General features: G+C 39.3%; 2 protein-coding genes and 1 long non-coding RNA gene across 4 annotated transcripts; 2 read left to right on the top strand and 1 right to left on the bottom strand.

Annotated features, from left to right (window-relative positions):
- The first annotated feature begins 14,554 nt into the window (after positions 1-14,554).
- Positions 14,555-26,269, top strand: prpf6 (pre-mRNA processing factor 6). Its single transcript, XM_005801663.3, has 21 exons — positions 14,555-14,789; positions 15,815-15,977; positions 16,109-16,227; positions 16,318-16,396; positions 17,130-17,306; positions 17,710-17,838; positions 17,940-18,034; positions 18,128-18,284; positions 18,518-18,680; positions 19,853-19,971; positions 20,251-20,469; positions 21,458-21,580; positions 22,581-22,702; positions 22,820-22,958; positions 23,059-23,178; positions 23,828-24,004; positions 24,106-24,239; positions 24,477-24,568; positions 25,037-25,151; positions 25,300-25,426; positions 25,599-26,269. The coding sequence occupies exons 1-21, from the start codon at positions 14,602-14,604 to the stop codon at positions 25,749-25,751; spliced, it is 2,910 nt and encodes a 969-aa protein (XP_005801720.3). The 5' UTR covers positions 14,555-14,601; the 3' UTR covers positions 25,752-26,269.
- Positions 15,894-21,451, bottom strand: LOC111609407. 2 transcript variants are annotated; one of them, XR_002753112.1, is made up of 5 exons: positions 21,152-21,451; positions 18,603-18,702; positions 18,109-18,251; positions 17,933-18,016; positions 15,894-15,981 (listed from the first exon to the last, which is right to left on the bottom strand). It is a non-coding gene; the product is annotated as an uncharacterized LOC111609407 (long non-coding RNA). The 2 variants fall into 2 exon arrangements; XR_002753114.1 differs by lacking the exon at positions 15,894-15,981 and adding an exon at positions 17,769-17,855.
- A 5,552-nt stretch (positions 26,270-31,821) lies between the features above and the next one.
- On the top strand, positions 31,822-34,975 carry aar2 (AAR2 splicing factor homolog). Its single transcript, XM_005801662.2, has 3 exons — positions 31,822-32,858; positions 32,946-33,175; positions 33,783-34,975. The coding sequence occupies exons 1-3, from the start codon at positions 32,093-32,095 to the stop codon at positions 33,948-33,950; spliced, it is 1,164 nt and encodes a 387-aa protein (XP_005801719.1). The 5' UTR covers positions 31,822-32,092; the 3' UTR covers positions 33,951-34,975.
- The last annotated feature ends 34,351 nt before the right edge of the window (positions 34,976-69,326 follow it).

The following is a 69,326-nucleotide window of genomic DNA, read 5'->3' as shown; positions in this document are numbered from 1 at the left end:
TTTCGGTGAGAACTGTTATTTTTTATACAGATCGACAATCTCACCCAACTACAACATCGGTGCATCTAAAATGGATCTGATTGAGCTGCAAACCACAGTGATGCATGACCTTGTTTTGTTATTGCATTTTTGCTTGTGTGCAGAAAATGAAGGCATCCACTACTATATCTAAATTTCTGAAAATCTCAAACTGAAATTTTATTTTAACTCCTTTAACATCCAAAACACCTGTGGTTCTTTGAAATACATTTTTAAGAAATTGTTGTGGACATGTCTGGCTTACATATATTCAACATGCATATCTACCTCCATACTCTTTCCATTATTGGATGATGGTATTAACAGAGCTCTGTGAGATGTTCATGTTCTTTATAACCAAACAATGTGTTAAATATTTAGGAGTTTAGTGTGTTAGTTTAGTGAGTTTCGTCAGGTCTTCAGGTTTCTGTTTGTTAAATAATGTACAAGTCTTTGAGGCTTTTACAGTACAGTTGTATATATACTGGGACTAACTGTGAACTCCATTTACTATTTGGGTGATTTCTGCAAACACTTGGTTCCACTGTGGTCTCTCACATAAAATCCAAACGAAAAAGATTGTTTGTGGTTTTAATAAAAAAAACAAAAAACTTTTTTTTTTTTACAAGAATTTGCAACATAGACACCCATGTAAGAATGATAACAATAACAGCAATAATAAAAAACCCGAGATTACTTTTGAAACATCATGTAGACTTTGTATTTCCACCTTTGGGACTAAAGTTAAGGCAGGTGCTTTAAGCAACCAAAATTTACTTTCTGTGAAAGATTGAGGGATTTGTTTGAGTGACTATGGACAACAATGAGCGCCACCTAATGGATCAATGTGACTCTAAACCAATGTGATTTAGTGATTTTTTTTTTTTTAAGTGAAGAAAAATACTCTTAGAGGAAATCCACGAGCAGATAAACCTAAAAATGTACTGTAGCTGTGTCTGAATGGAAACTCAAGACAGTTGCTATTTGCTCATCAAAAGGCCGGGGTTCACATCAAAGAAAAGACTGCCATCGAGCTGCGAATGTGGCTTTGTCAGAATTATCTCAAATCATCGCAGCTAATTCAGTATGTATTTGCACGGGTGGATGCATACTCCTCTGCACCAATGGTTTCCTTCTTCTTTTTTTTTTTTTGCACAACACTGAAGCGAGTGAAGGACTACGTAAAAAGATGCGCACCCTCCCCAAAGCCCTGGAACTCGATCATCAAAGGGGAACAAAGCACCGGCTGGTCTATCAGGGCTTCACTAGAGAGCCTGCTGATTGGGAGGAAAGAGGACTGCATGCTCACAAGTGCACACTCATACACATTTATACATGACTTTAAAAATGCACGTTAAGACCGACACACATTTGCATGCCCTCCCTTGTCGTCACAGACAAAGCTTAATTTAGAAGTCTGATTCTGGGTGCCTGTAAAGACATTTTGTCGTGTAAAAAATTGAGGAGCAAAAGCCTGAATCTTTAATTTGAATGGTGGTCAGTGTGGTGAATAATGAATGGAATGGGACCTGTAGAGATAAAGGGACTTGCCAAGCTCTGGCTTATAGTTTCAAGTTACACAGAAGCAGCGGTTTTAATACAAGCAAGTCCTGTGAAAAGAAATGTACAATGATGTAGTATTTTGCTAAAGATAAAAAATAAATGGATAGTGGAGAACAGGGTATGTAAAATTTCATTCATTCTTTGCTAGTGAAATATTTATTATTTCTTCTGTAAGTTTTCATTGGATGATGAGCATAATGTATGAATAGTATAACACAGTGTTGATCTCTAGGCACAACATTACATTTTTATAAAGTTTTCAGTTAAAAACATTGTTAGAATTAATAAACAAACTTGGTATGTTGCCATAGGGTTATTTAAATAGGCCTAAAAAGGTGCAAAACAATTAAGATAATGATGAATGGGAAATTTAGTTCACAATAACGCCCTGCAACCCACACAGAATCTGATTTAAGATATGAAATGCTGAGCCAGAGAAGGTCCTATGGGCTCGCCCCATCCTCCTCATCTCTCTGAGTCTGTGGATCGTAGATTTGTAAGACTCAGATTCCACCATGGCGTCTGTCCATTCCTTCATGTTCGGGGGACAGAGCTGATATCTACTGTTTTAAATCAGTATTGGAAACTGGAACAAGACTGACCATAAGAAGAAGTGTTCTTTTGTATTCATCATTTGGGATTTGTGAAACATGTGCCCAATGAGCAACTCAAGAAATTTACATTTTGTCTTTAATAGGAATATGAAAATATCTGAGCATGATGCTGTGTAAACCTCCCTCTTGCATTTCTAATATGTTTTTCACTGTGCCAAGATCCCCAGCCCCTTTTCTTGTCTTACATTGTCTTTTCTCCATAACATAACATTTTTTAAGTATCTTCATTTGAACTGGTTTACATAAATTCAATATACATTTTGCCCTCAGAGGAGTTTGAATAAGTTCCCTTTTTTCCCTCCAGTGATATCTCTGACCAGTCATTACATGGACAAAAAACATTTGTAGTCCCCTTTAGGTGTCAAATAATTGGATTTTTGCAGTAAAACTATTTAACTTGACAGTACTCTTCTCCTGAAAACTTGATGAGATGAATTTTGTCATCTGTACTTGCATCCTAAGCTCTAAAACCTCCACATTGGCTGTGTGCATCTGCAGTGACGGTGGTACTTCCAGTCAGTGGGTGGGCAGCACCAAATTCTGCCAGAGCAGAAGAAAAAAGGGAAACTCCAAATTGTTTTTTTGTTTGTTTATATAAAATACAGTTAGCAGAGATCTGCTTTCATCTCAGTGACAATAATATATCTCTCAGGCGTAACATATGTACAAAAACTGCATTGGATTCCTTATTGTTCCCATGTTTCTTTTTGGTTCCTTTCTTCTGAGAAGACACCTCAGAAATCTGAGCAGCATCACCGGCCAACAGACTTTAGTAGAAATGTATATCTCTGATGAATGGAGTCACAGGCTCGTCCCTGAAGTCCAACCATTTTCGAAACGTCACACATACACAGACGCTGCTCTTTGATGTTGTACTCCTGTTGCTTTGTTTTTATGCATTTTCTTGTTAGAATTTTTGCCATTAACTCTGCATTTCTCTCTGTTTTTTCAAAATAGACACGCCTGAGTCAGTCGGTCTGTGTTTATCTGTGTCTCTCTTGTTTAGAGAGAGTCAATGACGGAACTAATGCTGCTGTTAACTTTTTGTACACTCTGTATTTTTCTTTCCCAGAAAAAGTATCCCTGGCTCAGTGATTCTGTGTTTAGTCATTTCCTCAATGAAGCTAGAGATGAAGCTTTCACTGTCATTAACTGTGTTCTGTGTTCATTGCTCTTTCTCACAGTATGTACTGCTGACTCATTACATCATCGCAGAACTCCTAAATCACAAGTGTCAAACTCCAGTCCTCAAGGGCCGGTGTCCTGCAGTTTTTAGATGTGCCACATGTATGAAACACTGGGATGAAATGGCTTAATTACCTCCTCCTTGTGTAGATCAGTTCTCCAGAGCCTTGCTAATGACCTAATTATTCTATTCAGGTGTGGTGCAGCAGAAACACATCTAAAAGTTGCAGGGGAGTGGCCCTCCAGGCCTGGAGTTTGACACCTGTGTCCTAAATGGAAAAAAAAATTGAAAGAGCTGTTGCTGCTCTCAATATTTTTTTCTCAAAATGTTTTTCTTTAGAATAGAAAGTACTCGGCTATGCTTCTGTGTTTATTTAGTTGGACAAAGCTGTTATTTAAGCTATTTAGTCAAGGGTGGTACTATTTTTAAGGCACAGAGTGCAATTTTACAGTAAAGTCAATGTAACTATGTTACCTTCAGTTGTTATAAGAGTGCTGTCTGCATCATTAAAAGAAATTTATCTCTGTAATTTGATGCCTTGAAACTAGGCTTCTTTCTCTTTTAGAAGCTCCTGCTCTTTCTGTCACTTTGTCTTCAGCAAGTCCTCACAACAATGCTTCTCATTCAAACATGCATGAAAGAATCAAAGAAACTCTCCAGGTATCTTGTTTACCTTTGTCTCTTTGATCAAGAAATGTATTAATCTACAAACCTAGGTCCTTTCTTTATCCTTGAGATAGTAAGTAGAAGTATAAAACTGGCAGATCCATCATTACCTCATATTATGGTGGATCCATGTATGGAGCCACTCACTCTCATTTACTTAAGTGTTTTTTTTTGTGGGAAAAATACAGACCAATGAAAAGGTATATTTGTGGTGTTCAACAGGCTGGAAGAGGCTGCGAACATGGTGAAAAAAAACTTGGGCTCCTGTCAAAGCTCTCTTCAAAGGGAAAGGAGGAAAAAGACCTCTTCCTTGAGATAAACAGAGAATGTATTGATTCTTAAGTGGAAAGTACCATCAGCTGTGCCAGAGCTGGCTTCTTTTGGTGAATGGCTCTCCTTGAATTGACACTGAGAAAGTACGCTTGCAAACAGAATGGAAAATAGCAAAACACAGAAATGGTTGAGGAAGGACCGAATAAAGCTTTGGAGCATCAAAATGTTCAGCTAAGGTTCATTGAGGCTGGATTTCAATAAAACATAAGAGTAGCCCTCTGCCTGTCCTAATCTGATCTGAAAGGGAATGCTCCTTCGGGTGGAAGTGAAAGCAATCTAATGAATTCCCAGAGGAAGCCTTTTACTCCAAAGAGATGAGTGCAAATGATAGAGAGGAACCCATTTCATAGTGATAAGTTGTCTCCCTTTTTTCTAATAAGAGACCCCAAGGAGTTTTTTGGTAATTCTGTGAGCATATTGTTAAATCGAAGCTCCTATTGGAAAACCTGGATTTAGATTCAGAGCATGTTTGAGAGATATTTTCCTTTTACTACTTCCCGATTGTCTCCTCTTGTCTTCGGCTGTGCAGTGTGCGCGTGTGCATGGGTGTGTGCGAATGTGTGTGCACAGAGGAAGAGACAAGACAAAAACATAATTGTCATTCCACTCAGTCTATGATGGTGACCTCACTCTTATGCAAATGAGCAGAGTGCAAACTGAGCAGCTGAGCAGCAGAAACACACACAGCTCCATCCATCCATCCATACATACATACATACCTACATAAAATAAATAACCAAAAATGTCTTAAAAGGACAAAGTAGTTTTGTCAGCCTCTTAAAGAAATATAAGTACAAGGAACCAAAATTACTAAAAAGGAACAATATTAAAGCTTTTAAATGATTTATGATCCAAAGTCTCCACTAATACTCTTAAAATTCATGGAGGATTTTCACACAGGATTCATTTTGCTTAAGGATGAACTTTTTCCAACTGTTTCACTTATGAAGTAGAAATATGTATATTTTTAACTGAGGATTATGGATTCCTAATCAATGCTAACTGCTAACATAATCAATTTTTGTGCATAGACAAATATAAACATCTAAAAAAGCAACAGAGAATAGCAAAGATGCTGCAAAAATGCTATCCTCATGTGAAATGCTAAATATTTGGGTATTTTATATATTAAACTTTTGGGATTTGTTCAGAATGTTACAAAAGCTTGACTTTAATCTGACTCTAAAAAATAATAAATTAAACTTTAGTGCTTATATGTTGAGTATAAACTGTGTCTTTAAGGTTTTCAGTTTTACTGTTTCTTTTATTTGATTTTTCTTAGAAAATTCAGTGTTGGTTAATTTATGTCCAGTTAATTTAGTGGCTAACACTGTAGGAAATAATATTTAGTAATAGAATCCAAATGACTGAGTCAAATTTTCTGTTGTTAAATGAATATACTTGTGTTGTTTATGCTAAGGCATTTTCTGATAGTAGAATCTCAGATTATTCAAACTTCATACTTCTGAGAAATGGGTTGGTGCGTTTTTATTTTCTGCTTATCTCACCCTGTCTCTTTGAGTTTTTGTAACCGCGTTTTTGGGTTCATACCTGTCAAAACCCAGGAAGCATCAGAGTCTGCTCTCATCTCATCTCGGCTGTGGAAAGACGGGGTCATGGAAAACAGAAAGCAGCATAATTTGATTTACTCTGCGCAAATAACACACAGCTGTCTTAGTCTCAATACAGGTCAGGAAAACAGCTTCACTCAATAATCTCATTTATCTAGTCTCCCACCAGAGGAATAAATCAGCTCTGCTTTGGATTACACTAGGCAACATGCTTTTCATAAGGACAAATAGAAAAACAAAATCATGCATAAAACCAAGATTAATGAAAACCTCAAGCTTTTTTATTCTCTTAAAATGAGCAAACTATAAAAACATCTTTAACACAGTAAGAGAGGGGTGCTATGAACACAGGTGGAAACACTGCAGCAGAAGAAAGAGCTTTATTATGGCTGTTTTGAGGTATATTTTGAAAGACACTATTGCTTTCTGAGAGACAAAATATATTTCTTGAAGCAGCTTCAACAGAAATCTAACAAACACTTAATACACATCCGCAGACTCTTTTACCTCACAATGAAAATTTTATATAATTAAACTTAATAGGCATCTAAATTACCTTAAAAAAATGTCTATTTAGAAAGAAGATTTGGACAACTAAAAGACAATAAAAATATGGACGAGGAAGGATTATTTTCGATGATTTGTTTAAAGAGACCAGTCATTCTTCAAAACATACTAGAAACAAACTTAAAATGTCATAACTCTGCATTTTGCTCTAGTTTGCCTTTTCTGCCTTGTTCTTCATGTTTACTCTTCTTCTGTTGACAGAAAATCTAGCACAGTGTGCCACTTTAAGTTTTATGTGCTGCACTTCTAAGCCATCTCCTCACAGGCTCCATCTTAGTACAAGCAACATTCACCTGGGAGGATTGCATTTACTCAGTACTTCTAACAGAGTTTGAAAAAAAATACAACTGGCAGATAATGACAACTGCTTCAACCATTTTGCATGTTATAACTTCGGGGCGAGAGGAGGTTTGGGGGGAGTACAGGAAAACTGCTCAGCTGAAGATCAGTGTAATGCTGTTTGATCAAACATGACAGAAAATCTTAATAATGTATGAAGCAGCAGACTATTTCTCATCATAGGATAAAAACATTCTGTGGAGCATTAGTAAGTCATCCCCATACAGTTGTTTTTAAAAGTCATTTCGAGAAGAAGAAATATTTTTTTCACTCAGGTGTTAACCTCGTGCAGAAAGTTATCAAAAAATTGAAGATGGAAACCACTGACACATTTTCAGTATTGATTTAATGCAAGCCAGCCCAAGGCAAAGAAAACTAAGAAGTTGCCCGTAGGCCAGTGTTTCTCAGTCCTGGTCCTTGGGGACTACTGTCCTGCATTTTTTTAGTGTTCCCCTTCTGACACACACCTGACCTAAATAAATAGGTAATTAACAAGCTTCTCCAGCACTTGGTGACATACAGAAGCTAATGCCATGATTTGAATCAGGTGTGCTGGAGCAGAGAAGCATCTCAAATATGCAGGGCAGTGGATCCTGAGGAGCAAGATTGAGAAACACTGTTGTAGACCCAAGAACAGCAGGAAACCCACACATGCTTTAGATTTCAAAACTACAGATTTACATTTATTAGAAATGAGCATATATTTACTTTTACTCTAAATACTTCTGAATATCACATTTAGTTTTATTTACTTAAAAAAATACATTTATTTAGGAAAAACATGACAGTTTTATGACCCACCTGTGTCTGTGTTTTCTTTTGTATTTGCTTTGTTTTTTTCTGGGTTGTTATTGCTTGTATAATCTTTCCATATTAGTTCATTCCATAGCACTGAGTTTCTTTGTTAATTCTTGGGTTCTGCTTTCTTTGCATCTTGATTTATTCTCTTAGATCAGTCGTATATCCTTTTGTGTACATCTGATTTACATTTGTGTCCATTACCACCCCATTAAACTGAACTTGTCGATTCTTTTAATAATGGGTAGTAATCACTGTGAGGCGTTGTTGTCTCCCCCAGCTTTCTGAGTGGCTTTCTAGTCCCCTTGAATATCTACAACTCAAAATAAATCTGGATGGGCACTCTTAATGGACGGTCCGAATGGCAATTAACTGTTATCTCTGCACAAGGACACCTTTCTTTCAATAAGAACATAACAGCCTGTAATCAGCACAAAGTTAATCATTAATTCTCCCAGGACTGTGGTGTGTGTATAAAGTCAGGCATTCAGCAAGAAGACCGCTTTCATCCAAGGGCTATAATTGAGTTTAACATGGGTGTGTAATTTAAAGAAAAAACAACAACAAAAAAACTATGTCCCTGTCCTATTTTTTGCCCTTATACACACACTTCATTGCTCAATGTAATTACCTCCCATTGCAGCCTGAACTACATGCAAGTCTGCATTTCTTTGTGCTTGTAGGTGAATATTTGTGTGCAGCTATCTCTCAGAAAGCTGACAGAGAAGAGGACACAATGCTTTTTACTGGCATGTAGAATAAATGGAATATGTGTCTCTTTCCAATTGACATCTGCAGTGATACAAAGACGGCTCATCCACTGGTGCTCCCCTCTGACCACTGTCACACCCCCTATGCAGTCATGCAAAGCTCCTGAATGGACCTGAATGGACATGCAGTATTGTCTTACATTCAATCAGATATATCATTAGATGTGAAGTTACTACTGTATTATTTTTTTAACCATTTACACAGCTTCCAATTCATCAACACATGATTCTAGCACAAATTAAAGGAGTTTTTCCACTAATTAAGAGGTATTATTTTGTAAGTCTTGATCATCTGAAATGCTTTTCTGCGCAATTTAAGGGATTGGCTTTGTTAAAAAACAATGTCTTACTGACTTGGGCAATCAGCTTTAAAATGACCAGTTTGGCCACAAGAATGACAAACCAATGGATCTCCCCGTTTAAATTCCCTAACATGGTTATTGCTACTGATTGTGGAATTTTCTTTGGGATATTTAGATCTGTGTCCATTCGCCTCTCCTGACTTACCCACCATAAAAGGGGCTGAACTGGGTTTCAAAGTCATTTACCCCTTCTGTGGGCGACAGGCTGCAAGGAATGCCTCTGCCATCTCTGCAGCTTCCTTTGAAGTGGTGGGGTTGCGCTCTATCACTCAGGTTCAAAGATCCAGGCTGAGAACTCTCAAACTGCTCCAGCACCATGACATGTCCTATTTATTCTCTTGTCTTTTTCTTTGGCATCATCCACTTTTCATACAGGTTATTAAGGCGTGTCCGCAGCTCTTTGAGTGTCTCGTTGTCCTTTACCGCCGTGGCCCGGAATCTTGATCTGTAAGTCTCAGTACTTATTTCAAACTTTTCCAACACAGCAGTTTTTACCTTGTCATAGTCCAGTGTGTCATCAGTGGCCATAGCTACATAAGCAGCTCTTGCTCTACCGCTGAGAAGTGGTGCCATATGCAGGGCCCATTCTGTCCTTGGCCACTGACATCTGGTTGCAATTCTTTCAAACGTTGTTAAATAATGTTCAATATCTTCATCCTCACCATAGGGCTGCATCTTTGGACCTTTCCAACTGGTTGGTCTCAGACTGGATGCTTGTGGTTCCTCAGAAGTGCTGGGAAGGTTTCCTCTCTGTTGCACTAATTGTGGCACCTTTGGTCTTACTGCAGGACCGGGAAGTGTTCCGGGATCAGCTACTGCACCCTCCAGCTGCATCTGATGCTCTCGGCATTCCATTTGGACCTCCTGCTGAAGTTGACTGAACTGGTGTTGCATTTTCCTCCACCATTCATCCTGGCGTTGTCTGTCCTGCTCTCATTTTGCTTCCTGGTCAGCATGCTGCTGCATCAGACCTTTCAATAAAGATGAGAATTCAGAAAAACTTTGTGCCTCAGGGCGCTGCTCACCGGAAACCTCTGGCTGGTTTTCCTCATCAAGGGCCTTGTCTGTGGAACAATCCACTGGCCCCAGATGCCTCCTTGTCTTGGCTGATTTCTGCATATCCGTCACCTATCGGCCTGGAACCACCGCTGCCACCATTTGTAAAATAGTGTGGTCAAGGAGCCACAAGGTGAACAAAAATGAACAGCACCAGCCACCAGTTTCCAGAGTCTTTTGATTAATTTTTATTTGCATCTTCACACTCTGACAACCACCTTTCCTTTTTTTTCTTTTCTTGAGCTTCCCAAAAACACTCTTTTTATAGCCAATTGGCAACACACCTGCACATGAGTGGACCAAGCCACAATTAAACAGGTAAAAAAAAAAAAGTCTAAACAGAAACAAAAATATAATTATTAATCTAATTTACAAACTCATCTACATAATGAAATAGTCTGCAAAATAAACCCTGTAAGATAACTCAAAAAGTTACTTTAAAGAAAAACAAACAGCTCAATATTCAAAGAAAACCCTCTAATTGGTAGAACCCAGCAAGGCAATCAGTGACATCATCTAGCCATTTTAGCAGGAAATACCCTCCCATACTCCTGCCCTGCTGCAGATCTACAAGGGACAAACAATGGTAAGTTAAAACACAAATACCATGAGTATATTCTGAAACAAAATAAACAAGTTCAACCAATAGTAAATGTATCAGAAATAAGAATAAGGGACAAGTGGTGAACACAAACTGAACCACTTTGTCAGGCCAGTCATCTGCTTTTTTGCATGGATAAATCACACTATTCGCTTACTCTGATGGTGAGTTTACTCTCTTGCATGTGCCAAGAACCAGACCAGGTGCAAATTAAACAACTTTCCTTCATATGTTATTTAATCTTATAATAATCCAGCTGTTCTGTGAAGGCCTCAGATGGTTGTTAGAGAACAGTATTAAAAAGAATATTATCTTAAAGACACAGGAACACAGAGTCATGTTGTGCCTTAAGATAAGGAGGAAAGTACAGCAGTGTTGGGCTGTAAAGAAAATATCCTAAGCTTTGAAGGTATTTAAGAACCCTGTTTGGTTTAGTCTATTATCTGAGAATAAAAAGAGTATGGCACAACTGCAAAGCCACCAATACACTATAACCTAAACTAACAAGACAGAAATGGAGAGCATTAATTACAGAAGCAGCAATTAGATCCTTGGTAACTCTTGAGAAGCTACAGAGATCCTCACCTGAAGTGGGAAATTTCACAGTAGCTATTTATTGTGCAGTTTACATATCTAGTCTTAATGGAAAACTGGCACCAAGACAGCCCTTGTTGAAAGAAATCCATCAAAATCATATTTAAGGTTTGAGTCATGCAGGGGATACAGTAAATACATGGATGAACTTTTCTGGTCAGATGCAAGTACTGATAAGTCAGAATTGAAGCTTGTGGCCTACATGCAAACTGCAAAGTGTGGAGCGAAAACTCACCCTCTGAACAAACCAAAACAAATTACTGGAAGCATCCTGCTTTGGGGATGCTTTTCTTTAGTATGAACAGGAAAGCTGGTCTGCATTAGTGATGAAGTTGATCAAGTCATCCTGGAATAAAACCTGCAAGATTCTGCCAAACAATTGAGATTGTTGCCTAAAGCTACAGAAAAACAATGGAGCAGTGAGGCCCGTTGGTCAGATTAAAAAAAACCTTTTACAAACAACAACCTTTAAACAGCTATGAAACATGTTTTTCATTAGTTATACATTTCTCTTAAAAATAGTTTTCGTTTTTCCCTCTTCTTCGTTATTATATACTACTTTGTGTTGGTCTATGTACATAAAATCCAATAGGAAAATACATTGAGATTTGTGGCTGTAATGGAGAAAAGTGTGTGAATTTTGTGTGTGTTTTGGTCAAGAACATTGTAAACCAAATATCCATGCAAACTAGATTCAGAGGACACATTAGTATATTGTATTCATCTTTTTGAATTATGGCAAACAGTGAGCCAGAAAAAAAAGTTATTTCTTTATAAGGTTTATTAACTCCAGACAGTTTCCAGCTCACCGCTACATTTTCCAGAAGCACTGCCAAATGTTTTATGGTAGCGCGTTGGTGGAAACGATGATAGTATGATATCTGGAAAGACTACCATAATTCAGAAAGACTTCACATCCATAGCTGATATGTGCTTTCTTCTGCTTCCATAGAAATTCAATCTGCCAAAAAAGCAGATGAATGTGTATGAAAGAGAGACTGTGTGTGCTGGAGGCTGTTGGGCTCCTGCTGCCCGTGGAAACACATTTGTTACCAAAACACTGCTCCACTTGCGCAAAACACCAATTAGGAACCACCTGACTGTTTTATAGCAAAGTAGACATGAGAATGATTGTTATTGAGCAAATTAATTATTATATGTGCTTGAAAACCTGTGCTTGAAAAACCATTATTTTTATTTACAATCCATTCATTTAACCCCAGGGAAATATATATAACTACAGTATGGTGAAAGCCCAACTTGGGTTAACCTTCATGTTTAAATCAATCCTTGGCTGTGTGAACTATATATCATCTGATCCACGTTACAATTTTCTGAAATCATAACTTCTCCTCCCTCTGGTAAAATATAGTTGGCTCTTCAGCTCATGCAAATTAAGAAAAATGTGGAGGCCAGAGACCAGGTTAGGACTGTGGGTGGGTGAAGGTAACGTGACAAAAACTAATTGATGTATGGTTACACTTCATCTCATGGGATAGGAGCCAGAAATGTCATGTTAAATTGTAATTACTTTGTGCAATCTCATGTCTCATGTACAAATCTACAGCACAAATCATTTGACTATGCTTACTTCAAAACGGTAATTCAGTTGCTGATGTAATGCACTGATGTATATCTTATAGGAATGTAAGACTATCCTTGGTCTGAGGTCAGCTTACGATAACAAGTAAATGCTTACCATAGGAGAGGGCTTTTGATATATATGGCAACTTTTGAAAAATTCCAGCAAAGTGGGCGGAGCGAAGAGACATGCCAAATGAGGGTGTTAGAGATTTTGATGTAAAAGCTGCTGTGATGAAGTTGTGCCAAGCTGTACTGCTGCAACAAATAGAAAAATTCAACTATTTAAGAACTGCTTGATCGAAGAGGCTAGTATTGTGATGGAATTTTAGGCAAAATAATGCAGAACTAAAAATAAATTGCACAAAAATGTCAACATTTCCACCATAAATATAGAACCTCAAATAACCCACTTAGATAGTTTATCAGCAAAAAGAAAAATGTTGATTTGGGGGTGAGTTTCACTTAAGCCAAAGATGAGGAAGCAGAAATTAGCATGGTACTAGCGCATTTAACAAAGGAGCATGATTCCGAAAGCCAATACAACTTCTGTTTATTGATAAGCTGTCCATTAAATTCTGTCTATGTTATCTACAAGTCAATCCTCTTGTTTAAACAACAATCATTTTCGTGTGAAAACAGTTAGCTGTGATTTGAAAAGCCATTTGTTTAACATAACAGCTTATTGTTTGTGCTCACTTTGGACGTCATTCAAGCAATATATAAAAGCTGTGACAGGGTTTTCTTATCCATTTGTATTCCGCTTATTTTGTCAATTTATTCAAAGAAATACATTTATTCTTTGAGAAAAGAGTGCGATCTGTAATTTCATAGTCACATAAATTCAAACTAGGCTTTCTTTTTCTAGGAAAAAAATAAAAGTTGGGTTGTGCATATGTCCAAAGGACTCTATGTGACATGTCACTTCCAATAATAGTTACCCATTTGATGTGCTCTAATGCATCCATATAGCACTGTAGGTACCCGCTCTTGGTCTTTGTACTCTTGAAAGACAGGATGAATGGACCAGATCTTACTCAGACAAAGTGGGAAGTGTGAGTGGATTCCAGACTCACTATAATTTATTTTATTCATCTGGATACAGTAATGTCTTTAATTTTCTCTCAGTACATCTTGAATGAGCAGAGGCCCAGAAGATAGCATTTTAAGATTACTCTGTAAAAAAAAAAAAATTATTCTTAAAGTTACATTTTGAGCAATAGTGATCAACTTCTTTAGCTGAGAACTGGGTTTTTTGCCTTTCAAAGCAGAAATTTCTCAAAAAAAAATTATGACTGATACTAATACATTATAGCGCTCACTGAAGAATCCATTTCAATTCCCAATCATTTTCTTGTGCCAACCGGTTTACATACAATTTCCTGATACCATGTATGATAAAAAAAATTAATAATAATTTATTTATAATTCTCATTATATTCAACTTTTGCCAATGTTCTCTTTAAAAAACGTAGTGGCCTCTTCCTAAGAAAACTCTCTATAGTATAAGTGAATAATGGAACATGCATATTTAAAAATGTTTGTTTTCTTTCACACTTTTTTCTTTATTTTCTCTTTCTTCCTTTTTTGTGACAAACATATTTAGTAAAGTAAAGTAAAGTACATTATTTTGGCCATCTTGCTTTATGGATGTGGCGCCCTTTTGTGGCCACTTTAAAACACGGTTGACATACATGTGTGAATAAATTTTTTACAATCTAAAATCAGTCATTCGCCGAACCACAGAACCATGTTTGTAAAAAAAAAAAAGCAAAAAAATAACACGCATTTTTCACCCTAATAATTTTACGGACGAGATAACGTAGGTTGAATTAAAATGAGATACAATCAGTTCGACCTGTTGGGGGCGCTGTTTTTAACCTAGACAGAGTCTTCTAGAAGGGCAGACTCGTTGCCGTTTCTTTGGAGCGGAAGTTAAGCTGTTGTTCATCCGCCAGTGGAGGTTCGTCGTTAGAGGAACGATGGCTAGCAATGCTGCAAAGCAAGCCACTAAAATTGTCCCCAAAACAGCAGCGGCGGGCACTGCCGCTGCGGGGGCCGGCGGAGGACCCCCTGTAATGCCCCTTGCCTCTCCGCTCATGGGGAAAAAGAAGAAGCCATTTTTGGGGATGCCTGCTCCGCTGGGCTACGTTCCCGGTCTAGGCAGAGGGTAAGCTAAATTAATGCTAAGGAGCTAGCCTAGCTACAGGACCAATGTTGTTATTCTATGAAATGAAACGTTAAGATTATGTGTGTCGTGTAATTATACTTGCAATTTAAAATATAGTTGCTTGCTCATCATAACGAAAACGAACTTGGTTTAATTTAATAAAATGTAATAAAATTGTCAACCGTTATTTTGACTTTCCAATTTCTCCTTAATGAGGTTAAAAGTTTATTTCGAACTTAAAGTCAAAAGCTTTTGAGTTCATCGTGCTGACCTATTTTATTTTATTTAAAACTCGCCAATTTACGACGAAAGTCTTCTCAATGCACTTTACAAGACAAACAGGCCTCGTTTATATTCAGCTTTATATAAGATCCAGTTTTGTCTAAATTCTAATTGCTTACAGTCCAACTCAACAAAAATGATAATCCAAAACAAATTCATCATTCACAACCATTTGGGGAAAAGTCATTACAAGTTACATGGTTATAAGTTGTAATTTGGCAAACAATTTAAGAACAGTAGATTTCTAATGGCAGATACTTAATGTGAAGGACCGAAAACTACTGTTCCAATCCCCTTAGGTTTCAAATATGTTTTACCTTCAGTGCAGTTTGAGCCTCTTAATAGGCTTTAATGAAGGGTTAAGTCACCAAAAAATAATAATAAAAAAACACGATACCCCTTTTATTCAGGGAAAGATCATGTTATTTTTTTTATTTTTTTGTGCAATAAAAAACTTTCTGCTTACATAGTCTTTAAAGTAACCATTTTGTTACTTAAGTGAAAATTATGTATTTTAGGGATACGCCACAACACATGTAAAACACTACTGAAAAACGAGGCAGGGGTAAAACAGGCAGCTAGGATCTTAATACTTCCATGTACTAAATATATGGCTCCAAACAGAACTGCCAACTTGTTAAACACAAAATGTTCTCAGCAATCATCTCATTTTATTCTTGATGCTCAAGCCACCATAGTTTCTGTGATCTGAAGGGAGGTTTTAATCAATATTTGTGTCATAGCGCTACTGGTTTCACCACACGGTCGGATATCGGTCCTGCTCGTGATGCCAATGATCCTGTTGATGACCGTCACGCGCCTCCGGGGAAAAGGACGGTTGGGGACCAGATGAAAAAGAATCAGGATGATGATGATGAAGACCTGAACGACACCAACTATGATGAGGTTTCTGCAAATAAATTATTTCACATTTAGACTTCATGATGCAGTTCAATTTTTTACATTGTTCACTCAAAAATGTAAGATGACAAAACTGTGGCAAACCTAACTGTTTTTTGTCTCATTTATCCCTAAAGTTTAATGGTTATGCAGGGAGCTTGTTCTCCAGTGGGCCTTATGAGAAAGATGACGAAGAAGCAGACGCTATATATGCAGCTCTGGACAAGAGGATGGATGAAAGACGCAAAGAAAGAAGGTCACTAGAGGAACTTGGAAATAAAATACTTGCCTTTAGGTAAGGTGCTGCATGTGTCTCTAACTTTGACTGTTTTACATGCTTTTATAGGGAACTGAGAGAAAAGGAAGAAATTGAAAAATATCGTATGGAGCGACCAAAAATTCAGCAGCAGTTCTCAGATCTGAAGGTAGGACAATTTCTTATGTTTTTTTATGTCTCTAAACTTTTGACATACTGTACTTCTGTTGTATTTTACATAAAAATATCCACCACCTTGTAGTTTGTATTAATTCAACTGTTTCAATGTGCAGAATGGCAGATAACATGGTAGAATGAAGCATTTATTTTGCTGTATTTGTCTAACTGCTTTGTAAAATTGTAAAATACACAAGCTAGCAAAACCTTTTTTAAGAAAGTTACACCGATTCTTGTCAAAAATAAATCTACTGAAACTTATAATTGGTTCTTATGGCACACATTTACTCTAAACTTGACAGACTTTGCTTTATTGTTTAGAATGTCATAATAAACTTGAGGTGTTTGGCTACAAGTTTGTATGAAGAAAAAAAGGACTCAACCAATGCAGAGGTTTATCCTTCAAACCTGAATTTTTCACAAGTTAGATTTATAAATCCAAATTTAGTTTGCCTCCTATGTTACTTTTTGATTGTTTCTATTCCTTTGTGACAACATGGCTCTGGATATTTGCTATGTCTTGGGTCACAGAAAAAGTAAGGTTTTCTCAGCTTTGATGTTTTTCCTGTCGTTATTTTCTTTATTCTTGCAGCAAGAAAGTTGTTTTGTTTTTTTTTACTTCATTGGTTACATTTCAGTGTTAGTTTGAATAAAAATAACAGCTGCTCTACTGTCATAGTTGTTTCCAGGAAGAACCTTTATTAATTTTTTCTAATCGTTTATAGAGGAAGCTGGCAGAGGTGTCAGAGGAGGAATGGCTGAGCATCCCTGAAGTCGGAGATGCACGGAACAAGCGTCAGAGGAATCCCCGCCATGAGAAGCTGACCCCCGTCCCTGACAGCTTCTTCTCTAAACACCTACAGAGCGGAGAGAATCACACCTCTGTTGATCCGTTGCAGGGGGTCAGTATTTATGCAAATACAAATAAGTTGTAATAAAAGCCTGCCACTGAACATTATATGTTGTAGTTACAATCAGCTCCAGCAGGAGTCAGGATGTCTCAGTGAGGACTGCACTCAGTGTTGTCTGCCTTATGTTATCTTGATGAGAGATAACTGCAGAAGGTATCGACAATCATATAAGCCGTAGTAGAAATTTTTAATGAAGCACAAAAAAGTCAATTTGCTTATACACCATGGATGTGCATGTTGCAGGATAGTCTACTGTAAAGAACTGCAAACATAGTTTATTCAGTAAAAAGGTTCTGCAATGCATTATTTTAACATTGAAATCTTTGTTTCATAGGTGATGTTGGTATGCTAAAATGCAGCATTTTATTCTATTATTGCTTCCTGTCTTTGCTAGTTGGGAGGACTGAACACACCGTATCCAGGAAACATGACCCCTGGTCTGATGACTCCTGGGACAGGAGAGCTGGATATGAGGAAGATTGGCCAGGCCAGGAACACGCTTATGGATATGAGGCTCAGTCAGGTGACCTTTAATACATTCTGAAATACGGAACTTTTGTTCATGCCATGTTGGTTTTAGATCTAAAGTGTCATTTTTATTTTCTCTCCTTGTTTACCTTCCAGGTTTCTGATTCAGTCAGTGGACAGACTGTTGTTGATCCCAAGGGTTACCTTACAGATCTCAACTCCATGATTCCCACCTACGGAGGAGACATCAGGTAAGAACAAGCTGCTCTTAAAGATAATCAAGAAGATGCAACCCTTTGTTTTCATCTTCTTGTTTGATGATTACTTTTTGGCTGTGTGTCCAGTGACATTAAAAAGGCTCGGCTGCTGCTGAAGTCAGTGAGAGAGACCAACCCCCACCATCCACCTGCGTGGATTGCTTCTGCCAGGCTGGAGGAGGTGACAGGCAAGCTGCAGGTGGCTAGAAACCTGATCATGAAGGGCACAGAGATGTGTCCAAAGGTAAAGATAATAGATAGATTGAAAACAAACTCAGTTCAGACTTTAAAAGTCTCACATACGTATATGGTATAGTATAATCAAAATAAATTATATTTCACTGGTTGCATCATTTTAGTTCAGTGACTAATCGCGACAAGTTAAAACTTGATATTCTTGCTGGAGAAAAATACATTTGGTGAAAGAGTCTCTACATTTCTGCTGAGAAGAACATTTCTGATCTGATTTTCATCCAGAGTGAAGATGTGTGGCTGGAGGCTGCAAGGCTCCAACCTGGTGACACAGCTAAAGCCGTGGTTGCTCAGGCTGTCCGCCACCTACCGCAGTCTGTCCGCATCTACATTAGAGCAGCTGAGCTCGAGACAGACATCAGAGCCAAGAAGCGAGTCCTCAGGAAGGGTATGGTCATGGTTTCTTAGTTCTGAAGAAAAAAAAAAACATCAATAAACTCATTATGCTTATTGTGTTTTTCCTCTTTTTGCACTCGTCGTCTAATGAAGTAGTTGTTTTGGAAATAAACGTTGCTATGAGCTTCGTGTGCCTTGAGTTTGGCTCTGCTGCCAAAACGAAGACGCTAATTTCTGTCAGGCTAGAATTCAAGGCCAGTCCCAATCTGTTGATTGTCTCATAAAAGAGCCCACACAATGCTATCAGAGTAACATTTGGCAGCTGTGTTACTGGCTTGTCTTCAAGGCCGGGCCCTGCATTTAACCATGGTGTCAATGCCCCAACACACATGCACGCACAGGCACACATGCACCAGTGTTTCCCAGCAGCATACTCCACTGACAGAGATGGATGGAAGCAGTCTCTAAGGAGGAACTTTCTCCGCCTCTACATGTTTGAACGTCTCTGCTTTGCCTTCCCCGACTACGTACATAATACTTCTTTTTCTGCTTCCCACCCAAATCGACTACGAATGTGCTACTTGAACTGCTTTCACACAAGAAGTGTTTTCCATGGTAATTTGACAGTTAATCAGTGTGTCCGTTTCATGTCTGATGTCTTCATGAAAAAAAAAAGTGTTGAATATAATTTTAGGTACACATTAGTACAACTTTAAGTCTCACTTGGATCTAGGCACAATTCTACATCTAAAACAAGACTTGATTTATAGGTTCTCACATCAGACTTATTCCTGTTGTTCCACTTTTGGGACAAGTTGCATTCACTTAATAAGCCGTGTGTCTAACAGTGGATGGTAGACACTCAGCACATAAAAACATATGTAGTAAAACTGTTAAAGGAAATAAGAAACACATACTGTTTTGATTGCATTTGGTGAATGACCACAAGTACTTTGTTTAGATTTAGCTGTTGCTGTGCTAAATTGGCAGACCCATTGCTCTGATTCACTCTCCTCATTTTCAGCTTCCAGGTCTGCATTCCAACCCAGCTTAGTGTTTGGTCCAGGTTGAGAGCTTTGTAGTGGCTTTTCTCCAAAAATGGTTCTTATCTGACTGGCTGAATGTTTGTGTCTTTAACAGAGTGATTAACCTATTACATTTGTGTATCATGTGTCAGAATGTTTTATATGGTGTCATCACATAGTGTGTGTTTGTCTCCTTCAGCTTTGGAGAACGTGTCAAAGTCAGTTCGACTATGGAAGGCAGCTGTTGAGCTTGAGGAGCCAGAAGATGCCAGGATCATGCTCAGCAGAGCTGTTGAGTGTTGCCCTACAAGCGTAGAGGTAAGCTTCAAACCGCCTCTCCTTCACCTGATGCTTGGTTTCCAGTAATCAGAGAATATATATGGTGAAGGTCCACTATATTTATTGAAGTTCTTATTTCTTCTTATGTTACAAACAAATCATTGTCAACAGGCCAAAGCTCTACCAAAACTGGAAATTGTTTGCAGAATTCTGATCACTGCACTCCTAATATTAACATTTCATTTTGAACTAGATTTTGTGCAGCAGTTAGCCACACAGGAAAGTTTTTACAAACTTTAACATTTTGGTTTTCATCAGCTGTGGCTGGCTCTGGCCCGTCTAGAAACCTATGAGAACGCCCGCCGTGTCTTGAATAAAGCCAGAGAGAATATCCCCACCGATCGCCACATCTGGATCACTGCTGCCAAGCTGGAAGAGGCCAATGGCAACACTCAGATGGTGGAAAAGATCATTGACAGAGCCATTACTTCTCTGCGGGCCAACGGTGTGGAAATCAACAGAGAGCAGTGGATACAGGTCTGTCAGTCATTATAGAGCAGATGAAAATCAAATTTCAAATGACTTGGTAGACTCAAAATGCTTGAGTCTTTGCAGATTTTTTTTTATTGTTCACATGTTTTTATATTCCCAACTTTTACAAACTTGATCTTGTTTAGGATGTTTTCAATTATTTGATCCATACCAAAATAATTAGTGTGTACCAAACAAACAGACCAAAGGACATTCCTGGTGTGACTACACTCTCAGACAGAACACACATTAGCTTTAAATGACCTCAATACACTTTTGTTCTGTTCTAATGCATTAACTTAACATCACATCTACAAAAAACATCCTTGTTGATCATTTCCATTTTTATTTTCCTTCTGAACCTCAGACTACCATATCAAAATAAGGTGGAAAATATCATGACTGCACCTTTAAACTGTGGCATGCTTGGATTCATTCTGATTTGACAGAATGCCAGGATATTGGCTAAGTGCTCCAGTGTTACTTCAACTGAATGCCAGCACACTGAGTGACATTTACGTCTAGTGTTCAGTTATTTTGCAATAACCGACTGTCAAATAGTTTTTCTTTTCCTAAAGTAACTGGCTTTTTTTCTGTCTACCTACACTTTGTGTTAAGTGTAAATGGTGGAAAAACACCCGTTATAGCTTGCAAAAAGTTTAAGGTTTTAGGTTAATCAGTACCTTACCTCATGTTATCCTCAGGTAGTTGGCTTTCCTTACAGCAGAATGCTCTCTGTAAAAGACAGTTTATGTATATATAAAACCGTAAGTCATCTACATGGATGTTAATCAGTAACCAGGGTTCATCCAAGGATCTCCGGTATCTGTCATGAAACACTGTTTCCTCTAACACCAGGTGTCTACATTTCCTCATAATTCCAGTCTGATTACTAGACTAAAATGGGTGCCAACAGTTCATGCCTTCAGTGCTTTTTCATTCTTCCTCTTCACCCAGAGACGTTTCTGTCTAAATGTTTCTGCTTGTCACGCAGGATGCAGAGGAGTGTGACAAAGCAGGCAGTGTGGCCACCTGCCAAGCGGTTATCAGGGCTGTCATAGGGATTGGCATCGAGGAAGAGGACCGCAAGCATACGTGGATGGAGGATGCAGACAGTGTGGGTTTCAGAAAAAAATATGTTTTAACATTTTCTTTACACCGGTCGTCTCTTAGAACGATGACACAACACAAACTCATCATCAGTATAAAGCATGAGCTTTTAATAACGTGTTGGGTGGGATTATTCAACAAATAGCTTGGATATATTGTTGGTTTTCTTTGATTCTCACAGGCTCAAAATTATTCATTCAAGCATCTGGACCCCACAATGAACAAGTTAAATATTCTCTAGTGAGTTATAGGGAAATCGCATGCTTTTTGTAGCCATCATTAATCTTGGGTTTACGTTTGACCACTCAGCTTTTCGGACTTGGCACAGCTCCTTTAAATCATAGACTTTCAATCATACACCGTGCACTTCAGCAGGGTTGAGGTCATTGCCAGTCCATAAACTTGATTTATTTCTGTATCTAAAAAACTGTTTCAGTATGTGGTTGGGATCATTAACCTCCCCCCTGTGTCCCAATTTTCAAACATCTTGTTTGAAGATTGGTAAAGTTAAAGAACTTGCTATCACCACCATTCTTGACATGTAGGGTTAAGTTTGAAAGCCTCACTATGACTCCTCCAGACATAGAAACACACATCAAAACTATGATTAAACTAAAAAGCCACCAGTTTTACTGTGCTTTTCCATTCCTGATAAAAGCAATGGTCAAATATCCTGGCAGAATAATGCTAGAACCTTATTGATGTTTACAAAATGTGTGCTGTTTGTCTGTACCTGGCTGAGGGACTGAATGTTATTTCTGGGATTATATATCTGAATCTATGTATAATTTTGAATGTGAATGCTGCGTTAAATTCAAGCTTGTGCATTAACACATTTAAGTTTTTTGTATCATCAGTCCACTTTGGAAAAATTATTCAAATCATCATTAAAACTGCAAATAATTATTCCATTATGAGTGTTCGTAAACTCCTCACTTGTGCAGCAGATGTTTTTTTTATACACGAGTTTCCTGTTGGAAGTGTAACAGCTGCTCTTTGTGTTTCAGTGTGTGGCCCATGGAGCATTAGAGTGTGCCAGGGCCATTTATGCCCACGCCCTGCAGGTGTTTCCCAGCAAGAAAAGCGTTTGGCTACGAGCCGCCTACTTTGAGAAGAACCACGGCACCAGGTGAGCAGTTTTATCTACTACTCTTCTTTTCTTCTTTTGATTGATTGTCAGTATCGTAAGTTTTCTATTCTCATGGATCACATCAACTGCATCTGTTCCTCCCTCCATTCATCTCAGGGAGTCTTTGGAAGCCCTTCTGCAGAGAGCAGTAGCTCACTGTCCCAAAGCGGAGGTGCTGTGGCTTATGGGCGCCAAGTCCAAGTGGCTGGCCAATGATGTTCCAGCTGCAAGAAGTATCCTTGCTCTTGCTTTTCAGGTGAAAACAAAAATCATGCAGAAATTGACTCATCACACTTTGTTGCTTGTCCTGTGCTACACTCAGTCCCTCTCTGTCTTGCTCCTTATGTCTATTTCAGGCAAATCCCAACAGTGAAGAGATCTGGCTGGCTGCCGTCAAACTGGAGTCTGAAAATAACGAATACGAAAGAGCCCGTCGACTGCTGGCCAAGGCTCGCAGCAGCGCACCAACAGCCCGGGTGGGTGAAAAGGGGGTGGTGAAATTACTAAACGATGTTAGGAGGATTATTTTTTTTAAACAAGCCTTATGATTTGGTTTTTGATCTGAAAGATAAAAGCTTCTTTAAGAGGATTCCCCTATTCACCATAACCGCTCCTGGTTATGGAGCGGTTATAACCAGGACCCCTGTGTTGCTATCAGTAGAGCTTTTCAGTGACCTGTGATTCACAATTGACTCAGTGATAACTTTTTAATCTCTGTCGTAGAAAGCCATGTTTAAAAGCAAGCTATTAGTGATTCATCTTTCATGTGGCCTCTTCAAGCATTCTGGTCTCTTCAAGTCCAGGCTTGCAGTTCGTCTTCACTACAAACAGGAACACTCAGTTTGACAGATGCTGTTAGTTGAGCTCATTAACGATCATATCTGTCCTGGCTACATTCCCTTTTCATCCCTGCATTATAGGCTCACAGAGCCTTACTTTTAATATCGGATGCGACACATTTATGGGGTAATGACACAGTTAAGTTCCTAGCAAGGATGCCATATTATTTTACAATGTGTGTGTTGTTGTTTTTTTTATGTCTTTGTTGATGGGAGGGCAGTCCATTGGAATGCATTCATCCTTGTTTTCTGGCCGAGGCAAATCTTTTCTCTGTCATGTTCACAGGTATTCATGAAATCAGTGAAACTGGAATGGGTGTTGGGAAACATAGAAGCTGCTCAGGAGTTGTGCACTGAAGCTTTGAAACATTATGAGGATTTCCCCAAGCTGTGGATGATGCGAGGCCAGATAGAGGAGCAGTGTGAAAACATGGACAAGGCCAGAGAGGCTTATAACCAAGGGGTAAGACAGAGTAAAAGCTGTGCTTACGATTGGTACTTTTCACAGTGTGTGTCTGTATAAGTGGAATGAGTTGTTCATTTATGTTTATTTTGCTGCTGCAGTTGAAAAAATGCCCCCACTCGGTTCCTCTGTGGCTGCTGCTGTCTCATCTCGAGGAAAGAGTCGGCCAGCTGACCAGAGCCAGAGCGATCCTGGAGAAAGCACGACTGAAGAACCCTCAGTCCCCTGACCTGTGGTGAGAAAACACAAGTGAATGTGTTTTATCTGAGGTCAAGGTTTAAAGGATCTCCTTTGACAACTTTCTACATTTTGTTTTATAATTTTTGGACCAAGTATTGAATTATATCAGCTATTGGATTTTCTCCATAATGCACAATATTTTCACTGTAACACTGAAAGCCAAATTTAGCCACATACAAAAACACATTCACCCAGGAATTTCTTGAAATAATTTTAAGTGTTTATTTACCAGGCTTGAGTCTGTCAGGTTGGAGTACAGGGCTGGATTGAAAAACATAGCCAACACATTAATGGCCAAAGCTCTGCAGGAGTGCCCAAATTCAGGTAAGAATATATATAAAAAAACACATTCTTTTATTCAATAAATAAATGTTTTTTCCTTAGAAATCTGAAGAACATTGGTAATTCTTTATTGGTGAATAAAGATAATAGAAATTATTTAAACTAGTTTGGGTCCTGAGCTAATTTTTGTCCAAAGCAATAAGAATAATTCAATCATTACACTAATTTTGAGCTTTTATTTCCTTTGGTCACAAACCCCATTGGATCTTTAAGTGAGTTTAAAAAATGAACAAATTTTAACTAGATGTTAAAAAAAATAAATTTTTAAATGTTTCCACTGAAATTAAACTAAACTAAAATAATCACAATGTACTCTATTTTTGGCTGTACTTTCTAATTTTTTCACTGATAATTTATTCTTGACAACAGAATAGGCTTCTACATTTTTGCAGCTCACTTTATGTACATTTTTAGAAAGTCAAATTTTCTTTCCCCATTGTTCTTCGTTAGGCATCCTGTGGGCTGAGGCCGTATTCTTGGAAGCCAGACCCCAGAGGAAGACAAAGAGTGTGGACGCTTTGAAGAAGTGTGAACATGATCCTCATGTCTTGCTCGCTGTGGCAAAGTACGTCTAAAACCTTTTTACCGCTTTGTGCTTTTGTCAGAAATAACATACTTTTAATAATCAAATGACTGAAATTTTATTTTTTGATTATTTTTTTTTTAATGTTTTATATATATATATTTTTATATTTAAACTTATGCATTATTAGGTTGTTCTGGAGTGAGCGTAAAATCACCAAAGCCAGAGAGTGGTTCCTCAGGACAGTAAAGATTGAGCCCGACCTGGGAGACGCTTGGGCTCTCTTCTACAAGTTTGAGCTGCAGCACGGCACAGAGGTACTGATCTCCAACTTATTTTTGTGCGACCTTGTGAATCATTAACTCTACATTTCAGTTTCTCTTTTTAGCGCCACACAGTTTAAAGTATTATGAGCATTTCCCAAAAGCTTCACGGCTTCTTCCTGTGTTTTTATCATAAGCGTTAACTCTAATGGTCTGCATCCATTAGGAGCAACAGGAAGAGGTGCGGAAACGATGTGAGAATGCAGAGCCTCGCCACGGAGAGCTGTGGTGTGCCGAGTCCAAACACGTCCTGAACTGGCAGAGGAAGACAGGAGAGATTTTAGCACTGGTCGCCAGCAAGATTAAGAATACATTCTGAAACTTTGAAGAATCCCTGGAGGACTCTGGCACTCACCAGGAGCAGCTATGGACATTCTTATTCTCTACCTGGACTTTCCCAGCTCACACAAAATTCATTTTTTTTAGGTTTATCATTTTACAAACATGGACTTTTTTGCAGAAAATAATGACGATCTAAAAATGACATAGGTCATGCTGGATCCATATGGATATGACTGTAGTAACAACATTTGGTAAAAACCAACAGTTTTTGTGAACTAGCCATTGGGTGACTCAGCATCACATGGAATAAGGTCTTGGCTCAGACATTTAAGGTTGTTAATTTTTTAGGCTTTTCTCATGTTTGTCTTGTTGCAAAGTAAACCCCCTCAGCAATTTACTTAACCTAATGATGTTCTCTGTGTTTCTTTTTTTTTCCCAGTTATTTCATTATCTTCCAGGAAAAGCTTTAAAACACTTAAAGCTTTGATCCACATCATAATGCTCCTACCTGTCAGTGATATTTTATATGTTGGAAATAAAAAAGATTTTTAAATAGTGGGGCATTGTTTATATATTAAAAATCTAACCACTTATCGATAAATGACTTTTGATAATCAGTCTCAATATATCTGATCAAGTCTGCTGAAATCAATTCTTTTATTTAATTCATCTAATCCGTGAGAATTCCGTAGATATTTTATGGAAAGGAATATAATTTATGTTGCAAAAATAGATTCCAGAATTACAATATTTCCTCTTCAGTCGAAATAGATTTTATTTGTCTTACTTATAAAATCAATAACTTATTGATAATCTCCCCTGTATCTTAACTAGGTAAAGAAACCAACATAAAATCTGACTGAAGATCTGACTTTTTCAAAGCATAATCAATGTCAATGTTGAATTTAAAAGTCTTGATGTTTAATCAAAATATCTGTCTTAACTTGAAGGAAAGGTTTGGAGTGTAAATAGGAATAAATTTCTACATGAGCCACCATGATCCTTCACAATAACTGATTCCCAGACTTCTGTCAAGTCGATAACCGTAAGAAATTTTAAAATAGACATTAACCACTGGAATGTACTGTGGATGCAAACAAAATGAAGAAAGCCTGATTAAACAATAATATGCAACTTCAGAGAAAGATATAAACATGTTTCAGGTTTCATTGTTTCTGTTTGTTTTGACGACGTGTTCACTTTTTACCTATTTAATCTGCAAGCAGGTGAGTCAAGTCATAAACAGCTTCAGGCAGTTTTGACTGCTGAGCGGAAATTTTTACGTCACCATAAATATTTGGGGTTTTTATTAAAATCAAGTAAACTAATCTCTTATTTAAATGACTCATGCTATTAAATGCAAATAGAAACATTTAAATTTACAGTAATGTCTGCTTTTCCGACGCTTGGTATCTAACTTTAAATCTCATTTAAATGAGGGAAAAATAAACACACATTTTACAGAGTTAGATGATGAACCAGGTGTTTTTCAATGTTTGGTGTATTTCTCTAGCCATCGTGGATGATTTATATTGCTTTTTAAAACTAGTTTTTCCGCTCCGGTCTTGTACGTTACATTTTCCAATGAAAACAAAAAAGTGTGTTGTGGTAAAGGCAGTTCTTTCCAAACAAGTTATATTACTTGATATTTGTTGGGATTTAAATGTCAAATTGTTTTTGAGAGAGCACAATGGCTTTATTGAGTAGAAATCTTTCCCAGACCTTTTGGGTCCGTGTCAAACTCCCCCCATGCAGTTCCCATACTTGTTCTTTGTTTGCACATTGGATATTTTGATTTGACTGAAAGTCTGACTCATTATGTGATGTTTATTATATAATATTTTATTTCATTTTATTATAGACATATACTATAGTTAAACGCGGTACCAAATCTATCCTTATTTTGGGGTCAAGTCTTTCAAACGAAACTGAAAGGATAAAGCCGAGTGATTTATTGCAAAAGTTTTCCTCGACTTGATCGGACAGGAGTTTGGTGCAACACTAAGCCCATCGGCAACCATCCATGACGGGGAAGGAAATAGGAGCAGCTGTTACGTTGGTGATGTTGGAAACCACGGAGCACCGCGCAGAAACGCTCACAGCGACAACATTAACCTCTGCATCGGAGGAAGTACAAAAGTACTGAAGAAAAGGAAGGTTACAATGAGCCCTGTAGAATCCAAAGAAATTCTTCGGATCTCCCAGTCACCAACAGAGATGGGTTTGCTCGTCTGAGGATCCTGCAGAAAATCATGATAAATGGTAAGTGCGTTGGCGCGTATTTACGCAGCGATAAGGCGAGATGTTTGAAGGTCGCCCCGTTCGTGGTGAGGTTTTTTTGAGGCACTATTTGTCTTTAGTCACTTTAATAAAGAACTAGGAGCAAGATGAGCTGTGAATATTTATTTTTACTCTAATCTAAAGAAGATTTATATAATTTGATTTGTCTTTTTTTTCACACGCATCTCTCTCTCTTTCAGTGTCTGACCGGATCTTTGCTCCGTAGTGTCCTGGTGGTTCTTATTTTGGCCAACTGTTGTGGTAAACGTGGATGTAACTATAAAGAAATACTGGACTCCTACCGAGAGGTCATCTTTGTTGAGCTGCAAAATTTGGTAGGATCAAATAGCACATCGTGAGGTTTTGCTTGTTTTAAATATTATATCAGCTTTCTTTCAACGTTTAGCTGTCATGTACAGCGGATCATGATTGATTTTTAATGATAGGCCGCCCTCCAGTGATTTGCAAGTAGAACTTGGGGATCTGTTTCCTTCTCTTTCAAGACAGAACAGATACTAATTGTAATTCTTCCTGCAGAATTTGACTGGCTCAGCCACTACATTCATAGAGAGAGACCCTTGTCCCTCAGAAAAAGTAAGTGGCATAACAACAAGCAAACTGGAGAAGCAAGTGTATGGGAAATAATCAAGTTGGACTGAGTTGATTTTAAAATGCTTTGACTTTTTTTGCGAAGCAGTTAATCCTTTAAAACCTCATACAGATTTTAATAGGAAAATTGTGTAGATGCTTATGGTAAAATAAGCATTTCTTAAACATTTACAACAGACAAAATTACATTTTAATTAAAGTATTTGTATTGGATTAGTTCTAAATATAATAAAATTTTTGTTTTTGAGATAAACTGTTCAAATAACCATAAAGTTGACCCACAGGCTGTGCCAAAAACTAGGTTTTGAAAAATGGGGATTGTTGTTTTTTAATCAATAGATGCAACACAAACATCGTAATTTGTACAGATACAGTGATTACGTAAAAATACTTTTTTGTGGAGGGTCAATGAGCAAATGTAACCATTTGAAAATGATCATGTCAGGAGCTCTGTACTCAGCAACCCATTGACCCCAGGTGTTCTAGCTGCAGGCTTTCAGCAGCTCATTTGTTCTTGCTGATCTTAAGCAATCTTTGGGTGAGCAACAGGGTACATTTGGTTGAAATTTCTAATAAAAGTTAAAATAAAGATAAAAAACAAAAACATCATAAAAACATAAATGTTTTTTTTTGTTCTTTTTAAAATTACGTTTTCGACATCCAGCAAACATGAACGTGATACTTTTTTAAAAAAAAAATTCAGAGTTAAAAGGCAAAAATGTATACCTATCCATTACATCATGTTTACATTGATGTAGTTAAGATCAAGTGAACATCTATTTTATATTTTCATACAAGCATTTTTTGTTTGGGTTAAATTTCAGCAATAAAATGCAGAAAGTCCACCAGACCCACAAACAGTAACCAAAATATGAACAGCTTACAAGATTTAAATTAGCATCCAGCTGAATTCTGTGCATTTACTTATGCATATGTGCATTTAGAATTATTTGTATTTATAATGTATTTTAATTTTTTGTGGGTTTGTAACCTAATGGTTTTATTCTTTCCTATCATTCGATATTGTTTCAGTACTTATTTTTTATCGTCATATTTAAATATTCATTTTTTACTTTCCAACTTTTAGTTTTCTCCTCTGCAACTTACTTCCTGTTTGAAATGATTGATCCAATGCATGTTTAGTAAAATGAATAATTTGAGTCCTTCTTCGTTTTTATGTTAATAATATATCCTGCAAAATTGTCCATTATAAGATGTTTTGATTTCTTCAGTTTTGTTGTGTTTGCAACTTTCACAGGTGCTTTCAGCACCATGGACAGGGTAAACAATCTACCACAGTTTGTCTCATAATTCTCATGTTGGGCAATGTTGAGAAATATTTATCTGAAAATCTCGTATAGTTTGATTATAACCTGTCAGGCGTGATAAAGTCATTCAAACATTGTCCCTGTGTTGTTTTATTTTTCTTATGTTATGTCTCGACAGGAACGCCGCATCCTGATGTCCATCTATGGTATGACGCAGCAGATTCTGTGTCAGAGGACTGGCAAGCAGTCTGACCTGAAAAAGCCAGTCGGGAGCATGGAGCGGCTCATCGTTCAAAACTGCAGTCCTAATTACATGGTACAAAAACAAACAAACAAACAAAAAACTGTTTTAAGGCTGCTCTTTAAAGGTATCACCAATATTCACTGAGTTAAATATAATTCAAATAAATCTGCTGTATTTTCTTGTTTTTTTTTTTTTTTACAGGAAAAGACAACCTCATGTTCAGCTGTCAAAAAAATACAAGGAAAAAAAAGGAGGAGACTGAGGTTGATCAGAGTTATAAAGCTGATGATCACTTGTTGGAAGAAACTTCAGAGTGTCCATGTTCTCTCTAAGTAGGACAAACTGTGCCAGCCTTTCATGAAGATACCAGATGACCTGCAAGAATGTTCACAGCACCACTACAGAATTAAATGACCTATTTTTTTTATGCACAGCTCTCTTTCTAATGCAATATAACGAATGTTTACTGCTGTTAAGTTCTCAGTTTTTCATGTATAAAATCTGCCTCTCTTTTGTATCTCACCAACTGCTCCTCATTATATGTTTCATCATAACCACAGATAAGCTAAGAGTATCATAAGTGCATGCAAATACTTTAATAATATGCACATTGTCAAGGTCTCTCCTGATGTAACATTTATGTATCATGTTTGTAAGCCACATGCCACTGTAACCATAAAATACTCATACCACATAATAAAAATGCAAAAGACTTGTCAGTAGAAGTTCTCTTTGATTGTCCAATTTGACAAGTTGATTAACTTGTCAAATAGGGTTTGCACTTTTAAAAAACACTTTTTTTGTCCATCAACTTAGGAAGAGTACACCACACTATTCAACAGTAGCTAGCTATTCAACTCTATCATTCAGCTTTATCACAAAATATCCCCCAAAACCTTAGAAGTTAATGGTAAAGTGAAAAAAAATCTTAAAGTATATTCACTTTAACTTCCAAAACAGCTCTTAATTACTTTGATTGAAATGATAGTCATCTAATGTTTTTTAAATATAGAAATTATGATGCAGATTAGTATATGGTATGGAATAATTTAATTATCATAATAGATTGACACTAAAAGTACCTGTATTATTTATCAATAGATTGTTCTTGTCATTAGGTTGAAACTATGTGCTTTTTTTTAATGTTTACTCTATTTTTCTCAGTTGTCAACATCCCAGATTACATACCCATCCTGTTTTTGCAATGTGTTGCATTGTACAATTTTACTTAGGGTGACCAGACGTCCTCTTTTTCCCGGACATGTCCTACTTTTCAGACCTAAAAAGATGTCCGGGGGGAATTTAAAAATCGTCCGGGATTTTGGTCAACTGCAAATTACGTAATCCCTGAGCCGCGTCACTGCGGGCAGCCCTGTTCTTAATCAGAAAGCGCAAATTTATGTAGTTTTCCCGCTTTTAGACTTTCTCTCCAGAACCCCCTCCCCGCCCCCTCCCCACCGCTGTCCGGGTTTTCCCAAAGTAAAATATGGTCACCCTAATTTTACTAATAATAGCGCCTGGTAGATTGGATCAGTAAAATCCCTTACAAACGTTAAAATCCTTATAGAATGTGTAAAAATGCAAACTTTGTTTCGTTTAGTTTTGTTTTTCAACTATTACAATATTTTTTCTCAACTATATTTCTACGCTACCAGATGAGCGGAACTCTTCCACAACGACGCAGTTTCCGCCCGGATCAATAAAAATGTGTTACAAGTGTTACCGCAAACGAATTCCCAACGTTTTGGGGGAAACCGGCCAACTTTAAGGTGGTTTATGGACAACATTAAAGTTGTTCTGAAAATATTTATTTTAGAGTACACGAGTGAACGGCTATTTTTCTAACTGTGTAGCTGAACAGCATCGGTGTGTGTTTTCATATTTAGAGGCGAAGCACTTCGGACATGAACAGGTGAGAACAGACCTCGATTTTTTTGAGCTGCCCTTCTGGACCCGGTGCGAAGTTCTCAGTCAAATATGGCGGGCAGCAGTTGTGTGGACATGGATCCAGATGTTGCTCTGAGATTGTTTGAAGAAGGAGCCACCCTGGTCTTGCTGGGTGTTCCTCAGGGCACAGAACTGGGGATAGACTGCAAGAGCTGGCAGGTGGGTCCTCGCTTTAGAGGAGTGAAGATGATACCTCCGGGTCTCCACTTCCTCCATTTCTGCTCCGTTAACTCTCCAAGCTGTGGTGGAGAAATTGGTCCTAAATCAGGCCTCTTCCTCACTCTTAAACCCAGAGAGATTCTGTTGGCCCACTGGGACCCCAAAGAAGAGGATCTGGACTTCTCAGCCTCAAAGAATGACGAGGAGGTGAACCGAATCCGGAGCACCTTGCGAGAGCTGGATCCCTACTTGGGTCCCTATCCATATGAGGTGATGAGGAAGTGGGTTTCCCTCACTGACCAGATCAGCCAGGAGCTAGCTGTTAACCTGCAGCCTCTCTCTGGTCGAGTGTGCGCTTTCAGTGATATCATCCCTGAACTGCAGTTCAGACACACGAAAGACCGGGCAGAGCAGCCAAGGAATGACACAGCCTGTCAAAGCATGAGAGAGGGACTCGATAGGCTTCCAAAGATGAAGCAGAGGGAGGGCACCGAGTTACGCTTCTCAGATATTCCCAAGAAGACCTACCCTCCTGGAGCTTCTCCCGCAGAGATCACCCGATGCAGCATGGACCTGAGTTACTCCCTGGAGACTGTGGTGGAGCAGAACTACCCGGACCAACCCCTCAACTTGCTTGGTAAGCTAAGTATATTAATTCTTAGTCATAACCATTCTGTTACATTTTTTTTTGTAAAAGTAAACTCCTTCATTTGACCTCTTCTAGGTGAGCTGCAGTTTGCCTTTGTGTGTTTCCTGGTCGGAAACGTGTACGAGGGCTTCGAGCACTGGAAGAGTCTACTGGCTCTGCTGTGCCGCTCAGAGGACGCCATGAGGAAGCGGAAAGAGCTCTATCTGGGCCTCATCACTGTGCTCTACCACCAGCTTGGAGAAGTACCCCCGGACTTCTTCGTTGACATTGTTTCGCAGAGTAACTTCCTCACCAGCACACTCCAGGTAACGGGGCAGCGCTTAGAAAAGTTACTAAATCTGAAACCTGAGCAGGTGAATGGAAAATTAGCTTTGTTTTCTGAGTCATGATTGTCAAAAAGCTGCATTGCATCAAAAGTCAAATTTATAAACTCACTGAAACACAATGTAGCTTTAATTTTGCAGCTACAGTTTCACTATGAATCTTATCTAAATTACATTTTTTGTTAGCCAATAAAATATTTGTATTTCTTCTGAAGACTTCAATCCAGTTTCAGGTTAATTTATACAGCATCCAATAATCAACATGTAATGTTAGAACAAATTATTTCACCTGTATAGCATTATATAATATATGTATATTAGCCAGTCAAAATAATTTTATTACAGTTAAATCATACAGTCAGATACAAATACAATCAACAAATACATCAAATTCAAGAATCAGCAGGTCTCCTGCAGACTCCAGGCAGCCTGGAGGGCTTTCAATCTACTTTAACCACTTAACTTTTACTCTTTCATATTATACTATTACAACATGGTGGTAGTTTCAATAAGTATATAAAAACTTTTTTTTATATAAAAGTTACGTACTGCAACTTTAATGATGAACGCTGTTGGACTTATTTTGCAGGACTTTTTTCAGTTTGCCACTGGACCTGGTGTGGACAGCACTCTGCGAAAGAAAGCAGAGAAGTTCAAAGCCCACCTGACCAAGAAGTTTCGCTGGGATTTTGATGCAGACTTGGATGACTGTGCTCCGGTGGTGGTGGAGATACCTGAAGGCGTCGCAGTGGACTGAAACAGCTCTGTCTCAAAAATTCATCATGTCATTATTTTTTTAGTATGAGGTGTGTGCTGTGCAACATCTACAAAATATGTGACTACTTAATGTAGAAAAGCAAACCTGTCATTAAACCACCTGTATTGTTACAGTCTTGTTATAGGTAAAAGAAGATGCCTTCTGAACATGTTTGTTGTCATCAGTACTTTGAAATTTGTAAGTTAAATACAGGAATTCAAACAAATGTCAGCAGCGTTAGCTTTTATATTTTATGAATATTAAAAATAAAGAAGAAAAAGCTTTGTGTTTATTAAGAAAGTGGTGACTTTTAGATGAATAGTTACAGAAAACTCAATATATTATAGAAAAATAATTTCAGTAACCAATACTTAGATTCTTTACTGAGGTTTTTGATCATCCTTATGATCATGGCTTACAACTAACAACAACCTAAAATACAGTTTGTCTGAAAATAAAATTAGATAAGATCAACAAAATTATTCTATGGTTGATAAAATCATGGGAGATTGTTTCACAGTAGGAAGTTACTGACACCTTATACAAGAGGTCATTGCTAATGGGCTTTTCAAAGAAGGCTGTTTAGAAGGACAGAAGGCTCATTAGAAGGACAAATGGTTGAAAAAGGCACACTAGCAATAGAGATTACCAAATCCTAGAGGATTGCGAAGCATTGACCATTCAAGTATTTGGAGGCAATTCAGAAAGTTTGAACTGTGCTCTGTTGGAGTCAGAGCTCCAGGGAAAAACACACAGACATATCTGGGAAAAAGGCTAAAACATTCCTTGTGTTAAGCAACCCTGAACCAAAGATGTCCGAAGCTTCTAATAAGAAACTAGGCTATTGTCTTTTTTTTCAGATGAAAGTAAATTTTGCAATTTATTTGGAAATCAAGGTTCCCGTGTCTTGAGGAAAAGTGGAATTAGAGCGATTTTAAGCTCTTTATGAGGTTTTCAAAGTCAGTGATTATTTTATGATGCCATCTGCTGGTGTTGATCTAGTGTCATATTTTAGTTATCTGATGATCAAAATGAACAGAATAAACAGTTCAAATATCTCACTCCATCTAATTAATCTCTATGAAACTTGCTTTTTGAATTAAATTCCTGAAATAAATTCTATTTCTAATAATATTGTAGTTGTCTGCACCGGCATATGATTCATTTAATTTCATTACAATGCACTTTCATGGGCTTATTATATTTAGTAAACATCTGTTTACGTGGCTATTACGGGACGTTATTACTTTGCTGTCCACTAGATGGCGACCCTAACCAAACAACGCGGGTTTCTATGTCTCCTTGTCGATGCTCAGCTTTCTTCTCACAAGTCTTGGAGAGACCTTGCAATGACGTAATGCCCTTTACCTGTTTCAGATGGTAAAAGGCAAGGAAATTGGATTATTTTTAAATCTTCTCTGATTTAAGTAAAAAAAACGATAAAAATAATGTGGAGCGCACTGACAACATCTTGGTGATATTCATAATTGTGTGTCGTTAATGAGGTGTGTGTGCATCTGTGTATGTTTCCCTTCAGTGGCTATGATTGATGGGGCAGATATTGTATTTTCCCGTTAGCTCGTTAAGCTCGTCAAACATTAATTTTGTTCATACTGAACCACTTTCCTCCACAGCTGGACCTCTCCTCTTTGACACACAACCCCAGGAGCAACAGCCCCCACCCTTTACAGTTGTAAAGCTGCCATGAACAGGACAAAAAGAAGAAAAATATCCGCTTAATGCAATTATGTGAATTAATAGACTCAAGTGCTGTTGATGAAAATCCAAAATGTCAATACAACAAACCCATTCTCTTCCCTGAAGACAGATGGTATTGTGACATATATGGTAATGCTAGGCTTGGTGAATAAAATCCCCCCCCCATGGAAATTTATGTCCAACTTAAAAGAAGATCAGTGGAGTATTTGTGGTCTACTGTGGGCCCACTGAACCCCTTTGCTGGTTGTAATTTTTCCTTTTGAAAACAATTAGATGGAGAAAACAGCTTGGAACCCCTGGCGGATTCATATAAGCACAACACAGAAGGGAATGCAAACCAAGCATTTGTACATAGATTTTCCTCTCTGGGGATGAAATTATGTACATTGCACAATAAGGCAGTCACACAAATGACTCTGTTGGGATGTCCGTGGCATTCCGGTCCCTCCATTAGTGTAGGAATTACATACAGTTGGCAGACAACTCATAAAGTGTCCCACTTTTCTGTGCTACATGCACTCACTGACCTTTAGAGGACAATCGTATTCCTGGTAGGGCAGCGTCTTCCCTGCTGATATTTCAGATATGTTTTGCTTGGTGAGGCTGTACTGGGAAGTAAAGCAGGCTGGAAAACATGCTGCGTTGATTGTGCTGAACCTCAAAGCCTCACTGGCCCCTTCAGTCACGGTGGAGCTTTTTTTTTTCCAAACTAGATGTGAGTTTGCCATTCCCATGGAGCCTTCTGGCCGCTCATTCTGCCAGCGTAAACACGTGTCTCTGTTTACTCCTCAGTAACTGGACTGATCTCCTCTTTGCTATCTGCGGGAAGAGATGAACTGCTTTCAGTTCATCTCACATAAGAAATTCATATTTCATCATGTCATTCCTGCTGTCATTTCTTGATTTTGATTCAAAGTGTGTTTGGAATCTGACAAATCTGAGTATCTAAACACTTCTCCCTCAGGCTCAAGTTTTTCTCACATCATTGCCCTATTTAAATCCACCCATCTCTACATCAACTCTAACTATCCTTTCAGTGCTAAAGAAAAGCATCATCACAGCATGACCCTGTTAAAACTATGAGCAAAGTATTTTATTGGTGATTGGCTACAGCTAGTCATTTTCGATGTTGGCTGAAAAAGTTCAATTTTGGTCTCATTGGATCCGAGCAAACTATGTGACATCTAAACAAATTCTGCAGCCCATACATAGTTGTCACGGTCTTCTTGGCTGCTTCTTTGTGGTTTTCTGATTTTTATTTGTAAAAACTATTTCTAAACAATGCAATATTTTCCATCCATTTTCCAATTATGCTCAACTCAATGAAGGTCTGTCATATCATGATAATAATAGTCATTTACTGTATTTGTCACGCACTTTACTTTTTAAAATGTCAGTGCAACATTTTCATGTAAAAACATCAGGATTAAAAGTACATTTAAATTATGTAGAATTTTTTTTGAATGTGAATGTTTTCACCTCTTTCTTAATGTGTTCAGTGGTGTGTGGCAACCTCAGATCGTTGGGAAGAGAGTACTATACCCATGGTACCTCAGAGCAGAAGGCCCTGTCACCAATGATGTGTAGTTTAGTCTGGGGGAAAGGAAGATGGAACATGTTTGTAGAGCAATTAAATCCCATCACAATATACTACAGCTTTTAGCTTATGACATCACAGTTATGAAACTGCTTAAGGTGTGTGAACACTTTTGTGAGGCACTGTATTGTAGAGTCCTTTATTAAAAAATTATTTTTATTCTGTAGAATCTTTGATTCCAGTGAAATATGAACACCAAGTGAAAAGCAAAATTTTGGATCATTTCTCTTTCAGCTATTTTGGTTTTTATTTATTTCTGTTATTGAGATAATCATCAGGTTGCATTACACAGATTATCCTACCGAGGGGGTTACAGCCTGAGAAGGTTGCCAGTTGATCAAAGGGCCAATATAGAGACACAAACACACATGCTACCTCTCACATCTGAGGCCAGTTTTACAATCAACACTTAACCAAACTTGTGTTCTTCTTGGCTATGAGAGGAAATACAGGCATACTCCAAAGTCCTATTGGCCTCTGCAGCTAAGATTTAAACCAGAGGCCTCTTTGATGTCAGACAACTGTACAAACCACCACCATGTAACCTTGGACAAAGTCCTATAGCCACAAATCAAGACAGAATCATCCCCTTTCCACCGATGTGTGCTGCCATGTTAGGGTCAAAAATGGCTTTTGGTTTTATTCTAACTCTAGCCTGTAGAGTCTGCACTTTCTTCACTGAAAGTTCACACTTTGTGAGGAACATACTGGGGAAGTTACCTTTTGTGCCCCCTTTTTGGACTGTAGAATGATGGACTCCATATTGTTTGGGGATTGTCTTATAACTCCTCAGAGATTGATGGACTTTATAAATTCCTTCCCTTTGATCCTTGATGATCTCACTTCTCCTTGGCATTGACTCCAGACCTTTGCTTTAGAAGAGGTGCTTACGTTCTCTGATTCATCTGGTAATCAAACTCATGTAATTAGCAACATCATTGTTCTACTTCCTTCTCTTATTTTATTTTTATTTATTTATTTAGCTTTTTTTTTATCATTGTGAGCTGTTTTCTTGATTTTATGTTATCTGAGTAACGATGTTTAATTCCAGATGAGGGCTAAAAGATCTACCCTCTCAACATAAATACAGTATTATGTCACAAGAGTTTGTGCCTGCACATCTGCACTGTGAATTCTGTGTGCTACACACACATGCGTACACACACCTACACACGCCTACACACACACACGCATGCACCCACACACACACGCACACACATCCCCTTAGTGCTCCCAGCTGCTGGTTTCTCCCACATTTTTATTGTGAAACAGTTTGTCTCCTAAAAACTTTGCATTGATGACCAGGTTGTGAATATTCTGTAATCCCTCCTCTGCTCTAGTAACAGCAGGCCTTCACATGTTTGACTCGCATGACCTTAATGTGAGTCAGGCACGTGTGCTTTTCTCCCAGGATGCACGGAGTGACTCTGGTGCCCAGACATGTGGAAGTGGGGGTGATGTAGGCGGTTGCTGAAGGCTGGAGGCGGGGGGAATGGATAGGGTCAAAAATCCCTCCTGGAAACTGTGGAAAGCGAATGCAAAGTGAGTGCACACACAGTATGTTCTGCTATGGTGATCTGCTGAAGTGATTAAAGCCTGCAGCTAAAAACAAGGCAGGAGACCTTTGAGGTGGCGGCGGCAGGCATGTGTGTCTTTCGGATCATGTACGACATGAGCACACAACAGCTGGTCAGTCATTTTCTGAGCCCAAGCTGCTAAATTTGTGGAGGTGAAACAAGTGCGGGCTTTGATTAGCAGGCACAGATCCTGCTGAGCAACAGAGGCACAGATCACCTTTTGTGTTGATTGTTGTTTGAGAGCTCATAAAGGTGTCTGCATCTGCTTTAGAGGAGTCAAGGGAAGAATTGGGTGTTCACTTTAATTCAAGACTGGTTTAAATTACAAAAGTGAAAATGTTTCTTGGCCCCTTTATCATGTTCGGCTCATTAGATACAGTCTCTTTCAAATGTATTCACCCTCCTTAGAGTTACCCTAATTCGTCACATGACAGCTGCAAAGTTTTGTATATTTGACACAAATAAGTGCAGAGTCATGCAAAAACAATGAACTATAGCTCTGGCCGCATGCTTAGGGTCTTTGTCTTTCTATTTTCAGATGGATTGGGCTGTGACAAAAATCCCAGTAAAATACATTCAGGTTTATGGTATTACAAAATGTGGAAAAAGTCATTTTCAAGGCACTATAAAAGTAAAACTATTCCTTGGTACTTATTCCCCAAACTCAGCACATCAGATATCTTTCATCCTCCACCAACTGACCATCAAATGACTGATCTCTGACTTCCTTTTTTAGGGAAGCCATGTTGTCTTTGGCTGTGGCAAGCAGAGCCAAAACACTGGCAGAGGTTGTCAAAGCACATTTTAAATACTCATGGACCCACACACACACACACGCACGCAAACCCCCGCGCACACCCCCGCACGCACGCCGACGTGCACCAGCACCCACACCCACACACCTCCTCTATATTTTTTATGTTGGTGTGTCAGAGGACTCACTGGCTGAAAACCACCCCTTCTGGTAGCCCCACACCTATGGGAGAACACCTCTCTTTGGTGTGAGCTATAGGAAAGGAAGGGCAAGAGGAAAGCCCTGCAGCAGTGCAGAGCTTTCAGAAAATGAATACATTCATTACCTTTAGTTTTCCACTGGGTATTAAAAGAAATCCACCCTTTCTTCTCTTTTTCTGCTTCATCTCAACTTTCAGTGCTTTCCTTTTGCCTTGCTCCTCTTCACCTTCTGCCGGCTGCACTCTACCCTGTGAATAATTCACGAATTTCTGATGAAGTATTGAAACATTTTTTTTTTTTTTGTCTGCTTTGAATTTGTAGCCCTCAGAGTTGAGATGTAGAAAAACGTTTTCTTTGTAGCTTTTGTGGATTTCTCCTTCTGGATTTCCACCAAATATGGAACGTGTGACATTGTTTGGGATGAATATTTTCAATCAGCATTGATAAAAAAAAAGAGGGAAAATATTTATATAAGGGCATTTCACAACATTGTAAAAGTCTAATCTTCTTAAAAAGCAAAGTTTTACATTTTGTCTCTTGTTACAATTACAAAATGCTATGTGGTTAAAAGGGAATTTATTTGATTGATTGACACAGAATGTCAGGATCTGTGTTTTTCTGTGTTTATTTAGAGTTTTCTGTGTCCTTAGTCTCTTCGTTGTCCTGTCCTCCCCTTGATTGTTCCCAGGTGTGTCTCGTTCTGTGATTACCCTCCCGTGTATTTAACCCCACCTGTGTCCCTTGTTCCTCGTCGGGTCCTCGTCAATGTTACGTCAATGTTAGCTTCTGTTTCGTCTGTGTTTCCTGGTGCCTGCTGCTCGTTGTTGGATTTATTTATAATTAAACTCATCATATTCATCATACCTGGGTCCGCTGCATCTGCCTCACCACCAACACCACCGCACTTCATGACAGAAGGACCCGACCAGACCGATGGTGAGACAGCAGCTCATGGCCCAGCACGACCCGGAGGTATGGTTCCAGCAGCAGTTGGAGTTGGCTCAGCGGGATCTCTACAGGGACGTTGAGATCCTGCCATCTCCGCTGCTGCTGGAAGAGATGGGACTGGTGTCGGACTACACCCTGGCGATTAGCCAACGCCAGATCCCACCAGTCCCCACCCCAAAGCCCTCCGGATTCGGCCCCCGCCGTTACTCACGCCGGGGGAGACAGCGACGTGAGCCGCCGGTGAACCCGGCCCCTCGTCGCCTTCCGGATCCGTCACCTCCGCTGTCAGCCCGGAGACGGCGACGTGAGCCGCCGGCAGACCCGGCCCCTCGTCGCTTTCCGGAGCCGCCACCTCCGCTGCCCGCTCGGAGACAGCGACGTGAGCCGCCGGCAGACCCGGCCCCTCGTCGCTTTCCGGAGCCGCCACCTCCACGGTCAGCCCGGAGACAGCGACGTGAGCCGCCGGTGGACCCGGCCCCTCGTCGCCTTCCGGAGCTGTCACCTCCGCAGCCGTTTCCAAGGCTTCGCTGCGGCTCGCCCCCGCGGCCGGTTCCAAGGCTTCGCTGCGGCTCGCCCCCGCGGCCGGTTCCAAGGCTTCGCTGCGGCTCGCCCCCGCGGCCGGTTCCAAGGCTTCGCTGCGGCTCGCCCCCGCGGCCGGTTCCAAGGCTTCGCTGCGGCTCGCCCCCGCGGCCGGTTCCAAGGCTTCGCTGCGGCTCGCCCCCGCGGCCGGTTCCAAGGCTTCGCTGCGGCTCGCCCCCGCGGCCGGTTCCAAGGCTTCGCTGCGGCTCGCCCCCGCGGCCGGTTCCAAGGCTTCGCTGCGGCTCGCCCCCGCGGCCGGTTCCAAGGCTTCGCTGCGGCTCGCCCCCGCGGCCGGTTCCAAGGCTTCGCTGCGGCTCGCCCCCGCGGCCGGTTCCAAGGCTTCGCTGCGGCTCGCCTACGCGGCCGGTTCCAAGGCTTCGCTGCGGCTCGCCTACGCGGCCGGTTCCAAGGCTTCGCTCCGGCGCACCCGAGGCCGAGTCAGCCGGCGTTCCTGCCGGCGCACCCGAGGCCGAGTCAGCCGGCGTTCCTGCCGGCGCACCCGAGGCCGAGTCAGCCGGCGTTCCTGCCGGCGCACCCGAGGCCGAGTCAGCCGGCGTTCCTGCCGGCGCACCCGAGGCCGAGTCAGCCGGCGTTCCAGCCGGCGCACCCGAGGCCGAATCAGCCGGCGTTCCAGCCGGCGCACCCGAGGCCGAATCAGCCGGCGTTCCAGCCGGCGCACCTGAGACCGAGACTCCCTGTGTTCCTACCGAGACTCCCTGCGTTCCTCCAGAGACCCTGACCTCCAGCGTTCCTCCAGAGACCCTGACCTCCAGCGTTCCTCCAGAGACCCTGACCTCCAGCGTTCCTCCAGAGACCCTGACCTCCAGCGTTCCTCCAGAGACCCTGACCTCCAGCGTTCCTCCCGAGACCGAGACCCCCAGCGTTCCTCCCGAGACCGAGACCCCCAGCGTTCCTCCCGAGACCGAGACCCCCAGCGTTCCACCCGAGACCGAGACCCCCAGCGTTCCGACCGAGACCCCTTGTGCTCCGACCGAGACCCTGCCTCGGGGGGCTCGTCGTCGCCGTCTGTGGGCGGCCCCCGGGACTCATCGCCACCTCCAGCGCCGCGGACGGCCGCCGGACCGCCTCCGTGGTTCCCGCCTCCAGCGCCGCGGACGGCCGCCGGACCGCCTCCGTGGTTCCCGCCTCCGGGGTTCCCGTCTCCGTGGTTCCCGCCTCCAGCGCCGCGGACGGCCGCCGGACCGCCTCCGTGGTTCCCGCCTCCAGCGCCGCGGACGGCCGCCGGACCGCCTCCGTGGTTCCCGCCTCCAGCGCCGCGGACGGCCGCCGGACCGCCTCCGTGGTTCCCGCCTCCAGCGCCGCGGACGGCCGCCGGACCGCCTCCGTGGTTCCCGCCTCCGTGGTTCCCGCCTCCAGCGCCGCGGACGGCCGCCGGACCGCCTCTGTGGTTCCCGCCTCCAGCGCCGCGGACGACCACCGGACCACCTCCGTGGTTCCCGCCGCCGCGGACGACCACCGGACCACCTCCGTGGTTCCCGCCTCCTTTGCCTCCGCCCACCCTGTGGGTAGTTTTTTGTTTGTTTATGGACTCTTGGCCCTTCTTGTGTTTCCGCCCACGATGGTGGGTAGTTTTTTGTTTTTCTGGACTCTGGCCCCCCCGTCCAGCGCCCCTCCGCCCACCCTTGTTGTGTTTTTGTTTTTTCTGGACTCTGGCCCCCCATCCGGCGCCCCTCCGCCCACCCTTGTTGTGGTTTTTTTTTTTTGGGCGTCTGGTAGCCGCCCTTGAGGGAGGGGTACTGTCAGGATCTGTGTTTTTCTGTGTTTATTTAGAGTTTTCTGTGTCCTTAGTCTCTTCGTTGTCCTGTCCTCCCCTTGATTGTTCCCAGGTGTGTCTCGTTCTGTGATTACCCTCCCGTGTATTTAACCCCACCTGTGTCCCTTGTTCCTCGTCGGGTCCTCGTCAATGTTACGTCAATGTTAGCTTCTGTTTCGTCTGTGTTTCCTGGTGCCTGCTGCTCGTTGTTGGATTTATTTATAATTAAACTCATCATATTCATCATACCTGGGTCCGCTGCATCTGCCTCACCACCAACACCACCGCACTTCATGACACAGAATAAATTCAAAAGAAACTGATACGATTTAAAGGTGTGTGTGTTATATAGGATTGACTTTTTTGAGGTTCACATCATGGTATAATCTCATTCCCTCATCAAACACATACCTGAAGTGTTGTTTTGATCTTTCATGCATGTTTGAGAAATCCTGGAATCTCCCATGGTAACCAGTCAAGGTGGCTTAACACTTACTCCCGCAAAGTACCGCCTATTTCCACAAAGCTCCTCCATGGATCTAGCGTCTCACAGAGCTAGCTCCTCCCCTCCCCTGCACCTTCTCCACAGAGCTCCTTCAGACTAGCAGCAGCAATTAGCAAACACCTGGTGGAACTGTGCATCTGTTGAGCCCATTACAAGAGTTACTTCGCAGTTCAACATTCCTAAGAACAATTGTTGACGGCATAATGAGAAGCATCGTTGTGATAATGTGCTGAAGGCACTGAAAGAGTACAAGCATCTTAAGGAGACAGAGGCCAATTTAAATATGTTAAATAACAAAGCCAAATCTCTTATAAGTTTTATGTTTACTGTATTTTTATAACAACTGAAGGTAACATTGTTACTTAATTGGACCATAAAATGGCACAATGTCCCTGGAAAATACATAATACCACCCCTTGTACCCCCTTTAGTGATTTTAAGTCAAAATTTTAAGTGTGGCATATATGTGTATGAGGCCCACTGCCAATAATGCAATTAAATGGTTTCAGAAATTACATAATTAACAAAGGAATCTAACAGGGGTCAGGGATAATTTCATAGAGAACATCACAGAGAGCAGCTCAAGTAAGACAAACTACAAACCCACCAAGACATGCCTATTCACCTAAACTGAAGAAAACAGAAAGGAAGCAGACAAGGAGCCCTTAATAACTCTGGAGGAGCTCCAGACATCCATAGCTCAGGTGGGAGAATGTGTTTGGATGACAGCTATTAGTTATGCACTGTGCAAATCAGGATTTGTGTAAGAGTGGCAAGAATAAAGACAGTGTTGAAAGAATGTCCTGACATTTGCAGTCTGTCTCAAACCATGTATAAGACACAGCAACAATGTGGAAGAAGCATTATGCACGATAGGAAACTAATATTGCACGTAGCCATAAACAGGCCATCTGCAATGTGGAGCACGGAGCTGACAGCATAATGCAATAGGAATGCTTCTCTTCAGCAGGGAGAGGCTAGTCAGAGTTGATGGGAAGATTGAGGGAGGTAAATACAGGGCAATCCTGAAAAAACAAACATAAAAGCAAAAACTCATTTGAGGCAATGAAACAGTTTAGGTTGGAGTAAAGGTTTCCTGTTCATGCCAATAAGAAAATAGAGTGACAGTTACAATAGAGTGGTTTGGATCAAAGCATATTCATGTCTCATAACCTCTCAGTGAAAATCCCAATCATAAACCAATGAAGAATCTGTAGCAGCACTTGAAGATTTATGTTCAAGTGCTGCTACAGTTCAAGATTCATGGTGGCTCTTTAGTTCATCTGAGTGACCTTGAGCCAACTGGCAAAACAATAATTGACAAAAAAATGTATTCTCTAGATGTATAAATGTGAGTCAAACTTTTCAGATTGATTGTAAAACATTAAAAATCATGAATCATTTCCCTTCCATTCAGAAACATGGACTACTTTGTTTTGCCTTTGTTTAAAGTCCTAATAAACTCACTGAACTTTGCAAAATGTAAAAAAAGCTTTAGCTGTATAAATACTTTTGCAAGGTGCTGAGTGGTTGAATGAGGTTCTTCTGCATTGTACACAGGAATGTAGAATGATTCATCATTTCAAACTATTATTCTTGTGTTAAAATGTCATATTTTAATCTTAAAATATACCTGGAAACACATTAAACTCTCAAAAAGCTAACTCTGCACGATACAGTTAATATGCGCTACTGCAACCAAGGAGACCCTTACTATGGGTTTTCCAGTTATTATATGTGACAAGATTTACAGAAATTATGGTCAAGAAATTGAAGGGTTTGGAAAGCAATGTTCTGCATTCCTTCATTAATCCACATTTTATGACATGGAACTTCGTTTGTTATCCAGAGTTTTTCTTTTAAAGACAGGATAATAAAATCCCCAGATCCCTTCATTTACTTATCACATCTTTGTCTCCTTTGCAAGCTTTTTTCTCTGCTACTTTTTCCATACTACTTTCCATTTCACCACCCCCGCCCCGACGGACCTCTCAGCCACCACCACTACCCTTTTCCTCTCAGTGCGCAAATTGAGAGTAAACGAGCAAGAAGCGGAAGACACGGAGTGCACAAAATATCATCTTCCCAAAATTCACTCCTAATCAATCACGGATCAAAAAGAAACTTCACCTCTCATCAGTATGTTTGTTAAATAAATAAATAATTCACAATAAACATCCTCTTTAAACCCTTTCCATTTGTCTTTCCAGCTCTAACTCTCCTGGCCATGGTCCATGACCCATCTCGACTCATTGTCCCTAATCTTAGCTCTGAGTGTCTCCTGTCCGATCCAGTTGCTGTCACCGCTATTATTAAGTCTGTCTAATTGAACCAAGTTCTCTTTCAGTGTGTGAATGTGTGTGTGTGTCCATGCTGTGGCTAGGCTCACTGGAGCCAGGTGGCCACATGTTTGGCTTGAGCTCAGGAGACTTTTATTCTATCAATGTTAAACCACAAGCAATTCACAGTGCATCTGATGAGCACAAGGAGCGAGAAATGATATCAAGTCATAGACTCGGTGACACATGAATGGGGAGACATTGGATCTAACTGGCTGGAATAAGATTTTTGGACAAAACATTTAGGTTTGGCAGTTGTGACTCGAGTTGTTTGAATATTCTCCAAATGGTAATGTAACTGAACAAAAAGAAAATGCGTGTGGATCTAATATGGTTTCCACAGCGACTGAAGCAACGATAGGTCATTGAGGAGAATTCGATGGATCCACAACATTTTCGAGTTGGGCCTTGAAAAGTCTGAGATTACAAACAAACCAGCAAGAAATGTTGAAACAAAGTTCCTTTTAGTCGATCGACAACCCAGCAATGTTTTAGGTGTGGTATAATTGTGGTATGTCAGCTAATTAGGCAGCTTTAGTTACTCAACCCATGCTGCAAACAACTTGCAGAAGCTGCTGAATTGCCATGATGTCATTTACAGCTGCAGAACAGATTCTTGCCTTTTGCACATCACAACATAAAGACTTCTTTTTTACACACAGTTTTACTTTGTCTGCTGCTGGTGTTTAGTTCTTTGACCCTTGCTGCTTGACCGATAAACACTTACTGGCAGTGAACATAATCTGGACCAGCTCCTAATTTTTGCTGCGGGCCGTTTCCATGTCCCAGTTACTATTGATCAGCAGCTGGCTAATGAAAGTCAGGCCCCTAATTCCCGCTCATGGAGTAAAATGTCATAACAGGATCTGGTTTTGTGCCTTCATACAAAAATGTCCAGTAAATTATGTCTAATTTGTTTTCTTTTGCTACAGTTCTGTTTTATTGGTGTGATTTGGCTTCAGACTAGTTTCAGTATTAAGCGGTCAGCATGAAGTGCTTTATTGTATGTTCTAAATTTATATGCATGGGTGTACAGACTCATGCAAGAAGGAAAGAGAGTTCATCCTGTATAGTCTGAAAAACCCTGGAAAAGTGTAAAATTGATTTCAGTATTAAACAAATTTGTAAAAAGGGGACGATCAAAAAGGAAAATGGAAAATGTTTGAATTTGCAAACTTTTTGATCAGTCACATTTTCTTATGTTTTATCCATCCATCCATTTTTATCTGCTTGTGTAAGGTTGGTGTAAGATGATGAGTAAATGCTTCTGTCATCCATAAAAATGTTGCAAGTGATCAAAAAATGGTTAAGTCTCAATTTTTCTTTTTTTGACTTCAATAATTAATTATGGAGTAATTAAGCAGTAACACTGGATGCTTTATGCTTAAATTTGTAGTTACAATTCAATGGGAAATCAGGGCATTCCTCACTGAATGGACAGTTTCCACACCATTAATTTCAGTAATCGTATTCAAAAAAGTGAAACTGATAAATTATGCTGATTAAAGCTGAGTAACGGCTTTAATTAGTGTGATGCCACTCATTACACAAAGTGATGTATATCAAGCTTTTGATGGCTTCAGCTTTGAGCTAATAAAAATTCAAAATTATTTTTGCAACACCATATAAGAGTGATAATAATCTAAATAATATATACTGTATACATATAACTTTTTAACCCTCCTGTTATGTTCGTTTCTAGGGTACAGCAATAATGTTCGTGGGTCAATTTGACCCGGGGAGTGTTTAATCATGCAATAGTGTCAGAAACCAAAAAATTCCTCCAAAACATTTTTGTATCTGATTATTAACTCCAATACTAACCATTTCAATCAATATGTGTGCAATGATGTTTTTTTTATTTCTCAGAAATTAATACCCAATGTATGTTGTGGTTATGTTGCAGCCTGAACAATCATTGTGTAGACCGATGACTGGGGATGCAATGATATAAAAATCTGAGTCTATATCAATATCCAATACTAATATTACTATTTTTGGCCAGTAATGGATATTTACCAATATTATACATATTATATATTTGATGGGTAGCTTAGGCAAACAAAACAAGACAAAAAGAAAAGTAAAGAAAAGAAAACAAATATCATAAGAGTCTAATAATTTGATGTGTAGAGAATATTTTCAAGAATATAAATAAACATTTGGTGAATTAATTGGATCCTTTTCTTGATAGCTTGGTTTTAATTAAATAAAAACTTGCACATTTTCACACAGCCTTTGCCACCTCTAGAGAAAACCTTTCTAGAATGTCAGAATAAAATCTGTCGTAACTCTCTTTCAGTCCCTGCGTATGCATGTATTTGTTTCTTTGCTCTGCAGTGAAAAGCAGCTCCCCACTCCCTCTTTCCTTTCTGACGGTCTTGTCATTCTCTTGAAAGCAATGAAATGATTGGCAAATCAGTGGCCGTCACACCCAAACCATTTAGAGTCCAGCTTTTCACACAGTTATTTCACACGCCCGGGAGGGACCTCAAGGCTCAGACAAGGACATTGAAAATGGGTTTGTTTTAAGGGAAAGAAGAAAAGAACAACACTTTTTATGAGTCAAAGGGGCTGGTAACTGGGATTTGTATGCCGTGGGGAAATACATTAACATAATACCATACAAAGTAATTCAGTTGGAGCGAGGCCTGCATCCTTTTGGTGCAACTAAGATTTATCTTTAAGGTTTAAGGTCGACTGGTTTCAGAAGGAATTCTATTGGTACAACACTGGTTGTGCCTTTTTACAATAAGACTACCATTATAAAAGGTTCATAATGAGTAGCCATGTAATTAATTATGCTGGTGGTAACACTGATTAACTATAAACCATGCATAACCCATTATTAACAGAACTTATGTGCACTGTTAACAACCCAGAGCTCAGTTTTACCTTAATTGTCATGTCTTAAATAAATAACTCCCCACTGATGGTTTATACAGCAGTTGAAGTTTCATTAAATACTAGTTTATTAGCTCTATGTGAGGGATTTACAAACATAGTTTTATTCTAGTATCTTGCTAAGTGAAGATCTGCACAAACACACACCTTTACAAATTTATTTAACATGGGTTTGTTGCATTAGGTGTCCCTCACTACCAGTCTATAAAACGTGATCTGTTGAGATCTCAGCACGTTGGATTAAATCCATTCTGTAAATAGTTAGAAAAATCCTCCCCAAGGCAAGGAAAGTGTTTCTTACCAAGAATGAACCAATAACCCAAAAGAAACACCTGTAATTAAAATCCTCTGTGTGTCTGAGATTAATTGAAAAAGAGACAGGATGTTCTTACTTTTCCCTCTGAACACAAAATCAAATACTTTGGCTTCAAATATGTTAGACTCTGGGATTAATTTGACAAAACAGCAGGAGGGAAAATCTGAACAAAATTAAATGAAAAAGGAAATTGATCAAAACAGCACAGCTTAAAAGAAAAGCGTAGCCCTCCACTGGTGTGAATACTTTGCTATGATTAATGTGCTGGTTAGCTACAGGGAGTATGGGGTTATGGGATCAGGGCTAAGGTCAAGGACACAGCCATGGGAATTAAGCGGTTGCTGCATTTAGTTTGCTAGTGAACTGCTCTGTTTTTTAACAATTGTTGATGCAAAAAATAGCATTCTGGTTTACAAAGTTCTGTGTATCCCAACATTTTTAGCCAACACATTGTATTATTGTAGCATTTTAGTGGATATGTCAACTAATGACGCAAACATAATACCAAAATAAACTACTCCCTACTCTGACAAAATTATTATCAGAAAAGTACAGAAAGGTGTTTTTTTTGGTCCGTCTTCTAACCAAATGCAAAAGTAAGAAAGGAAGAGTTGAACTACCAAAGAAAGCCACCAAAATCCCTAAGAAAAATGACTGAAAATGCTCATGAGTTGAACTTAAATCACCTTTTGATAGCATAATATTCAAAATAATTTGCCAGCTACTATATGTATTTTCTGCATAAATAAAAATGCCAACATTTTCAAATTAATAAGCACCAAGCACAGCAGAATGTTGTGTTTATTTACAACCAATAAATCTGAGATTCAAATTTTATAATCAGTCCAGTGAAAATGGGAAACTGATGTTACAGACGTCAGTGCATGAATCAGTGCATGATCATAGATAGAAGCAACTATTTCCCGATAGAGATTGCCAGTTGTGTCACAGCAAATTACCTTGTTATACAGAATCATCCGGCAGAAATTTCTATAATTTAACTAGCCCACAAACATGCAGCTTATTTCTAAATCTTGAACACAGCAAACCTTTTTGATAATTCTTGTTTGTTTTTATGCTATGTGTCATGAAATATGACTTTGTTTGCCATTTTTATAGAGTTTTAGACCACAGTCTGTTTTCTCTGTGTTTCAAATGACTTTGCCTTCCTGCTGACATTCTCTTAGTCACTGAGGTTATCATGTTTTCCTCTGTCTTTTGAGTTATTTGTCTTTCTTTTATAACAAATGGACATTCATGATATACTTCTTTTCAGCCAACCTTGACAGACGCATGGACTCTTAACGGGTGCTAATTGATCTTTTTTTTAAATCATGCTAGTAAACATTTAATCTTGTTAAATGTTACTCAACATTGATAATGTCAGTTAGAAATCGTTTAAATGTGCAGAAAATGCAAGGCATGCTATTAAGAATAAAATGATTCACAAAATAACTGAGAGACCTTTAAAAACAAGTTCTTCAATTCAGTGCTTTCTATAAAATACCTCAAATCATCCTTCTGTATGGCCACTGTGTTTCACAAAGACATATTTTACTCTCACACCACAAAGTTTTATATCCTGCTTTATTTCAGTGGGTCCAAAAATAATACAAATAAAATCTGAAAATTGTTTAAACAATTAAATGAGGTATGCTGAAGAATAAATATCTAAAACACACAGGAAATAAAAAACAGGGAGATGTTTCTATAAATCTGGTCCAACTCAAGAGAGATTCACTTCATGGATGTGCAGTTAATAAATCTGCTGGAAATCCTTGATGTTTTAAAGTCAATATGAATTAAAATTTCAGACAAATTATTTCAGACATCTTCTTGTATCTCTGCTACAAGAAGATAGGGGCAGTTCTGAAGGCAAAAGGTGACCAACCCAGCTCTCATAAGGAGTACTTTCTGCTGAATGTTTATCCAAATGCCTAAATCACAGATCTTAACTTCCCTCATCATTTATCAATAAAAATATTCTGTCTACTTTAAATCAATGCAGCAGGTTTCCATGCCCTAGGAAATAAAACAATGTACTCTAATTCCTTCAGACAGCTGAAAAAATGTTCAACGTGTTCATTGTGTAGGAGAATTCCTGTCTTTATTAAAATGAGATTTGTTTGGCTTATGCTCTGCCATGAGGAGGATTACCAGGTCAGACGGGAGAGTCAGTCTAAAAACCTCTCTGGGTCTGTCCTGTAGCTCCTCTAGCTAACACGCCTCGGCTCGCAGCCCTTAATCCGAACAGTTCAATATTGATTTATTGACACTGAGCCACCAATCAAGTATAATTACATTCCAAACTATATTATGGCAACAGTCTCTCTCTGCTGTGTGTGAAACCCAAGACTGAGACTTGTGGGCTCCGCTGAAAGTCATATATGCACAGAGATGCATGCTTTGGATTTTTCAAGGCTTTGATAAAGTGCAGTACAATGGGGTGAGAGGAGCGGAGGGACCAGCAGCAGCTGCTGTGTGTTTGGTATGTGTACTATCCATTACAATAGTTTGTATAGATTTTACTGTGCCATTTCAACATTCTTCTGGAGTGACAACAGAAGGTTAAACAGTATAATTATTCAATCTGTACTTATATGAACACAGCAACAATCACATTCCGATTGGTTTACATGTAATCAGAGTTGTCAAGTTTTCAAATAAACTTGTAATTCACGGTGTTTCCTACAAATTGGCCAGCATAAAGGTATACTTCAAAGGTATAGTGAAACCAGCAAAAGGTTTTAAAATGTAGCGCTCCCTGAGGAGTAAAAGCATCTTAACAAACCCAGACAGTGGTGCACATGAAAAAGAAACAAAAGTATAAACTATTTCCCCCTGGAGAATCATTATCTTTCAATTCGCAATTTTCAGTGGACAACAGGAGACCAGATGAGTTTTTTGTCCAGGAAAACCATTTACAGATTCATGCAGTTTAAATAAAAGGAGTGGCTTAAATAAGATTTAATAAGTCTTTTTCAGCACTCTATTAATTTAAATTAGCATCACGAATGCGCCCCATCTTCCTAATACTTGGCAAGTGCAGAAAATGAATGAATGGTCAACCAATTAGTGTATTTTCTTGTTGAATGTGGGAAATTTTTATTTTTGTATTTCTGATTGAACCTTACTGAGGAACTGACCCACATACAAAGGTACATTTGCCAGCTGTTACATTGTTTTAGCTTTCCTTTCACATGTACAGTTTCATTAATAACTTGCAGTTGGACTGTAAGTTATTAAGAAAGAACATAATAAATATTCTTGGTAAAATTTCAAATCTCTACCATTCAAGAGTAATCAGACTTATCTCTATTAATAGCTTGTGCAACTCCAGGTTAAAGCAGTCTGGACATGTGTTGTCCTCAATCTAAACCCAAACAGAAAGTACTGGATATGTCATGAACAAGAGTGACAAATAAACCACTAAGTCCCTTTGCCACCTTACTGGTCCCAGTGCTAAACTGGTGTTGGGCTTGCTTTGCACCAGTTCTTTGTGTTTCCACCCCTGTTAGCTGCGGTTCTGGCCTGGAGAACTTGACTCTTTCTTAGCACCATTTTGAAACTGGGCCCAAGCAAAGAACTGTGCAGGGAGTGACACATTCAAAATGCTGAGCGTGTCATATTTTAGTTTTGTTTTTGATCTGCATAATTTAAGGCAGAAATCAATAAAGAAAAAGGACTTTACTGCCATCAAAAAATGTCAAATTAGTATTAAAATAACCCAAGGTTGTCTCTAATCTTCCCACTGTTTGTTTTAATATCAGATTATGGAATATGTGAAGCAGGATTTAAATAAGAATATTTTCATTCATTATATGGAATAATTGAAATAAAATTATTACACCACTTTCATTCTTAGATCCCTGTAGGGAGTTTGCCGAATACCTTTACAACCCATCGATTTACATTAACCCTCTATGGCATGGCGTTGCCCTCAGGCAACAAACCACATAACTGTATCTCACATTGCTCCTTTATTTTATTTTTTGGGGGGCATGATTTTTGACATATTTTTGTCCAAAAAAAAGTTTTTTTATGAATATAGTTTTTGTTTGATTTGTATTTCATTTCTCATAATCAGTGTAGACAATCTTGGTGTTCTAGACCAATGTTACCCTGAGGCAACAAACCCAAATCTGGTTCCAGGAGGTGTCAGAGTCCGATTTTATGATTGACATGTAATTAGGGACCACCAAGCTCCCAAAGAATCCAGGAAAATATTTCTTCCCCACACAAATAAAAAGTCATGCCATAGAGGGTTAACACACACAGATGGACTTTATGGTTTTGACTGCTTTCGACAATTTCATTCCAGCAAGAGCTAAATTTCTCATTACCTAAGAAGAGCAGAGACTCTTATCACACATGAGCACACACTGCGGCATGTGACTGGACCGCTAGCTGTTAGATCTGCCCGTGCTTCTGCTGTGTTCTGACTTGGTGCCAGACGCCGTGAAATTAGATTATTATCTGTGAAATGATAAGCCCTCTTCTTCTCCTTGTGATCCAGACAGGAAAGATTTGGGTCAAATGCAGACGCTGAGAAAGTGCTGGAGGCCAAAGCAGCACCTCTAAGGGGGGGAAACTAAAGTCTTCAACCTCATTAGGTAAATCTTTATTTGTTTCCTCAAGCCTGCGTCTGAGATGGAGAGCAGAAAACCAGTGAACCCATGTATCCCTCTTCCTGCTTGAAATACTTTCATAAATAATCCCAGGTTAAGCAAACATTCAGGGTGTGAATTGTCATCTTTACCCCCTGACTGCTGATTTCTCTTGCTCTGAGCACTCAGCAGCAGATGCCTGGCTGTGCTAATGGTGGGATTCCCTGCATACTTTTGCTCTCAACAGTTGAGGCGCATGCAGAGGTCACAGGGACACACCAGGAACATAATTTACGCCTGTTCCCGAAAAATACATAAATACTAATACATCTCAAACAGGTAGAATATTGTGTAAAAGTGCAACATTTCTTGTTGGTTATCTCAGAAAGTCAAATTTATATCTTTATTTGGAATCATCACACGTAGAGTGATATATTTCAAGTCTTTGTTTCTTGTCATTTTGAAGATTATGGCTTACAGATAATGAAAACTCCAAATTCAGTGTCTCAGAATGTTAGGATCCAGTGAAAAAATCATTATTGAAAACTCATGGCGTTACACACTAATCAGCTAATTAACTCTAAACACCTGCCAAGGTTTAAACGGTCTCTCGCTCTGAGTCTGTGAGCTACACAATCACGTGAACAGCATATGTGAAGAGCATATGAACAGAAAATTGAGTTGAAGGAAAATGTGCAGAAGGAAAAGGTTGTTGAAAACAACAGTGAAAACTTTGACAGGATTGTCAAATAAAATCTACTCCAGAAGAGCCACTGCACACAGATGAATGCTACACATGAGGTAGAAACATTGCAATCCCTGTGATCCACTTTGCTTGAAGTCCAGTGTGAAGTTTGGGGTGCCATGTCATCTGCTGGTGATGGTTCACTGTGTTTTCTGAAGTTCAAAGTCAATGCAGCCATTTAATGTTGAATTTTGGAGCTCTTTATGCTTCACTCTGCTGTATCAATATATAAATGCTGATTTTATTTGCCAGTAGTACTTGGCACCTGCCCACACTGCCAAAGAAACCAAGAGCTGGTTCAGTGACCATGATGTTTCTTTTCTTGATTGACCAGGAAACTCACCTGACCTGAAACCCATAGAAAATCTATGAGCTCTTCTCAAGAGGAAGATGAGAGACACCAGAACCAACAAGGCAGCTATCAAAGAAATCTGGGCTTCCATTACACACCAGCAAAACGACATGACCTCCATGGCACTGTGCATTGATGCAGTGATTCATGCAAGAGGAGGCCCAACCAGGTATTGAGTGCATAGATACTGTGCTATTCAAATGTCTCATTCAGATGCCAAATTGTCAATTAAAATTTTCTGACACACTGAAGTTTGGCTTTACTTTGTAAGCCGCAATCATTAAAATTGCAAAAAACAATTTGCAATTTTAAGCATTAAATATTTTACTTAGTGTAAATTAATCTCTATAAAATGACCATTTGGATTTATGAATCGACTGGCAAGAAATATTGCACAAAATTCTCATTTTTTGAGATGTACTAGTAACAGTACTTTGCCCAGTTGTACTGGTAGGGTAATCTTTTATGGGTGAGATTGATAAGTTGACTATGTGCAACAAAGTGGGCCAAAGGTTTTTTGTCCTTATTTGTTTCAACCCTGGTCAGCTCTGACCTCTGGACGCCCTCTTCTTGGATCTTGAAGTGAGCTCAGTGGTGGGGGGGACATGCTCCTCTTAAGCAGTAATTAGTGTGAACAATAACACACAATTGGTTACAGTTAAATTAGCTGAAACTCATCTAATAAAGCAGGGAATGCACCAAGTGGCTCAGTGAAGCGCTCAGTTTGGGTAATGATACTCATGCTTTGATGTTTAATGAAAGGCATCGCTGGCTGTTCATTTTTGCTCAGTTCACTGCCTGCTTGATGGCCATATGCGTAACACATAATGATAGACATAAGCAAGATGTCTGCATAGAAAACAAATGCAAATATTACACAAATTATATGAAATAGGCCACAACACAAAAATTAATCTTAAATTAAATTGTCTTATATATTAGCAGAACAGAGTCAAAGTAGATTAATACAATCTCATAAACATTAATTTGGGATATTTTAATGCTTTTACAAAACATATATCAGCATCGTTGGAAGGCCCAGAACGACAACAATAACAAGAAACCCCTTTCTCATAGCTGTACTCAGTACAGGGACCCTTTTCCCAAAATCCCTGTAAAAAATGTTGATTTTCTTTTGGATGCATTTTTTTCTACAATAATCTGCACCATGTTTTAGTTTGACAACTTCGTGCACTGTAGCCTTACTCAATGTTTCCTTTTGGATACAGTCAAACAGCTCAGCGGCACCCATTTAAGTAGTGACCTAGATGCAACGGGGATGTGATCACACTGAATCTGGCCTGACAATCATTTCCACTCAACCCTCGGAGGCAGTTTGGTCGGGTGTACTCCCTGAAGTGCTGATTGATTGCAGCTCTGTCTGTATTTACTGTTGCGGAGCTGATTCCAGCATTATTAAAAGAAGCAAACGGTCTCCAGACCTCTGCACACCAGCCTCCAGTGAGCACTTATTTTGTTGCTGCCTTCAGCTCCTCGGCAGTTTCCAACCAGCTCCATCTTCTTTCCATTAGGTTTCTATTTTCTCTTTTACTCAATCCACTAGATACAACATGAAATGTCTGAACAGAAAGCACTCAATTGTATTAAGCTATTTTATATGACCATTTCTGTGTTTCTAAAAGTTGTTCTTGCCTCTGAATGCAGGACATACCAACAATAAAACAAAGTACCTCGTTTTGGCAAAGTTTGTTGGTGCTAATCTAATGGCTCAGCCCCCCACAGCCTTATGTCTGAGGGGATTGGTTAGACTTTGCTTTACAGTATTTCTTTGAATTCCTTAAACTCAGTGATTATGGCAATTGCATTAGAGCTTTTCTCATTTACAAGTTAAATCATTTCCTCTGTTAAGTGTGGCATTTTAATGCTCAAATACTGCCTGCGCTCTGCAATATTATGTGGTGCAAGACAAAGGCAAGTCAAAGACAAAAGTCTCACAACAAAAATAGTCAACCAGGAATTTATATCTTATTTCAGCATCAATCTTCAATTAGAACAAGGGTGTCAGGGGAGGACTGGCCTCTATGACTTCTGATTGGTGAAGTTGAAATGATTTCCATTCCTGACACATCTGTTTGTGGTTACAATACCTGGCACCAAAACTATTTTCTACCCTCAGTTATTCTTTTACTTTGGTGCTGAAGGGGCTTTGTCATAAAATGGGCTGTAAAACAGCGTCCAGTATTGTAAGCAACTATGACTTTATGAGTCAATGAGTCAACAGTAAACAAAGTGAGCATGTATTTATAACACATTCACAGTATGACCAGAATCAGATTCAGAAACCCTGCACATTTTCATCAGGATGTTTACCATGTTGGGGTTAAAAACTATATAAATTACACATTTAAACATTCAGCCTATCTTGTAAATCATATTTATAGTAATAGGAACATTTTTAACGACCTTACCTCATTATGGGGAAATATGAGTGAAGTTTGTTATGGGAAAAAAGCCTGCTGAATGTCAATGTGCTTGGCTGAGTAATGAAAGAACATAAAATTGTTCAGCTGTTTGGAAAAATAGAAACACTTTTTAAAAGTGAAATCTAGAAGAAAAATATTTTTGACAGTCAATGTTTGACTCTTGCGCTTCTATAGATATGACAACACTAAAAAGGTGTAAAGCAGTTTGTTCATTAAAAACAATGTGTGGAATACGGTATTTTTGTCCTTAAACCCTTTATTTTTGAACTGAGTACAATGGCTATTTGTGAAGCTCTGCTTATAGGGTATTTGGTCAAAATTTATAGAAAAATGGGTAATTATGATTGCAGGTTGTGCACCTGTAACTGCATCAATGGTCCTGGATGCTGGTGAATTTGTCCCTTTGCCAATTCCTACTGACATTTATTTACCCATAATCAATTTATTCTCTTCACTTCTTCATTATGTAATATGTAAAATTTTGGGATCTGAAAACAATAAATGTGTGTATCATTTAGATCAGTAAGTAAAACCACATTTCTTTATAGTCAGTATTTACTTCCACAGCCTTTTCACAATAGTTGAAAAATGTTAGTTCATTCTTCCTAACAAGGTGCTGGCCAACTGGCTCACAAATGTTTTCAAAATTTCTTCAGTATTGAAGAAAAATCTTTGCTGTCTTTCTGATCTGATTTAATCTGATTTGATGCTATGGTGACAGAAAAGGGCTTTGTCTTTTTTCTTTGTGAATGTGGCGCTCTGAAGCACTTTGTACCTGGAAATATTGTGTCGTTTTCTTCCTAATGAAGATGCCTACCGAAGAAGAAAATAAATCAGTTAAACATTTTATGATCTTAATATTGTTACTGTAATGACAAGTTAGGTTTTTTTTTTCTGAGGAAAAATTCACATGATAAAATATTTTATATGTTGCTTTCAGAATGTTCTTATTCCATTATAACATCATATGGGTGCTTATCTCTCCTAACATACTGAAAGAAATAAGAACATATTGTGTTTGGTCAGCGGTCTGTGTAAGGTGGAGTTTTGTACATCTGAAAACAAGACCAGAGAGACTTTCATAAAATTTTGTTCCAAATATGTTCTTGTGAAGTTTATATAACAGCCTGGTCAGCAGATGTACTTAGATCAGCATAAGCAGAGTAACAATGTCCAAGGAGTTGCAAGCACAGCTGAAGTCACACAGCCCACAACAAATTATGGCCTTATACAGACTAAATGGTGCTTGACAGCTTTTTAGGATCATGCAGATGCATTACTATTAAGAAGGGGATTCTATCATTGGGCTTCCATGTACATCAGATGAGCCAAGAGACTCACAATATAGGAATCATGTGTTGGTTGTGATAGTGGTGTGTTGTCTGACCAAGGTTGTTCTGAACTAAACACGGAGATGTGAAGTAAATTACCTGGAAATCCTTGGCATAGATGTTGAGTGAGGTTAAGAAATGATGTGGGAAGAAAAATTAGACAGAAAAGCATGTGACTAAAATTTGACCACAAGTTAACCACTGTCTCCGACTTCAACCATGGCTATTTATCTATTCAGAAATTGAAATGTAATCTGCTGCAGTTCTCAGTCAAGTAAGTCAAAAAACTCTATGCCCAAAGTGAATTGAACTAAAGCAAAATTAAACCAAACTGCAGTTGTTCAGTGGCCATAATTGCCCAGTATCAAACTCTGTTAAGTATTTCTGATAATGCATTTCTCTTTTAACCAATGACACCAATATCCTGAGTATGTAATGTTGTTTACGCAGACTCACAGACTTTTATGTTGTTCATTTCTCTATTTAATGAAATAATGAATCTGTTGCTTAATAAAGATTATATTTATTTCATTTAATTGCCTGTTGTGCCTGCTTCTGCTAGCTATTAAGGTTGCATAAGTCTTCAATTTTTCTTTTTTTTAATGCCACACAGAAATTGGTAGAAGCAAAACATGTGATCGGAAGGATAACATTCTGATATATGCTGAAGCCTTCGCTTTATGTCTCTCCTCTTGGACGGTAGGCCAAAGTTTTACATCCAAGAAATAACAATTTTTTTCATTGTCATATCATTTTCATGATATGTCGAGTCCACATGAACTCATATTTAAATGCTGTAGCTGTGCTGTAAATTTCATCTGTGACGGTTTTGTGATTAGACAATGGGTGGTGGCTTTGTCACATACACGCCCTGTTAAGACATCTGTACCATGAGGGATTGTTTCAACACACACAGGCCTAGTGTTTTAACCTCTGGACAGAATGAAGTTCAACCAAAATGCAGTTCCTTGGAGAGCGGCGCTGGTTGCCAACAAAACTAAGGTCATGTCACCTCTCCTCTAAAACATAACAGAGCACATCTCAGTTTATTTGAACTTTGCTTCAAACAATACTACCAATGGAAATTCATCATTCTGTGTGGAATCTATAGGGCCTAGCATAATATGAATTTATAGCTGTGAATAGATGAAGCCTCTTCACATAGTTGTGGTAACATTTTTAATCGTTCAAATAATCCAAGGTGTCCCTTATTGCAGTTTTATCTATAATAGGTCATTCACAGGTAATTGTAGTGAAGAAAGTTATAATATTTGCTGGCAGAAACTAGACTTTAGGATCTCGACTTTAGCTCCCATATTTATATTTATACACAATATCTATATCTCTTGCTATAACCCCTTATAGTCCATACATACATAGTCTTGTACATCCGTAAATAAATATTTATATCTCGTAGAGCACTTCCGGATAGATGCAAACTACCTCTCGTTGCTTGTACTTGTGACAGTGCAATGACAATAAAGTTGAATTCTATTCTAATTCTATTCTATTTTGATATGGCTCAATTTTACTGAAGAACTGTAAAGGGGTCTTAAAGGAAAATTTGAGATGACTCTGTGACTACCTTCCTTCTGTGATTTTAGTCCATCTACTTTTGCTCTTCATTTAAAACTGTATTGTTTGGGAAACTTTTTCAACAAAAATACTATACTGATGTTATCCAGCATTAAACAAGATCCACAATTTAGAGTTACTCTGAGTCCCTCCTGGATGGCTAAGCTTCTCACCCAATCTCTAAAGGAGAACCCAAACACTTTGAGCAGAAAACAAATTTTGGCCACGTATATTCGCGATCTTGTTCTTTGAGTCATTCCCCAAAGCTGGTTACCAAAGACATTTTACACCAATTGCCCAGACTATCAGCTCTCTTTTGACCACAATAGATCCATACAGTGCCTGCTCCACTGCAGACGCAACACCAATCCGCTTGTCAATCTCCCACTCCATTTTTCCCCTCATTCATAAACAAGACCCCAAGACATTTAAACACTTCTACACGGGACATGACCTCTTTCCTGACCCAGACAAGTCATGCTAGCCTTTTTCTAGCTAAAGACCATACTGTGGTCTTGAATTTGGAGACCTTGATCCTCATCCGGGCTGCTCTGCACCACACGGGAAGCTGAATGTTTGAAGGGAGCAACTGTGTTGGTTTATGACACCAAGAGACCTTGACAAAACATTGGAATGTGTTCATACTTACGGTGCTTCCGCACTTAGATATTTCCTCAAATTGAGAAGTCTTGCTAGAGTGCAGAAAGTGCATTTTTATATTTTGAATCATGGATTTGTGCACGCCCAGGAAGTTAATACTCCTTCAAAGCAGTATGGAAACCAAAGGCCCTTTTAATTGTTGCCTTTTTTGTTATAGATGCTGGTATATTTAAAACCCAAAGCAGAAAACAAAACAAAACAAAAACAAAAAAATAAAAAACAAGTAACTCAAACAAAACAATAAAATACAAATTTTAGACATGTATTGAAACCTGCAGGTGTGAAACAAAGAAAGGCTAAACTCACACAAAACAATTAGGTCAGAAGTCAAACTGACTTTGGAAACTTGGTGGTCCAGCAGGCAGGCTGGGAGTTTCTCATGTCTTAAAGGTCAGCTCTATTTGCTTGTCAATTTGCATTCATGGAAAATGGTTTTAGATATGCACAATTAAAAAACAAACAAACAAACAAACAAACAAACAAAAACAAAAAAAACCCTGAGCATGTCATAGGATGTTTGTGAGTCACTGTGCTGTGTGACATTGAGACTAACAACAGCTCCACAGGACACATCTTAACATGATATTTCAGCAACGATGAATTGGATGCCGTCAAAAAGAGTCCTCTGACCTATGACACACAAAGACAAGAGCAGAGTGAATAGGAAAACACTGGAAGCAAAAGAAACCCATTTGGAATTCCTGCATTCCAGGATTCCTGGGCTCCCTGCAGTGACTGCGAAGCTGCAGGAAACAGATTGGCTCAAAGTGACCGGATGGAGCAAAGTTGACTTCCTCAGAGGATGTGCATCTATGCAAATGAGGGAACGTGAAATCTTTCTGGAAAGTTCAATGAATAAGTTCCATAATTTGCTGTTATGCTAGGGTTGTTCCCCCCATTTTTCAACAGAGAACATATTTGTTGAAAATGGTTTCGGTTTTAAACATCTGCTTGGGTGTTTCCCATGGCAGCAGTTCAGTTCTCAGGAGCTTTTCCTGGCAAAACTTAGAACTATGTAACCATTGGAGATGAATCTGTATGTTAAGTACACAGATCAAAACAAATACCAATAACACATTTTTGTAAAATGAAAAATTAATGTTTAGCAGAATTATGAAATACATGTGAGTTTAGGTGTTTGTCTCTTTTCCCCTTTACATCTAAACAAAGTTTGATGTTTTGTTTCAGTCATTCCAACATTTTTTAAAGGCTCACTTTATGCTGTTGCGATAGTATTGTACACAAAGCTACTTCAGAAAAAAAACTTAATGTACAAATTCCCAGCCACAGCTCAGTCATGGTCACAAGTGATTAATACAGGCTTTAACTGTGTTCTTATTGCTGTGAACACAAATAGGCACTGTAAATACTACAAGAAGATGTACGTCAAGGTGCTGCTACTTACAAGAATTACAATGACAAAACAACAACAAAAAAAATCACTGAAAAAGCCTATGCTCTGGTGTTAAATTGGAAGCACCAACTCAGTGTCATTATTCAGCCGCCCCTGATGTAATTCCACCTTGGGTGGTGAACCGCTCCCATGTCTCCCTTGTTAAAACTGCAGTAGACTTTAATCACAAAACAAATTATCAGGCATGAAACAATACTCTGTTAACAGACAAACCGCATAGTCTGTTTACCAAATTTCACAGGTTACGCTACGGCTTTAATTGTGCCGATATTTCCATTTATTTGAGGAATCTGCCGAGCATATGGGAGCATTATGTGAGTAAAAGAATTTCTGAGTGTTGGCGAGACATGAAACGCAGTACAGTATGAGGGATGAAATGAGAAACACTAAACTAGCTGTAAATTCAGAGCAGGGATTGAAAGATCACAGAGTTTAGCACAGTCATGTTTGTCTGGGATTGCTATGTCATCTTTCATACACCCTAGGAGGGTGCACTTTGAAAAATTTGATTTGTGAAATATTGTGTTTGAAATTAAGTGTAAAAAATGTTTAGTAAATAGTAGAAATCTGTATCAGTTAGGGAGAGGTTGTCGTTTCTAGTGTGCATAAAGATCACAAGTTTTTGAATCATCATTCCTGGGTGGATCCTGATTTTTGGAAGCAATGATGACATTGTTCTTGCAAAAACACTGAAAATCATTAAACACATTTCTTACTGCCTTTATTTCCTCAAAATATTATTATAAGGGTTGCTGATGTCTTTTTTATATTTTGAATATAAAAAAAGACATCATATCTGAGCATATCTGAGCATACAGTCAGATATGCTCAGAAAGTTTATTCAGAATCAATATGATTATGTTAACTTTTATGTTCAGACATATGTTGTAACAATGACCAATTTTAGCCAAGGGGAAGATGTTTCTCCAAACCTAAATAAAAGCTTGCCAACTTTTTTCTCACTAATTTAATTTTCCATCTGAAAAGGTCACTCAAAAAGGGCTACAAGGGCACAGACATGTCCAAATACCACCATCATCACTTGAGGCTCCAGGTGTCAGGCCATGTTAGTGTTAGCGTCCTGCACTACACACATCTGTCCCCTTGCATTAGGCTCCACAGCTAACCCAGGGCTTCCCAGGCCTCAGACAGGCCACACCTGGTTTAACCTGTCCACAGATGTTGAGTCTGTTTGGGTGAAGCTTGGGAGGAAAGCTGCTGGGATTAGACTAATTGACTGGCTGAATCCCAGTGTTTAATTTTCACAGTCTAGTATCCTTCAGCTGATCGCCGAATTAACACACTTTTATTCTCTTCCCCTCCACACCCCCCAAAAAAGAAAGAAAACCATGCCTTTAATATAACTACCTCTGGTGTTTTAATAATGTTGCCTTTGCATTTATGAATAAAACCTTTATTTATGCTGAAAAATTCAATTAATCCTTCTCTTTGTATATATGTCTAAGACAAATGAGACCGAATGTTTCTAAATGAACAGGGATTTGCAAGAGAGTTCATATCCCTTCTAGCTTTTTTGGCATTTTGTCAAATTACATCCACACATTTTGCTATGTTTTATTGGAATTTAATAAAATGTTTAATTTTGCATCTAGTTGCCTTCAGAAGTCTCCTATGTAGTAAAGTGAGTCCATCACTGAGGATGTTAAATGAAGGCCTCATTTTGTCGGAGAGCGTTAATCAACAAGCAGCATCCAGAAAACCAAGCACCTCAGCAGACAGGTCAGGCATGAAGCGGAAAAGTTTGAAGCAGAAAATATATAAGATCACCCATGGACAAAATCTGATGGATTTGGAAAGCTTTTCCAAGGTAAATACAGACTGAATTTATGTGGAACATTTCTAATCAAACTAACTGCACAAAAATCGTTACACCAGAGCCTCATAATCATACGTAGAATGGTTGGTAGTTTGGGTGTGAGCGTCTTCTCCACACATTAACATGGTGGGATGAAGCTATCAGCTTGCAAGACAACTACACTGTGATAGTTTCAAACATTGTCAAGTCACAATGTGGGACCAAGAAGATTGAATGATAAAATTAACATGCTTCCGTAAAGTATTAGTTAAGGGTGTGCAAACTTATGAAAAAAAGTTACTTTCCCCCCTCATTACCTGCTCTTCGCTGTACAGATTAGCGTGGAGCACAGGACAGGTCAGACATCATCCAAATAGAGCAGATCTGTTGATTTCCTGGTCTCTAATGGGTTCCAGCTGCCCCTTCTCTCATTTTCTCACAAGAGCTACGCATCCCAGATGTCTCACGCTGGCTGGCTGGGCAAGCTCTCAGCTGGCTTAAACCAAAGGACGAGAGCTGAAATAAAACAGAGGTGCCAGTAAAACTTTATGTGTTCTGCCGGTCTGTCACACAATAGAGATCTGGTTTATCCGCTTCAACTGTGAACAAATTAAACACAGAACACTCTACAGCAAATAAGCTGTATTTGTTACAATATCTGCCAAGCATCTTTTAGAAATGGAGTACATATTGCAGTCCACACACTGTGTTTACATATCTGTGCAGTATTTTTGAGACAGCACTTTGCAGTGGACATTATCAAATGGTTCCATCTGATTCTGCAATAATCACAAAACACAAACCAGCTATTGTTCCTTCACCTGTCCAAGACATATTCTTTCCTGTTTCTGCAAACTACCTTTACAGTCATCTTCTATTTACTATTGGCAGAAAGTAGAGCTTGAAAGTCTTTTAATGTTTGCTGTGTTTTATCGGGTACTGTAGCCACAGCGTCTGTAGCAGCCCTAGAGACATGAGACCACCTGCCTACACAACTCCTCCTCCCTCACTGTCACTCCTCCTCACCCAGAACGCCACTCTGAAGAGCAAAACTCCTGCAAACACGCTGACATACACACACAGGCAACCTCTGTCCCAAGTGCCTTTGTCTGGAACCATATATCACGGCGCTGAACACACCTTCAAATTGTTCCTTTGGGGATGATTTCTAATGCACATTTCATTAAATGTTTTGACATAATGTTATTTTATTTCTATTTTATTCCTACAAAAGTTCCTGTCTGACAGCTTTTTTCCATCAGAGTAGCACACATGTAGGTCCTGAAGGTGAAAGAAGTGTGTGATGTCAAAAAGCATTAACGTAGTTGTAAAGCATTCCCGTTTGGTCTGTTTTTTTTCTTCTTTTTTTAAAGCTCCGCTGCAGTAAATAACTGCTCACAAATGATCGGGAGGCACGACTTTTCCTGGCATGCAAAAAGATGCTGTGGAAAGGAAAAGATTAATAAGAGATGTCTTCTTTACCTAGAGTTCTTCTATTTCACAAAAAAAGAACTCGAGTTTTCAACGGAACTGAGATTGGATGAGTGACAAAGTTACAAGGCTTGTTTAAACTATGATCCTTTCTTGCCAAAGGAAACAGCAAAATAATACCTGCTTGTTGCAATTTATGCTACGGCTTTTAAGTTTCCTCTGCGGATTTTCTGATCGGTGCAATTTTACAGCAATGCATACCTCACCCCCTGAATCATGGCGTTGGCTCCAGTCAGCTATGACTGTGTTCATGTCAGTTTGGCCATGGTAGTTTTCCCTGGGAATTTTTGAGGTCTTTAAACATGAGAAATTGTCTTAGTCCTTTACAAACCAGATGGCCCTGCTATTACTTTTCACGTCTCAGCTTCAGGCCCAGAGATGGCAACACAGGCGAGCTGCTAATGACATGCGAATGTACATCTAAAAGGGAGGAATGGATGTTTTCTTCCATTATTTATATGTAAAGCAGATCTGTTTAAAGCCATATCCTCTAGTGCAGTGGTTCTCAAATGAGGGTACGCGTACCCCTGGGGGTACGTGGAGGTACTGCAGGGGGTACGTGAAGCTTTTCAATATATCTTTAAAAAATCAGTAGGCTCCTCATAATAAGTCTTGGGAAAAATTATTTTGTAAAAAGTTCAATAAAATATAAATGTGTGTTCATGCACTGAATTTTATATTCAGTATTTACAGGGTATTTACAGCACTGTACCTCTTTTTTATTCCAAAAATGTTTTGCCCGTGTCAGGGGGTACTTGACTAAAAATATATTTTTAAGGGGGTACATCACTGAAAAAAGTTTGAGAACCACTGCTCTAGTGCACATGTGTCAAACTCAAGGCCCGCGGGCCACATGTGGCCCGCTACGTCATTTTATGTGGCCCTCTCCCCCACCACCGTTTTACAGCCCCATTGATTGACTTAAAATAGGTTTTGAGCACGAATTGACTACAAACTACATCTCCCATAATGCCTTCCGATTGTTACCAGCCAACATTACGGCTTCTCGCCACTAGAGTGCAGCAGAGTCACCTCAAGCTGATTATTAATTTTTCCAGCGAATAAAACTGAAACATCGACAAGCTAACAAGCTAAAGAGCGAAGTTCCGTGATGTTTCAATCGAGGACTTTTACCGTCTACTGCCCCCTGATTTGATGCCACAGCTGCGACTCCATGCTGCTCGTGTTTTTTGTCCACGTTTGGAAGCACCTATCTGAGCGAACAGATGTTTTCAATAATGAATTTAAACAAGACCAAGCACAGATCGGGCATTACTGACGAAAGCCTACAGCTGTTTTGCGGATTGCCACAGAATAGAACTAAAACCGGACATCGACGAACTGACCAGGGGAAAACGGTGCCAGACATCCGGCCAGAAAACATTGGTGAGCACAAACAAACTAAATTTAAATAGAATGAATGTAAAACCAAAACTCAGTATACTGGAATATGCATATAGTTTATTGATTTTGCTTGTGTTTTGTTTTGTGTTTATTACAATGAGGATGTGTGTGAGTTGGTGACAGGGTGAAGAGGGATCAGCGTTGTGTTCAAGGACAGGCAGCATCACCTCATTGTTTTGTTCTTATGTGAAATACATGTTCGTTGTGTAATAAATAATGAAAAAGTTTTGTGAATGAAGTTGAGAGTTAATATCAAAACTTGTTTTTATTCTTTGTCTGTTTATCTTTAAAGCAGACAAAGATTAATTTTCCCAGCGAATAAAACTGAAACATCGACAAGCTAACGAGCTAAAGAGCGAAGTTTAGCTGAGCAGTTTAAAAATACTGAGCATATTTTTACACTGCTCAGTTTAAAAATATTGTAATTTTTAAACTGAGCAGTAATTTTACATCCATGCAAACTCAAATGTAATATTTAAAACTTGAATGCATAAAATCTGTTATTTAACAATATGAGGTGTTGTTTAATTTATTTTTAACATTGTATTTTCATACATTTATGCTAGGGTTGCCCAAGTCTAGTTTTCCAGACCTATCACTCTGCAACTTTAGATGCGTTCTTTCTCTAACACACCTGGATCATTGACTCATTCATAGGCCTCTACAGAACTGAGTTGCTGCTAATGAGGGAAGTCAACTTTTTGTCTGGGGTATGTTTTAGCAGGGATGTATCTAAAAGTTGCAGTCTGGAGGACTGCACTTGTTCATTCCTGATTTATACCGTCAATGTGGCCCATTGAGGGTGGCCAATATGCTGAAGTTTCCCTTGGTGAAATCGAGTTTGACACCCCTGCTCTAGTGTTTCTGTAACTTCTGGCTTTGCCAAGCAAGTTTAATTGAAACTATAGTAAGTATGTTTTGTTTCAATACTTAATATGACATGACACAAAGCTAAATGTATTTGAATGTATTAGACACTGAAATAAACATATGCAACCTATTGACACTCCATTCTATTCCAACAGTTTAAAACTTTTTTGTGATTCGGTGTGCATGGCAAGTTGTGATACAAGAGTATTTCAGTCATCTTATTCACATTTGAAAAATAACAAGAACTATAGGACGGAATATAAGTCAATGTACTGAAAAACATTGACATTTCTTTGCAATGAAATAAACCCAAAGTTGTTGTTCCTTGCCTAACCGGGATCGAGAATCAGCCTTTGTCCTTATCGACAGTTTAATGGCTGTTTATTAGTGATTGATGAAAGTCCATCCATCCGTCCACCCACCTACCTATCTATCTATCTTCTTCTGCTTATCCGGGGCCGGGTCGCAGGGGTAGCAGCTTCAGAAGGGGGGCCCAGACTTCCCTCTCCCCGGCCACTTCTCCCAGCTCTTCCGGGGGAATCCCAAGGCGTTCCCAGGCCAGCCGAGAGACATAGTCCCTCCAGCGTGTCCTGGGTCTTCCCCGGGGCCTCCTCCCGGTGGGACGTGCCCGGAACACCTCACCAGGGAGGCGTCCAGGAGGCATCTTGACCAGATGCTCGAGCCACCTCAACTGGCTCCTCTCGATGTGAAGGAGCAGCGGCTCTACTCTGAGTCCCTCCCAGATGACTGAGCTTCTCACCCTATCTCTAAGGGAGAGCCCAGACACCCTACGGAGAAAACCCATTTCAGCCGCTTGTATCCCCGATCTCGTTCTTTCGGTCATGACCCAAAGCTCATGACCATAGATGAGGGTGGGACAGTAGATCGACCGGTAAATCGAGAGCTTCGCTGTTTGAGTCAGCTCTCTCTTCACCACTATGGACCAGTACAGCACCCGCTTGACAGCAGACGCTGTGCCAATCCGCCTGTCGATCTCCCACTCCCTTCTTCCCTCATTCGTGAACAAGATCCCGAGATACTTCAACTCCTCCACTTGGGGCAGGACACCCCCCCTGACCCGGATTGATGAAAGTATGTGAATAATAATTAAATTAGTATTTGAACAGTAGCTATTTCTATGCAATGCTTTTAAGTGCTTCATAAATTCATAAGTTTTAAGTAAAGCTTAAAGGTTTTTATTATTTTAATGTTTGCCTTTGATTTTCTGTAAATCACTACAGTTTTCCTTCGGTATGAATAGCTGCTTTGCCTTTAAGCAGTTAGTTTTTACTCAGTATTATTTTTGTTATTAAATGTTTTAATGTCTTTTAATACTTTTAATGGTGATATTTAATTATTCATTCTCTGTAAAGGAATTAATAGAACTTTGTTTTTATATTTTCTTTTTTGATTTCAAAAACATACAGTCAGTGAAGTTCAGCCTTTTGAACATAC

This window comes from Xiphophorus maculatus, chromosome 1 (genome assembly GCF_002775205.1).
Source record: "Xiphophorus maculatus strain JP 163 A chromosome 1, X_maculatus-5.0-male, whole genome shotgun sequence".
NCBI classification, from domain to species: Eukaryota; Metazoa; Chordata; class Actinopteri; order Cyprinodontiformes; family Poeciliidae; genus Xiphophorus; species Xiphophorus maculatus.
The sequence above is the reverse complement of the archived record's forward strand: the minus strand, read 5'-3'. Positions and strand labels throughout refer to the sequence as shown.

Coding starts and splice junctions, on each gene's coding strand:
- prpf6 (XM_005801663.3), top strand. CDS start 14,602: ATGGCTAGCAATGCTGCAAAGCAAGCCACTAAAATTGTCCCCAAAACA. Junction 24,005..24,105: donor GAGAGGCTTATAACCAAGGG/GTAAGACAGAGT, acceptor TTGCTGCTGCAG/TTGAAAAAATGCCCCCACTC. Junction 24,240..24,476: donor CCTCAGTCCCCTGACCTGTG/GTGAGAAAACAC, acceptor TTTATTTACCAG/GCTTGAGTCTGTCAGGTTGG.
- aar2 (XM_005801662.2), top strand. CDS start 32,093: ATGGCGGGCAGCAGTTGTGTGGACATGGATCCAGATGTTGCTCTGAGA. Junction 32,859..32,945: donor CCAACCCCTCAACTTGCTTG/GTAAGCTAAGTA, acceptor GACCTCTTCTAG/GTGAGCTGCAGTTTGCCTTT. Junction 33,176..33,782: donor TCCTCACCAGCACACTCCAG/GTAACGGGGCAG, acceptor CTTATTTTGCAG/GACTTTTTTCAGTTTGCCAC.